At 36.7% G+C, this 72089-nt stretch overlaps 1 protein-coding gene and 1 pseudogene across 1 annotated transcript; one reads left to right on the forward strand and one right to left on the reverse strand.

The window, feature by feature from the left end:
- The first annotated feature begins 11016 nt into the window (after window positions 1-11016).
- LOC119535332 lies at window positions 11017-11640 on the forward strand (annotated as a pseudogene).
- A 7878-nt stretch (window positions 11641-19518) lies between these two features.
- LOC119534165 (hyaluronidase PH-20-like) lies at window positions 19519-29918 on the reverse strand. Its single transcript, XM_037836261.1, has 4 exons — window positions 29812-29918; window positions 26962-28084; window positions 26400-26489; window positions 19519-20623 (listed from the first exon to the last, which is right to left on the reverse strand). The coding sequence occupies exons 2-4, from the start codon at window positions 27916-27918 to the stop codon at window positions 19979-19981; spliced, it is 1692 nt and encodes a 563-aa protein (XP_037692189.1). The 5' UTR covers window positions 27919-28084; window positions 29812-29918; the 3' UTR covers window positions 19519-19978.
- Between the last annotated feature and the right edge of the window lie 42171 nt (window positions 29919-72089).

Genomic DNA, 72089 nt, shown 5'->3' on the forward strand with positions numbered 1-72089 from the left:
AAATTTAACTTATAATATCAGTAGCAAACATATTTCTTAGGATACTTGGTCATTAAAGCAATCTCACATTTGAAAGTTCCCACTCTGAAAAGTAAATAAAGTTTTACTAGAAAAGAAATTGTGGTGTTCCAGAAGTTAAAAAATATAGTTTTCTTCTAATTCCTCTAAGAAATGATAGTTCTAAAAACAATTTTTAAAATTTTCAAACAGAACAAAAAATATATTTTACCTTTGTTTATTTTTTGGTTGGTCCTTTAGTCATCTGATAAAAAGCAGTGATTAAGTGGCAAAGGAAGCCCTGTCGTGGGTTAGAGAAATATATTATTATGGGGTGACTCAGTCCTCCAAGTTTAACTGGAGGCTAGCAGTAAATCTCTTTATAACTGAGGTTAGAAGCATTTTGGCAAAGGTGGCCACTGATTCATGAAAATATCTAATTTAAATTCACTGATTTAAAAAAGAAAGAAAACTTTGATTGAGACTAGGCTGGAAAATTGGGAAGTAAAAATAACGGTGTTTAGGAATTCCAGACTAAAGAGATAATAGATGTCAAGTACTTAAAAAAATACATTCTAATGCACTATTCTTCATGATAATGGAATAATTTTTTCTTAATGGGGTATTTGTTACCCTCTTCAGTAACTCAACATTAATTTACAGAATGAATAGTTCAAAAGGGTAAATTTAGCACTTTCACTTACTGCCTCATCTTCAGCACATTTCTTTAGAATAAAAAAATATAAAGCTGAAAACAAGAAGTGGTGATATGAGGCAAAGACTAATATCAGCTGGAAGTGAATAAAAGAATTTTAAAAAGAAGTAAAGGTAAAACAAGCACAGTAGAAAGTCATACTAGAGATATGAGTTGTTCTTTCCATTGGAGAAAGTGAGGCTCAGTGGCAACTGATCCAAAACAAATCGAAATGGATGGAGGACCAATTTTCAGAGCAATCAATTAAAACTGCTTCCATTACAGCAGAACAAGTCAGACTATTCAACTTCTCAGAGTATGTAGAATGGGAAGCAGCAGAGACAATTAAACTCAGGACATTTAAATATAGAGAAATCATCTTCCTAGGTCAGGTTCACACTTTGGATGTTGGTCTAAATAACAATAGCAGAGCTAAACTGGATATAAGGAGGTCTTTAGGTTAGGCAGGAGGGAATAAAGAAGGAAAGGTGGCTCAACCACTGAGGGAGTTACACAATTCTCCCATGATAATTTTCTCCTTACCTTGATAATTGTGAGGGTTCCTGCCAATCTGCCTGTTTTCTTCCCACATGTTTCAGATAGAATATTTGTCATCATACACCAAACTCCTTCAAGGAGTAGAAAATACATCCTCCCATTCAGCACAAGAATCCTGTTAGTAGATATGCTCAAACAAATGCAGGGGTTAAAAACCCTGTGAGTTTCATCAATCACTCTGGTCCTTCAAAAACAAGAACCAAAGACCAAGGATCATGAAACATTTGATAGGGACCAACTTTATGAAAGAGAAGAGATGAGCAAAGGGAAAAATGATCCCAGAAGAAATGGAGCAGAATAAAATGTAAAACAATGCCTAAAACAACAACAAAAATCTCAGAGAAGTTCACCAATTTATTGAATCCACAAACCAAAACAAGGCTACCCTGAATAAGGAGCAATCACATTACAAAAAAAAAAAAAGGTCTTTGAAGTTAAAATATGAGTTTCAAATTTGGTTTATACTACACTAGTGTTCTAGAAGAAAACAAATCAATAATAAAAAGAAAAAAACCAAAAAGTTAGAATATTTAAGAGGAAAGCAACACAGACTACAGATCTAGAAGAGCCAAGACCCATCTAATAGTAATTTTTTTAGAGAAACTAGAGAGCAGAGGAAAGGCAACCAAGTGAAAAACAATGAAAGAAAATTACTCTGAGCTGAAGATAGGAGTCTAAATTAGAAGAGAAAGTCGGAAGGCTTTGTGCTGGGGAAGACACAGACACACTTAGTGGCCATCTCCTCGTCTTTGCCAACCCCTTCTTCTCCCCTCCCCAGATCCTTTGCTATTATATGTCGATGTATCCATTCTACAGTCTGGGAGAGATGTTAGCTCTGACCAGAAGCTGGGAACAAGCAGCCCCCACTGCTTATCAGGGCGGGAAATTTCAGGGGCAGTGTCCGCTCCAGGTGGGTTGTATAAACACCTCCTCCCTTGGGCAGCACAGATTTGTCCCTCCTATTCAAGGTGAAGTGGGGCATGCAGAGCTGCCACCCACTGACCCTGACCTGAGCATCTGGCCTCCCTGGAAGAATGGCTGCTGTGGAATATCTTCCCCTGCTCTTTTGGACCTTTTGTGCTGTGTAAGTAATAGAGTGGTAATTTGCTGAAAAATTCTGTTGTGCCTGAGCCTGTCTTCCTATGATGCATCATGTAGCAACTCACTCCACACCTTTTAAAGAATATCTTCAATAAAAAAATGACACAAATTTATTAAGACCAGGAAGTATTTTTATGACATACTGCTATAATTGAAAACATATATTCTTTCTGATTAAAAAAAAATGACTGGTGTGAGTTATTAGCACCTGGGAAAAACAATAGTCTGATCAAAAAGTTTATGCCCAAATAAAGGGTGCAGTGATTTTGGACAATTAATGTGAGGTAAGAGACAATGCTGTAAAAGTAAATGAATAATAGTGAGGTAGGAGGGGTATGGGTTGTTTTGGGTGTTCTTTTTTACTTTTATTTTTATTCTTATTTTTATTTTTTGCTTTTAGAGTAATGAAAATGTTCAAAAATTGATGTAGTGATTAAAGAACAAATATATGATAATACTGCGAACAACTGATTGCACATTTTGGATGATTGTATGGTATGTGAATATATCTCAACAAAATTGCATTAAGAGAAAGAGAGACTGCTGGGCTAGACAACTTACAAAGTATCATTGTTCAGGTAATTCAATAGGGAGAGGAGCTTTCTTTGTGTTCATAACATGTGCTATGTACTACCTACCATCTTAGAAGGTATATTTCAGTACTAAAGTGGTTGGTAGTATTTATAATACATTTTGCTTATAGATGAGCCTTTTGTTAATTTCTCTAAGAGAATTAAGATAATTATAGGAATAGCATTTAAATTTTGATCTTTATTTAAGAAAAATAAGGGTGTGTATATTTGTTTTGGGATTAGACATATTGATGATTTTCATTTTTATGAGGCAATTGACTAAGAATTATAGTTTGGAAACACAAAGTTATGAAAGTTAAAATAAATTACAAGCAAAAATATGGTATTTTTCCCTTCTTCAACTACTGTAATGACTAAGTTCATGTGTCAACTTGGCTAGGTTACGGTTTCCAGTTATTTGGTCAAGCAAGTACTGGCCTGATTGTTTCTGTGAGGATAATTTGTGGAGTTAATCATCAGTCAGTTGAATTCATCTATGGCTGATTACACCTACAATCAACAAAGGAGATTGCCTTCATCAATGAGAAAAGTTTCACCCAATCAGTTAAAGGCCTTGAAGTGAGAATAGATAATTTCAGCTGTCAGAAAGAAGAAATTTTATCTCTACTTCAGTCAGCCAACTTCTTCTAGGGAATTCATCATAAACCTTCTTTGGAGTTCCTAACTTGTGCCCTGCCCTTCAGAATTCAGACTTGCCAATCTCCATGGTCAGATGAGGTCATAATTCCTATAATAAATCTCATGATATTTACATACATATACATATCTTCTCTCAGTTCTGCTTCCCTGGAACCTAAGATACCTATCCTAATTGTTCTCCTATGTCCTGATTTAGCACTGCTGTAGCTTAAACAATGGAAAGCAATGATATATTTCTTGTGCTTGATGCATTCACTGATTGTTGGGTGAAATTAGTTAGACCTCTCATTCTCTCTGTATCTTATTTTCTTTATTTTCAAAATGGTGATAATATTTATTAACATCTATCTTTTCTTGCTTTACTGGAATTCGTCAAAACCCCTGATGTAATAGTTGAAAACTTATCATCATTATAAACATGGAAGGACCTATTACTTGACAATTCTCATGGCTTAGTACCAATTTTAACACTAGTATAAAAGTTTTTCACCTAGGTGTAAGAGTCTAATTACTAAAATAGCACCCTTTATACAGTAGGATACCAACAAAATAGGGGAACTTCACAAATAGCTCTCAGTTTTGCTTGCTATATGTTTTAGTTTCCTAAAACCAAGCAAATAACAAGCAATGGTTCTGCGTATATAATGGGAATTTATTTGCTCGTGGGTTTGAGATTAAGGGAAAATATAAATCAAATCATTATCAAGATCATGCTTTCCCCCTGAAAATTGTGACATTGTGGGGCTGGCTGCCAACAATCCTTGATCCTTGGCTTGTCACATGGCAAGGCACATGGTGGCATCTCCCGATCTATCACTAATCTTCAGGGCTCCGTTGATGTCCAGTTTATGGCTTTTCCCGCTGTTGTTCTCTGTCTGAATTCCATTCTCTTAAAAGGGAGTCCAGTAATAAGAATAAGACCCATTGTAATTGAGGTGGGCTACACCTTAACTGAAGTAATCTAATCAAAACATCCTACTTATAATGGGCTCACATCCACAGGAATGGATTAACTTTAAGAACATGTTTGTCAGGGATACACACAGCACCAAACCAGCACATTCTGTACTCTGGAAACAAAAATACATGATTTTTCTATATGCAATATGCATTCATTCCATCAGAACATCCCAAAAGCCTTAAATCATTTCAGAAACAAGGCTAAGTACAGAGTTTCATCAAAATTGGTTATGGGTGTGGACTGCCCTGGGCAATTCTCCCTCTGTCTGTGGACCTGTGAAATCTAGAAAACAAGTTATCTGCTTCCCCTATAATTGGAGACACATGCATAGGATAGACATTTAAATTCCAATATGGAGAAACTGGAAGGAGAACAGGTTGTGGGTCTAACTCCATTAGAATTCAAGGTCTGAGAGTGGTCTGTAGATCAATATTTTGTCCTCCAAGGCTGATGGAGTAGCAGCCCCACCCTTCCCAAGTACTTGCACAGAGGACATGCTCTCCTCAAACACTATCCTTTCTGAGCACTGGGGCATAGGGCCCACTGTCTCAAAGTATTGGAGTGGCAACACTCTCCATGCATAATGGGGTGGAAAATCAGCCCCCTCTATGTGCCGAGGCAGGCTTGCCCTTTCCACACACATGGAAGGGCCCTCTCTGCTGGCCGGGGAGATCTCTTCAGTTTAGACCTTGGCTTCCATGGGTCTTCCCTTGAAGCAATTCTTCCTTCTATTTATCCTTCTCTGTCCTTTTTATACCAGACTGGCAGTGGTTCTATTCATACAAAAGTCACAAAAAACTTGTCAGTTTTGCATGTAGTTCACAGGGGTCCAAACCAATCAGACAATAGAGCCTTCCATAGATCCTTCCTGGATAACTGCATTTCCAGTCCTGACTTGCCCTGAAATGGCTAACTGATTCCATGTTCAGTTGAATCCTCACATGAGCACTCTTCTCTGGAGACTCACTTTCCAAAAGCTCAGAATTTTCCAAACCATCAATTTCTGGTTACTTTGTGTGCAAGAGTTCAGTTCTCAGCATATCCATTTCCTTTCACACTTTACTATAAGCTGCAAGGAGAAACCAGGCTGCACTTTCCAAGGTTAACTTTGAAATGTCCCCAGTGAAATATCCAAGTTCATGACTTTCAAGTTCTGCCTTCCGTCTGACATCAGAACAAAATTTCAACAAGTTTCTGCCACTTTAAAACTAGGATCACCTTTCCTCCAGTTTCCAGTAACACATCTATCATTTCCTTCCCAGGCTCATGGGAAGTACCTTTCACATCCATATTTCTACCCACAGTCTCACAAAAGCAATCTAGGCTGTTTCTGTCAAACACATCACAATTCTTCCAGCCTCTACCCATTGCCCAATTCCAAAGCCATTTCCACAGTTTTTGTTATGTGCAGTATCAGCACTCCACTCTCCTGGTAGCAAAATCTGTTTTACTTTCCTTGGTTGCTGAAGCAAATACCATGCAATGGTTCTTCTTAAAGAATGGAAATTTATTAGCTCACAGTTTTGTGGCAAAGATGCAAGTCCAAATCAAAACATCATCAAGGTGATGGTTTCTCCTGGAAAACTGCTGCCTTCTGGGTGGACTGCCAGTGATCCTTGGTCCTTAGCTTGTCACATGGAAGACACAGGTGGGTCTCCTGGTCTCTTGCTTCTCTTCTGGGCTCCATTTACGCTCAGCTTCTGGCTGCTCCCTCTCTGGATGGCTTTTTTTCTGAGTTATTTTTCTGCTTATAAAGGACACCAGTAATACTATTAGTACCCATCCTAGTTGAGATGGGACACACCTTAACTGAAGTAACTCCACCAAAAAGTCCTATTTAAAATGGGTTCCCACCCAAAAGAATGGATTACTTTTAAGAACATGTTTTTCTGTAGTAAATACAACTCTAGACCACCACAATCAGTAATGAAAAACCCCCCAACAAAGAAAAGCCCCAGACCAGATGGCTTCAGATGGCAAATTTACCAAACATTCCAAGAAAAATTAACACTAATTCTGCTCAGACTCTTCCAATAATTGAAGATGGGGAGCACTTCCTAACTTATTCTATCTATGAAGCCAACATCACCCTCACACCAAAACCAGGTAAAGAAACGGCAAGAAAAGAAAATTACAGACCACTGTCTCTTTTCAAAATAAGAGCAAAATCTTCAACAAAATACTAACAAACCAAATCCAATAGCACATTAGAAGAATTATACACCATGATCAAGTTGGATTTATCCCAGTTATGCAAGGGTGGTTCAACATAAGAAGATCAATTAACGTTAATACACCATATTAATGGCATGAAAGAAAAGAGCCACATGAGTATCTCAATTGAAGCAGATAAGGCATTTGACAAATCCAGTACCCCTTCTTGATTAAAAATGCTTGGAAAACTAGGAATAGAAGGAAATTTCCTCAACTTGATAAATGGCATATATGAAAAACTGACAGTTAACATCATACTCACTGGTAAGAGACTGAAAGTTTCCCTCTAAGATGAGGAAGAAGCTCAGTATGCCCACTGTCACCACTGTTACTCAACATTATACTCTACAGCCAGAGCAATTAGGCTAGAGAAAAAAGTAAAAGACACCCAAATTAGAAAGGAAGAAATGATATGATACTTGCCCTACTTGCCAGAGTCACGGTCCTACATATTAATATCCTTATAAATTTACAACTAAGGTCCTATAGCTATTATATGAATTCAGCAAAGTGGCAGAGTATAAGATCAACTCACAAAAATGTAATGTTTCTATAGTTTAGTGATGAACACTCTGAAAAGGAAAGCAAGAAAAAAATTCGGTTTATAACAGCAACTAAAATAACCAATTACATATGAAAAAATCTAACCAAGGATGTTGTGCCAGTTTGGATATATTATGTCCCCCAGAAAAATCCATGTTCTTTAATGCAATCTTGTGGGTGCAGACAGATTAGTGTTGGTTAGGTTGGAACCTTCTGATTGAGTGTTTCCATGGAGATGTGACACACCCAAATATAGGTGATAACTCTGATTTAATGTTTCCATGGAGATTTGGCCCTGCCCATTCAGGATGGGTCTTGATTGGTTTACTGGAGTACTTATAAAGAGCTACACAGGCCCAGAGGCTTGCTGCAGCCAACAGAGATATTTTGAAGACAGCTGTTGAAAGCTGACATTTTGGAGAAAGCCATTTTGCAATGCAACCTGGGAACAAGCCGATGCCAGCCACATGCCTTCCCAGCTAACACAGCTTCCCAGATGCCAGTGGCCTTTCTCCAGTGAAGGTACCCTATTGTGATGCCTTACCTTGGACACTTTGTGGCCTTCAGACTATAACTTTGTAACCAAATAAACCCCCTTTATAAAAGCTAATCCATTTCTGGTGTTTGGCAAAATGGTAGCATTAGCAAACTGGAACAGACTTAAAGGTCTTATACCCCCAATATTATACAAAATTTTTCTAAATAAATCAAAGAAGACTAAAAGAAATGGAAGGACATTCTGTGTCCATGCATTGGAAGACTAAATATTGTTAAGATGTCAATTCTACCCAAAGTGACTTACAGATTCAATGCAATCCCAACCAAAATTCCCACAGCTTACTTTGCAGAAATGGAAAAGCCAATCATCAAATGAATAAGAACACTCACTCATTGTTTTTGGGAACGTAAAATTGTGCAGCCACTGTGGAAGACAGTTTGATGGTTTCTCAGAAAGTTAAGTATGGTCTGGCAATCCCACTTCTAAGTATATACCAAAAAGAATTGAAAGCAAGGGTTTGAACACATATTTGCACACTATTATTGTTTGTGTCATTATTCATAATTGCCAAAAGATTGAAGCAACCCAAATGTCCATCAGCTAATGAAAGGATAAATAAAATGTGATATGTACATACAATAGAATATTGGGCAGACATAAAAAGACATGAAGTTCTGATACAAGCAGCAACATGTATGAACCTTGAAGACATCACTCAGTGAAATAAGCCAGACCCAAAAAATGTGGAAAAATATTGTATGATCTCACTGATATGAAGTAATTAGAATAAGCAAACTCACAGAGTTGGAAACTAGAATATAGGTTACCAAGGGCCAGAGTATGGGTAGGGAAGGGAAAGTTAATGCTTAAATTGTACAGAATTTCTATATGGATTGATGGAAATTTTTATAATGGATGATGGTGATGGTAGCATGACAATTGAACATAATTAACAACCCTTCATTATATTTTTTAATATGGTTAAAGGGCAAATTTTAGGCTATCTATATGTTACTAGAATAAAAATGTTATAAAAACAAACAAACATGACTGCAGAACACAGACAGTGAACCTTCATGTAAACCATGGGCTATAGTTAATAGTACAATAATAAAAATGTTCTCTCATCAGTTTGTAGTAAAAATGGACCACACTTATGCAGGCTGTTAATAGCAAGGTTGTATATGAGAACTCAATTTTATGCATGATTTGTCTGTAAATCTATAATTTCTGTAATAAAAATAATTAAATTTTATAACTTAAGAAAATGACATTAATAACAACAAAAAAATCACCTGATCATAGATTTGAGGGTGCACCTGGGGCATTTAACACCACCATCTTAATCAACCAGAAGCCTCAGCATAACGCATTTAATACTTATCCGTGTTGTTATTTTTATCAGTATTATCTGTTCTTACTGCTGAACAAATTTCCATTGTGTAGTAGTACTACAACTTGTTTATTCATTCACTGGTTAAAGGACATTTGTGTTGTTTAGAGTTTGGGGATATTTTACTTAATGCCACTGTGAACATTCACAAGAAGTCTTTGTGGGGACATGAATTTTAATTTTTTCTTGGGTAAATACATCAGAATGGCTCGATTGTATAATAGTTGTCTGTTTAACTTTATAAGAAAGTGCCAAACAGTTTCCAAAGTGAATGTACTATTTTAAATTCCCAACAATATGTGGAAGTTCCAATTATTCACATCCTCATCAACAATGGGTATTGTCAGACATTTTACTTTAATCCATCCTAGTGAGTGTGGGGTGGTATCTCACTGTAGTTTAAATTTGCATTTCCTGGTGATTAAAGTATTCAGTGTTTACATGACAATGGATAGTGATGGATACAGACTGGAAGTAGAATTTAATTGTTCCATTGTGACTTACTTCTGTAAAGTTGGATCAGTTACTTAAAACTCTCTATGCCATCTTTAACTTGATTCACCATCTTTAACTTGGTGGCTGACGGTAGTAACAACTTCACAGGGTTGTTGTGAGGATTGAATGAATTAAGTTTGTGAAATGCTTAGAAGAGTGACTAAGGCTTGGTAAGTGTGTAATGAATATTAGATTTTTTTTTGTTACGTTATCATTATTTTAGCTCAAATGTGAGGTGAATATTTTTGATATGGGGTTACATTGTAAATAATCTTTCTGGAGCTATGTGATCTGTTACAACTGTGCTGTAGCAGTGGGAGGGGCCACTGTAATAAAGAAGGTTTGGGAGCATCTCCACTCATACCCACACCCTGACACCAAGTCCCTTAGCAAGAAGCTAGGGGGTGGTTTAATCTGCTTTACAAATGGAGGTTGGGGAAATTCATTTAAGGAATCATACACAATGGCAATTTGGGGGTTGGAGTTAAAATTAAAGAGATGAAGACACAAGAGAAAAGCTCTTCTGGATGGGTGGGTCCTCCTGGCACAAGAGGGGCAGAAAATTAGGAAGTACAGGCAAGTTAGCAGTGCAGATATTGAGGTGAAGGCTGAGGCAGGTTAAAGTAGCCTCAGGGACAGCTCTGGGAGAGATGGTTTGGATGAAGCAGGGGAGGCAGGCAGAAAGGAGAGCTTGTAAGAGCAAGATCTGGCTCCATCTTTCTGTGACCTTAAACAAGTCAAATCAATGCTTTACGCCTGCTAGGAGGCAAAGAAAATGTCCCCCTTTACAGGGGATTTGTGAGGACTCATTAAAAGCTCCTGAAGTGTTTTGAGAACCTGCCTGGCCTCAGGTAGAGGAAGCATAAGTTCTTGACAGAGTGACTGTGTTGTTCACTGTAAACTTGGCAGCTACGAAAGCTAGTAGTCTTGGCTTTAGAAGCAACTTTATCAGGGTAGAAATGGTCAGCCATAACTTCGAATGCGACCATAATGCAAGTAGCCATTAGCTCTGCATCCATTTTTGTGTTCAAAATGCTTCAAATATATCTCAGTATTTTCTTTCTTCTGATGACTTCATTTAGAGGCTTTCTCTAGGAAGAATTTAATGCATGTGAGAGTAAGTACAAATGTCTTTTATAGTAAAGGAAATAAGCTGTACAGAGTAGTTTCAGAGAAAAGTTTCTCTTATGTTTTGACTGAAAGAAATCACTAATTTATATCTGCAAATATATCTCTGTAAATATAAATGACTGTTGCAGTGACAACACTCTAGCTCAAAATATATTATATAATCAAAATGTGGGTGACAGACACTAAGAAAAGTAGATGATGCCACCCAGGGAGTCCATCTGTGTGACTTTAAATGTAACTATCCTACAAAGAAGAGAAATTGTATCAACTGTGGCAGGGAGTTTAGATTCTGTCTTCTTATTCAACGCAGACAGTAAGCTCCTTCTACAGCAGAGATCAGATGCTAAAGTTACCTTTCCAGATTGTTTTACAAATATTTGTTGTAGTCATCCATTAAGTAATCCAGGAGGACTTGATGAAAATAATACAATTGTATTAAGACCAACAGCACAGAGGCATTTAAAAGCTGAATTTGCAATCCCATGGAAGAGGTTCCTCCAGAAGCTGATTATGTAACACGATTTCACTACAAGGGCCAATCTGATGGTATTTGGAGTGAACATGAAATTGAATACATTTTGTTTGTGAGGAAGAATGTAATTTTTGGATCCAGATCCTATTGAGATTAAAAGCTATTGTTATGTGTCAAAGGAAGAACTGGAAGAACTTCTGAAAAAAGCAGCCAGGGGTGAAATTAAGATAACTCCATGGTTTAAAATTTTTAAACTTTTCTCTTTAAATTAAGACTTTTCTCTTTAAATGGTGGGATAATTTAATCACTTGAATCAGTTTTTTGAACATGAGAAAATATATAGAATGTGAAAGTGGAGATGAATAATTAGTGAAGTACTGAGAATTTCCATATGGTAAACTTAGAATGATGATTTTTTAAAATTTGGTTCTCTATTAGAAAAACTCTCATTTGATACATTGATACTTTTACAACTAGAATTTGGGTGGAAAAGACTACTGACTTCTTAATTTTATATCATATACTCCATTTGTATGTACTGTTCTTTGTAAAAAAAAAAAGAAATTTATGAGACATTACAGTAAAATAGAGAGGATACAAATAAATTTAACCTGTTGAAAGCCAGGCTGAAGACAAATTTGAACTAATAAGTGAAGCTCTTCATTTGTTATACTGTGATAAACATTTTCAGAACACTTGTAAAGAAAGCATTTTGCTATTTGCCAGATACTTTTTATATCATTGATTTCTTTTTTTAAATCATGGATCAGTAAAATGTACAAGGAAGCTGTCTGCATGGCTGCATCAAAACAGTGCTAATTAACTTTCAGTATTAACAGATTAAACTAGTAGAGCAGATTGAAGGAAAATTAAATGGTATATATCCTGATCTGTGTCATACTAAATTGATTTGTGGTTTAGTCATTCTGGAATGTCCTTTGATATTTAAAATTAATCATTGTTTGTGAGCAGGCATTTATATTGATTAGGTTAAATCTGTTTAATAGTCTTGGCAATTAGCAAAGTGTGTTTTCAGAATTACAGAGGACAGAGAGGCTATTCATAAAATGGGAATTGGGTCATACTCTGCAACAGTTTCTTAACCTTGGCACTGTTGACATTTGGGCCCAGATTATTTTTTGTTTGGAGGACTGTCCTGTGCATTGCAGGATGTTTAGCAGCATCCCTGGCCTCTACCCAGTAGATGAGAATATCACACCTCTCTCCCAGTTGTGAAAACCAAAATGATGCCACACATTGCCAGATGTCCTCTGAGGGTCAAAGTCGCCCCCAGTCACAAACCTCTGCTCCACAAATTCAGACCATATTATAGGAGAAAAACAAAAACAGAAAAAAGACTAACGTTCATCTAAAATAGATTCAGTTACGGGAACATGTGTATATTAATATTTAAAAGTGTATCCTATTTAATGCAGTTTTTAAACTCTTACCATAGATTTCTTAGATTTGAAATCTTAAGACTTCTTTATAAATGCTATATAATAATGAAAAAGATTGTTTCTTACAGAGCTAAATGGTATATACAATTCAATAGAAAAATTCATTCTTTAACTCTGCATAATGTATTTATAATCCCAGGGAAGACTGTTTTATGTAGCAAGTATTTATTTTATTGATAAGTAAAAGTAATAAAAACTTATCATATTGAAAAAAAAATGCACACAAACGTCTCTAGTAAAGTGTATGGGCTTCCATGTCAACGACCACTCTGTAATTTCAGTTCTCATTCAAGCCAAGGGAGAGCTGCTTTCTCTTGAAATTTATTTTTTTAGCAAAACCAAAGTTCATTTCTAATTTTATTGCCAGCTCTGGATTTCCTTCTTTTTTTTTTTTGTTTTAGAATATTGCTTGAAATTAATTTTGCATGCAAAAATGTGGAGAAGACACAATTCTCTATAAAACTTATTTTGATCCAATGTAATAAAATAGATTGTGTACATAGTTTTGCTTATAATAATATACAATTATCTCCAGGAAGATAAGCTACAGCTTTCGTCAGATTCACAAAAGTCTCCATGGTGCAAAAAAGGTTAAGAATAATAGCACCTAGGAGAGTGTCTTGAGAGCAGGGCCATCTTTGTGATCTTTCTCTCTTCCCAGAGCACCTAGGAGAGAGACTGTGCTAAACACCCAGGGATGCTGTTCAGGGGAGCCATGCTTTTCCCATTCCACAGAGGATGCTGGCTGCAAGGACAGCTGGCTGAATGAACAGGAATATTGATGAATTTTAATTTAAAAGCTGAGTGCAAATCTTTACTCCTTATCAAGAGGGGAAGCTATCTTCTTTATTAAGTACCTGACAAATTGAAAAAGGAAAATCTGTCTTGGAGAATATAGAATGAAATTTATTTCCTTTGGTTGATACCATAAAATGGCAAAGCAGAATATGTTTCTTTACTTTAGTGCAATTCTACCCTGGATTCATTAAGGTCAAAGTCTTTAAAAATGAAAATAAATATCTAAAGTGTGTTAATATGCAGAATAAATCCCCAGAGACCCCAGGCAAAGAGAGTGAATCCAGGACCAAGGAACCCTGGAGGGAAAGCTAAGCTGGAGAACACAATAGCAGACATGGTTTCTAATCCCTATGGTGCCTGCCCAAGGAATGGAGAAAGCTCTCAGCATCTGAAATAGATGGCACCTCTGAGGTGCTAAGTTCTAAGTACCTTCATCATACATTAAATCCACTAGGATGACTCTGGTATATGATTAAAGATACATAGCGATTTTTTTTCAGGCAAAGTATGAGAAAATATTTTTTAATAATGTGGAACCTCAGTATTAAGAGTAGTGGGAGAGATGGCCCAGTAGGAGCCCACTGAAAAGGAAGTCCTTATTACACGGGGTCACAATGCAATTGACTGCTGGCCTCTGCTTCAACTCCTGCCTCTGGCACTGAGCATTTTCACTTGCTCTTCTCTGCCCTCCTCCCCACCCACCGAGAAACTGGTGGTCCCTGGCTCCTCTCCCTCTACACACTCTCCCCAGATGATTTCATCTACTTTTATGGTCTCAAGTACCATCTAAATGGACTTTGTTGACTGTCAAATCTGTGTTTGCATCCTGGCTCTACCTCTTATTTTCACAATTTGATTATTTTGGGGGAGTTGCTCACTCTCGCTGAAGTTTCAGGTTTTTGTTCAGATAATAGAAGTATTACCATCACAGAGTATTATGGGGATTAAATGAGAAATTTCCTATAAGCTCTTAGCACAGGCTTGGCCCAGAGCAATTATTCAATATATGAGAGCCAAAATAAATCATAACAACAACAAACATGCATATAATGCTTACTATGTGCCAGGGACTGATCTAAGAACTTTTTTTACATTAACTCATTTAATTCTCATAGTGGATGGAGAAAGTAAGGCACAGAAAGTTAGATAACCTGCCCAAGTTCACAAAACCAGTAAACAATGGACCTAGAATTCAGCTCAGGTGGTCTGGCTCCAGAGTCCATGCTCTCACACTATTAGACATACTTTGTCCCTCTGGCTATTAATATTATAAGTCACTGATAAGAACACAGCCTTAATCTCTCCCTTGAGCTGTCAAATCTTCCATCTTTTTTAAGAAAAGTGCCTGATGCTCCACAGGAACCTCAAGTACAACACGTGCAAAACCAAGCCTTCCCAATCTGCTCCTCCACCTGTGCTCCCTTCTTAGGAATGGATGGCATAGCCCTGGTGAGAAGCCTGGCATCAGTTAAGCTCCTTGCTTTCCCTCAATGGAGCCCCATCAGATAAGTCAATGACTGATTTTTAATTCCATCCCCAATATTTCTGTAGTTCAAGTCTTCATCATCTCTGGACTAGATAATAGCAGCAGCCTTCTAACTGGTTTCCCTGACTCTAGATCCCAAACCCAATTTCTCCTCAACTCATCTCCACAGATTAAAAATACAAATCAGACCATTTCAATCCTGTGCCTAAAGAATTAAAAACAGATTTGTTAGACCAGTAAGATCTGTCATGTCTGAATTCTGTCTGCTTTCCAGCCTCCACCAAGCCCCATGTCCCACTAACACTTCAGCATCCCCAGCTACTCTCAGGATTCTGTCTCTCTCTCTCTCTTTTTCTCTTTCTCTCTCTCTCTCTCAGTTGCACACCATGCTTTTGCACAGCTAGTATATTAGTCCCCATTTAAAAAAAAGTTATTCAGCTTATCTATTGAGAATACATTTAAAAAAATCACTGAGAAGATATGACCACTTCCTGTCTAACTCTGCTTACTGCTAAAACACCCACAAATTAAATCTGTTACTTGAAGGAATAAAATCACTTTTAAAACATAGTTATAAGTAAGCAAAAAAAAAAAAATGATTTAATCATCTTTCAAAACACAGAACTTCCAGAAATCACAAACCAACAGTATTTCATATATTCTGTTTTTAGCATAATAATACCAGTTTTGTTTTCTGAAAACTACACTGACTGATTTTCCTTCTGGTGCCGTATTGTGCTACCATGGTGACTAGCTGTCATTTCTGTTTGCTGAAGCCAAAAGGTTTCAAAACATAGAGACTTGACTGGTGAAAAAGCACAGGGGATTCAAGACCATTATCCCTGCTGCTCTGAATGTATAGTTATAATGTTGCCTCATCACCAAGAGCCAGGAAAGTTTTAGGTGATATAAATTTCTAGCTATCTATCTACACTTCCTCTTTCTTTCATTTCCATTTCTCCTCTAATCCAGATAAATTTACTTTGAAATGTATCTGAAACTGAGCGCCCCTTGATTGCCTGTTCCATATGCCCTAGCACTCAGAACAAAATCTCAGTAGTTGACAGACACCCATGTGCAGATGCTAGGAGAGCCTGGAGGGAAAGAAGAAATAGGACCTAGTTCTAAGTTCCTTTATGTCACAATGTTATTTTTTTTTTTTTTTACTTTTTATTTTGAAATAATTTCAAACTAACAGGACAGTTGAAAAAATAATACAAAACCCATACAGGGAACTCCAACATACCCCCCACCCAGATACCCAGACTACCAGTTTCAAGATTTTGCCACATTTGCGGTATCATTCTATCATCTATCTATCTATCTACTTATCCATCTGTCTATGCCTATCTCTTTCTCTCTATCTATCACTTATCTATGTATCTATGTATCTGTTTATCTGTTTTCTAAACATTTGAGAGTAGGTTGTATATGTCATGCATTTTGAACACTTAAAACTTAATACTTCCATGTTCATTTCCTGAGAACAAAGACATTCATTCATGTAATTACCTTAAGTATAGTTATCAGGTTCAAGAAATTTAAATTTGCTATTTATAAAGTTACACTTTATATTCCTTTTTGTTCATATGTCAAAATAATGTTCTTTTGGGCATTTCCTCCTCCATTATAAGATCCAGTGGAGGATTTTTTCTATTGCATTTAATTGTCATTGTCTCTTCAGTCTTTTTATAAATTGTGGAAACAAACATACAACATACAACTATAAACTTTGCCATCTCAACCATTCCCAAGCACACAATTCAGTGGAATAATCACATACCCAATGTTGTGGTTCTCTCACATGATGTTATTTTATCTCATAACCTCATAGGGGCAGTCTTGGGTAATGGTGGAATGCACAGGCTTGGGTGTCAGTCACCCAGCTCTTACATCAAGGTCTACCTAACACTTTCTAGCTGTGTGACCCTGGACAGTCCAAGGCCGTTTTCTCATCTGGAAAAAGCACATATATGAGAATTTGTGTGTGAAATGCATGAATAAGTATTGAATAATAAATAGAAGTTCTTATTTATGAAGCATAATAGAGATTAACAGTTTCAGCCAGACTATGTCCCAACATTGCAGGGGAGCAGGGCATGACTGAAGTCAACTCTCAACATTCAAGGACTAATATATATTTTTTTTTGGTTGATCAGCTCTCGAAAAATTTGAATAATATATATAGCAGTCAATGATTTTTCTTACTTTCACAAAATAATGAGCACAGTATAAATATTAAACCCAGGAATCTCTTTTACCTCCGGTCTTAAATTTATACTTAGCAGGGAAAAAATAAAAATCCTTCAAAAGTATTTGCAGTCTAAGAAGTACCTAATTGTATATATATCCAAACCTATCCTTGTCCCTGTATCTGTTATTGAGGATTAGCAAATTGGAGGGGGAGGAAATATATTTCAACAAAAAGTTCATATTCTACCTATGACTCTGTTTTGCTGTTAAATATATGCTATATTACTATAATTGGAAAGCTAAAAAGTGACAAAATTGTATTAACATAATATTTTTTAAAATTTATGGTAACACAATATTGTGAATGTAATTAATGTCACAAATTAAATATTTGAATACTGAAATTTTAGCTTGTATAGGTTACTGGAATAAAAACTTTAAAAACCAGACTGTACAACACAGTGAACTATAATGTAAATGGTGGACTATATTTAATAGTACAATTATAATAATTCTTTCATCAGTTTTAACAAAGGTATCAAACTACTATAAGGTGTTAGTAATAGAGGGGTATATGGGAAGTTTGTATTTTGCATGATTCTCTGTAACCTACAACTTCTCTAATAGAAAAAATACATATATATTTAAAATATATGGGGTATAATTACAAATGTAGCACATCAGACACAAGACAGAGACTCCCTGTGGGCATTAATTTTTTTATTTTTTAAAATAGCTGTACATCAATAAAATAGCACATTGTGCTAGAATTAGATAATTTATAGTTTTCAGTCAAATTAAACATGTTGCTTACCCTGTTCAAGTACAGAATAATCATGAATACATTTTACTTGATACACAGAACATTTGCTTCCATATTCCTAGGATGCATCTGGAATTATACCAAAGAAACTATAAACAGGAGTTATCACTGGTCTAGGAAGAAGAGAATGGACTTTTAGTTTTTTACTGTGTAGCTTTAAATTATTTTACCATGAGCAGCAGTGACTTTGTAAGAATGAAAAATATATTAAATAAGGATGTTATAAACTATTATAAAAGTGTTTCATTTTTGAAAGTTATTTGAGCTCAATAATGTGTAATAATGTAGTCATTTACTGATTGCTTTTGTGGCTCTGTCTCAATCCAGATATTAAACAAAGCTTAAACATAAAGAAATAAGACCTCTAGCAAATAAAACAATTTCGTTTTCATCACAGGAAATTAAAAGCTTGAAAGAGTTTAAGATCTTAGTAACTTTGTACCATAATCTGAGAGTACATAGCAGACTGTGGGTTTGGCATATTCCTAACAGTACCACCACTTTGTGGCTCCATTTCTTTTGTTTCTTAAAAAGGAAGTCTGAGGCAAGGCAGAGGAAGGAGGCAGTAACACGCAGGTCAGACCAGGTAGGGCATTCAAGTGGCTTATTGTGTCTGCATCAGATGCCCTTTTCAATCCTGTGCAAATTAGAGCCCTCAGTGGAACCAGAGAAAGCAAAGAATTCTAGTTCTTTTCTCTTATCTCTCCCCTCCTCTTTTCCCCCTTCACTCCCACCCTTCCTTGTCCCTTCCCTCCCTTTCTATGTAAGCAGAGAAGAAAAGAGAAATATCCAGTTTCCTTAAATTCTATTGATGGGTTTTCAATTTCAAATTCTTGACCACACCATGACAAATTTCTGTGTCATCAAAATGTCATTATTGTGTTCAAATGATTGTGTTGACATCATCCTTGCAGTCTTGCTGAACTTCTGTCATAGTATTTATCACACTACATTGTAGTTTTCCACTTTCAATATCCCTCTTCTTCAGTTATAGGACAAACTCACAGGGGCAAGAAGCATGTCACTTCACTTTGTATCTGTGATACCTAATACTGAGCCTGGCAGAGAATAAGTACTCAATGAATGGTATATAATGGTATGATGCATGTGAATGGCTGAGTGACAAGATGCTTAGATGACAGAAGGAATCAAAGGTACCCAAGATTAAATCAGAGAATCCAGAAAGTGAAGATAATTAGAAGACTTTATATATATTATAAATTCTGAAGACATACTAAAATCATGTACAAAAGTTGAAAGAGTAATCATATTCAAAAAGGTTATTTTATAAAGCACAGTGGAACTAGTTAATAGGATAAAAAAGCTAAAACCTATAGGCTGTATGTTCAAGGATAGACTAGTGCCCTTAAAATCTTATATTTTAAACAGACAGATTTTTCACCTTAATGTTTTCTTGATATTTTATTATGAATTATGAATTAATTATGAAGATATTCATTTGCAGAAATTTGGTGTTTTCAAATCTTTATTTTTAGCAAAAGAAAGCTAGGCCCACAAGTGTCATTGGCCTTGCAATCAGTCTTTCATAGAACCAAGATTACATCAGGGCACTCACAGTTCTATATATACATTCACAGCATAGAAAATACAAAATTAAATATCATCTTACAAAACAAATTCTCTGCTATATTATAATCAAAATTCTACTTTGAGTTTACAAAGCAAAATACAGCAATAATGGATTTAATGGTAACAATCTCCTGATGATGACTATGAAAATTAAAGATACTCATTAAGTTTCTTTGTTTATTGGTCAGTAATTGCAAGTTCAAATTGATCACAAGAAAGTCAAAATACCATTTTGACTATGGGTTTTGATTCACATTTCAAATATAAAACTTCAAGAACATTAATTATTATCACTTGACTAAAAAACTAAATTATTAAATATAAATATTTTAAGTGTATCAAAATATAAAGTCCATAGATAGGAAATTTAATAAGACCTGAAGTTGTACTTGAATGATATAAATCATGACAGTGTTTTTCCAGTTAGCATACTGAAAGCCCTCATGGGCATTGTTAGAAATGGTTTTAGCTGAAGAAGCGCCTTCGAGATACCCACTGAAATCTGCCCGAGGAGCACATGGAGACTCTGTGGCAGATGATGTGGGCAATGAGATGTTGTAGGAAGGGAGAGAATGTTCCTCGGTTGAGGTGGAAAGACGACCACAGGGTTCTTCTGAGTCTAGAAAGGCTTCTATACAAACGTCTTCAGCAACACACACATGAATAGCATTGATGTGTTTTATATCAACCATCTTCATAGAACTGGAGCCTGTATAAGAGCTGCAATAAAATTTTTCAGAAAATTGCTGCAGGTCTTTAAGTGTGGGCTTCCCATGTACGGTGTACTTTCCACCTTTCCAAGTTTTTATTGCAAAGTTCACTGGGTTCAGGTGAAGATAGTCATTTGAATTCCAGTCTTTCCTTACACACACTCCTTGTTCCTGACAGAGCACTTGGCTACACATTTTGGCTGCTAAGGTGACGTTGATTAGGTAAGGATTCAGGGTAGTCTTCATGTAATTGTCTAGGTTCACGCAAGATTGCTGTGAAAGTATAAGAAATTATAAGCTCAGAACATCAACAGCCAAGTTAGTTTTTATGTGAATCAATTCACTGCAATAAGCAATTTTTAAGGAATATTGAAAAAATAGATGCAGCAAGAGGTAGGGACTATTTTAACTGGTTTTACCTTAATAAGCAAGATAGTTTCGATTGTGTGGGTTTTTTGAAAACATTTCTAAGTAAGCTTCACATGCCATTTCATGCCACTGAATGATTGACTCTTGAGGCTTAACGTACCCTAGCCTGATCTTCCCCAATAGTTCATAAACTAATCAGGGAAGGCAGAATGGAGCAGCAGTTAGAGCATGGACTCTGCTCTATCTGCTGAGCTGTGTGAGCTTAGGAATCTCTCACTCTCTCTAAGACTTTGTTTCCTATCTGGCTGACCCTGGACAATTGCATTACCTGCCTATGCTTCAGCTTCATTATCTGTAATATAAGGGTAATTATAGCACCTACCTCAAGTGGTTGTTGTGAAGATGAAAAGATACATGGTATGTTAAATGCTTAACACAGAGCCTAGTATATCTTTAGTTAGTCCTCATAAATATTAACAAATGTAATGTGTCACATTTATCAGAAAAGTTTAAAGAGTTTTGGAAAGATGGTTTTTTAAATTTCCAGCTCAAAATAAAAAAGAACAGGTTCCTCTAGGAATGCTTTATAATACATATTATGTACAGTTCAAGTTATGGGTGAATTACGACAGCTCTTTTACAAATATGCGTATTTGGGAGAGTATGCATGGTGCGTAGTTGAAATGCTTCTTCCCAAAAATGGTACATTCTAAAACTTAGACACTGGCATTTTAAAACCATGGATGATAGTTGCTTTCTTCATGATCATAGTTCTATTGGCTGAGCTGGCTGGGCTAGTCCTTCAGCAGGCCAAAGAAGTAGTGGTGGATGGTCAGCAGGCAAAAGTCATGGAATCTTAGTATCTCGCACTTGAACCTATTTCTTTGCACCTTCCTTAGGATGATGCCCTCTGCAGTATACAGAATAATGGTCCCCCAAAATATCCATGTTGTAATCCCCTAGAATCTGTGAACATGTTACATTATCTGGAAATAGGGACTTTGCAGACATGAGTAAGGGTATGGACCTTGTGATGGGAAATTATCCTGGGTTATCTGGGTGGGCCCAATCTAATCACATGAGTTCTTAAAAAGCAGAGACTTTCCCAGATGGATAGAAAGAGAAGATGAAAGAAGAAAGAGGAGAAAGTCAAAGCATGAGAGAGATTCAATATGCTATTTCTGGCTTTGAAGAAAGAGGAAGGGGGCCACAAGCCAAGGAATGCTGGTGACATATAGAAGGTAGAAATGGCCTTCCACTGACAGCCAGCAAATAAACACAGATCACAGTGTTACAGTCATTAGGAAACGAATTCTGCCAACAACCAAATGAGCAAGGAAATGGGACCTCCTCTGAATAGTAACACAGGCTTGTGGACACCTTGATAGTAGCCCAGTGAGACTCATGTAGGACTTCTGACATAATGAACTATAGGTTAATAAATTTGTGTTGTTTAAGCTGCTATGCAGTAATTTTTATGGCAGCAATGGAAAACCAACTCATCACCTCCCTTCTTAACTCTCTAGTGAATTTCCATGAGGTTTGGGATAAAATTCAACTTCTTCTCTTGACTTTTACACAGCCTGACATGGTAAAACTCTTCCTTTTCCTTGTATATCCTTCACTCACTCACTGTACCTCAGATACAATGGCTGTATCATCACCATGGCAGGTTTCACTTCAAACTTTTGGGACTCCTGCCCCTAGTCTTACGACTGCTTGGAATGCTCACTCCTTTGATTTTTAATAGTTTAGCTTTGTCATGTCATGCAGATCCCAGTTTTAATTAGACAATGCTCTCCTCAGACACGTTTCCTGTACACTTTCTCAGATCTCTCTGTTTTAACTCTCTGCATAACATTTATTACCCCAAAGGTTTTTCTCATTAGTGTATTGTTTTTATTCCTTCAACTTGAATGTAAGCTCCATATGTTCTTTGTCAAAATTCTTCAACACTCTATCCCCAATGCCAAAGATACATGAGAATTTATACCAAAAGTTCAGATGACATTATTGTTGCCTCTTCAACTACCCAGATGATAACAATCTGGCATCACTGAATGCAGAAATGGAAAACAAGCACTCTGCCATTACACAGTATGGTAGTATGGTACCAAGTAGCTCACTATTATATTATCTCTACTGTGCAGATACAATACCTGTAAATAAAATCAAAAGCATGTACAATAATAACATGAAATAAAATAAGTGACAGTATTTATTACTTTTGGTTTAATATAATTTAATTTAAAGCTGTTAATCATTTAATTTTTAATGATGACTATATTTAAAATCAGTTCTAAAATCTCTGAAAATCTGACAATCATATTTTGCAAGCTAAGGCCAGCAGGAGCTGGCTTCAGCCCACTGCTCAATCTAATGGAGTGGAATGGAAGAAAATGCTTTGCATACATTTGAAAACAATTGTTATAAGTCAATTCCAGTAACTCCAAGTAAACTTGCAATTAGAAGTTTCTTAAGTTGTCAATGAATCAGAGGAAGCATGACATATCAGAGGAAACATGACTCAATAGAGTGTCAATTCTATTGATTACCAGTGACATAGTGAGAACTAGAACTAAAGATAGAACCAGCAATAAACATGATCATAAACTGAGAAAGACAGCAGAAATATTTAAAAAAGAGTAACCCTCAGGACATTCCAAGCAGGGACGTTAAGTAGAAGATAGTCAAAAGTTAGACAAGGATTGACACTGTGTGAATAATACTGAAGATGTATTGGGAATCACGCTAAAAGAATGTGTATCTAAGATTAAGTACCATTAAAAAACAAGCATAACACCTAAATAGTATCACATTCTTACTCATTGGGAAATGCCTGATTAATAAAAGGGTGATGTCTTCAGTTTAAAAAAAAAAAAGTAATATGGAGAATTTAGAAATGGTCCATCATAGAATTAAAAGGACCTTTGAGAAATATGAATTTGGGAAAACAAAGAAATATAGAAACTAGGAGTATACTTCAGAGGATTAAAATTTTTAAATGACAGTTTTATGACATAAAAGGATTTTCCCAAGGGACATACATGTTTCTCAGTACTTACATTTTCTGTTATTTCTTTTCATTGGTGATCAAATCATAGACACCAGAATTATACCAAACAAGAAGGAAGGATTCAGATTACCTTGAAAGAATTTCATAAAGGTGGTTGCTGTTAAATACTTTTAAATGTTGTCAGAGTAAGGCTGCTCTCTCTGAAGGAAAAGAGAGGAATATGATTGTTCCCAAGATTTCTTCTGGTCTTAGAGTATAAAGTCTATTCCCCATAGATCTTAGGAAAGGACCCCTGTGCCATGAGCTTCATTAGATATTCTCCATTGCACATGAGTCCCTAGTATTTCCACATCCATCACAGAAGGAAAAGTTCAACTCCAATTCAGCAGTATTCATGAAACAGCTTTGCTCTTGCACTGAGTCAAGAGGATTTGAAGAGGTGGTGGAAGAGACAACAGATGTAAAAAAGGAAGAGAGAAAAGGAATAGGTCATAACTGTGAAATGTCTTTTGAGGTAAAGAAATATGTTAGGACAGAATGAATACAATTCATACTACACAGAGACAATTTTTACCTGAGAAAAAGTTTTGTTTAAAATTTTGCTTGAAAGAAACACTACTAGAAATAATCTGTGAAAACAAGAAGGGTTTCTTTTTCCTTTCCCTTAAGGAAGATTTGGACAATTTTGGGTGTATTGCATAATATTTTCAAAACCCTTTTCCTGATTGCCCCCATTCCTCTCACTATCCAGCCTCCAGAAAACACTCAACGTCTCCTCCTAGCGTCTTTCTCATCTCAAGGCTATCATATTCAAGCCAAAAGCCTTGGCACCGCCTCACCCACTTCTTAAATCCCACCTTCATATCCACTCCCTCTGCCAAAACTTCTATTGCTACTATAGGACTATATTCATAATTCATCATACAAAGACTTGCCAGCACTACCACCAATAACCCTGTGGTCCATGCCATCACCTGCATTTTCTCCCTACTTTCACTCTTGTGCTCCTACAATCTAATCTCAACTTAGGCAAGTACTTCTAATATGCTGGTCAGAAATTGACATTCTCTACTCAAAACCCTCTGATGGCTTCCCATCTCAAAGTAAAAACCCATCATTACCTATGAATCCCTACCACTGACTGCTATCTCACTGACCACAACCAGTACCACTCTCTTCCTTGCTCAAGCATCCCAGTCACACTTAATCTTCCAGTTCCTTCTTGAAAATGTCAAGCACATTCCAGCCTTAAGGACATTGTTTTTACTGTTCCCAGGTGTCCAAGGACTTGCTAAAGTAGCATCCTGTCAGAGGCACCTTCTATGACCACTCCATCTAAAATAGCACCATTCCATCCCTCTCCATCCTTCCTACACTGCTTCATTGTTTTCACTGCATTTATATTTTAAAATCTAACATATTATAAACATATTATACCTGTATAAACTGTATTTCCACTTATGAGAATGTACGTACATGGCAAAGGGACTTTATTTTGTTCACTGCTGTATTTCCAGCACATAAACGAGTACCTGGCTCCCAGAAACAACAGGTGTTCAATAAATCAGGCGTCAACAAGCATTTTCTGTAGAGGTCCCTGCAGTAAATACTCTAGGCTTTGTGGACCATACAGTCTCCTTCATGACGACTCGGCTTTGCCTTTGTAGTGCAGCAGCCTCCATAGACACATACCTAGACATATGAGCATAACTATGTTCCCATCAACTTTTTTTATAATTACATTTTAATAATGTGTTTCAAGTACTTGGATTATATCAGTCATAAAACAGGCCAAGATCCCTAGCCTACTGGAGCTCACATTATAGCAGGAAGAAGACAATGAGCATTATCACGGTAAATGGTGGTGAGGTACTATAAAGAAAGAAAAAGTTCAACAAGGCAGAGGAGGTGGTGCTATAGGGAGGAGTTGCTATTTTAAAGAAGGTGCTCAGAGTAGGCCACATTGAGGTGTCTTTGCATCTGACTCAGCCATGCAGGTACTTGGGGGAGAGTGAGTGTTCTAGGCTGAGCAAACCTCCAGTGCAAAGGCCCTAAGACAATCTTTCAGTAAATCTTGAAAGACATTGAAATTTTAGTTTTATGTAATGTTCACACATAGTGCAATACCAGTCTTTTTTTCCCCAGCCATATAAAATTCTAAAAGCCATTCTTAGCTCATGAGCTGTAAAAAACCTGGCAGTGTGTAGAACTGGCCTATGAGTTTTTTTGCTGATCCCTATAAAAAGCAGTCCTTGAATGACCAAATGAATGAATGAATGAAATATATACTCAATAAACAATACTTGAATGTGACTGAATAAAAGAAGGAATGAAAGCACACTGACTACTTTTGAGAAGAGATGCAGCACAGTTTAGCAGAACAAAACACTTAATCTGCTGTCGAAAGACTGAGGTTGTAATCTTATTTTTGCTTCTTACTATCCACATAACCTTGAAAATTTCAGTTAATCTCCCTGAATTTCTTTCCTACCTGAAAACAGGTACAATATTCTGCCTTATAACCTGACTACAGAAATGCAAGATATTTTGATTCAAGCAGCTATAACTGAGCACCTACTACTGTGAATAGCTGTGTGCTATTCAATAACCTCAAAACACTAATGGTAAAAATGTTATCAAATATTGTCTATCAATTCAACTTACCCTACTGTAGGTTAAATTGAAGCTTCCCCAAATGACAGATCCAGAGACACCCAATGCAACACTTTCACCAATTGTACTCACAAGGTCATCCTGGTAAATGTAAGAGAGTTAGCAGGTAGGCATAAATGAAAATATTGTATATAGGATAGCAGCACCAAAGCTAAACATGCTGATCCAGTAAGTTAAATATTCCCTGACCATTTATTTCTATCTTTTACACAGCTACTGCCATACTATAATAAAAATTCAAACTATAGCTTATTGGTATAATTACTTCTATTGACAAGAGAACAGAAAATGGGGGACAAAAAACCTGAGTTAATACACTGTCTATGCTACCTAATTTTATCTAATTCACCACGAGTGCTAAGATTTTGTGCATTTACATTAAAAAATAAACATATTATTCTTTTCTTTTTAGATAACAATATAGAGCTACATGTATGCACATTCCTAAATGATATTAAAAGCTATATTTTGTTCCTTTCAAAACTAATGTTAAATTCCACCAAACACCACTTGTGGATGTTATTTCATAGCCCTCATACCTTGATTTAGTTACCTGAGAAAGGTATCTTGAAGATGCATCAGTAAGAACTGGGCGGGTATATACAAAAACTGGAATTGGACTTTCAGCATTGGGTAGTTTAGAGACACGAATGGCTTCTTGAACACGATTACGGGCAAAGAGTACAGCTTTTGGAGAAGACGCTAGGTGACTATTCAAATAAATGGATGGAAAAAGGGCAGAGCTTTCCTTCCACAACCAATGAAGCTCATCATTTCTTCTCTTTTCTATATCAAGGCAACTTCCATTGTATCTGGGTTTACTATAATCATGGTTGTAACAATCAGGAAAAAGATAATAACCCCATAAGTAATTTGCCCGAAGTGACTTTCCTAATTTTAAAGTCTCTTGCATAAAACTCTTTGCTGCCTTTTCAAATTCTACTTTGGCTACCTTGGTGGCCTCTGAGACACTAAGTTGTATATTGTGTTGCTGAACCAGTTCAATAGACAGATTCTTGTAAACATCTTTAGGTTTCCAGTTTCTTTCCCAGGTAGGCCTCCAGTTTTCCCAGTCAATGACAGCCAAGCCCACATGGTCTCTGGGCACAGTCTGAGAAATGTCATTGGCAGCTGTGTCCAAATGCGATTTTAAGGATCCCATCTGGGGGATTCCTCCATTCTCACTTGCACCTGTCACTTCATTTATATGAGGATAATAGCCAAGTCTATCAGCGTAAAATAATGTAATATCTTGCCTTGTGACATCTTTTTGAGGGCTTCCTACTAAAGGGAAGAGGCTCAGGTCTAGCAGCACATTAAACTTGTTAGCACAAAGTTCAGTTGGGGCATTCCAGGCCAAGATGAAAGGAACATTTGGAACAAGAGGAGGTGCTCGGAAATTCAGAGCCAGGCAACATGGAATCAGAAAAAAGGTGAACACTGCTTGGGATGCTCCGTTGAACCCAAGGAAGCTCCCAAAGAAGATGTGCTTGAGCCTTAGCACTCCCATTGCAAAGAGCAATGGCTATGGAAATCACTTCTTTCTTCCTACCCACTTGATTACCCAATATTTGGTGCAAGATGTAAGTAAAGAAATGGGTAATGGATAAAGGGATATAATAATTATATCACATTTAAATATTCTTCTTGCTTCTTGTTTCAGGATTGTTTTGCAACTGAAAAAAAAAAGAAATATAGAATATATTGTTTGTTATATTGCATTTCTGTATCAGAACTTGTATGCTTTACCAAGTTCTCAACTTTCAGGGCAGTTTTAGAAGATGGAGGACTTACTCCAGTGTTTGAATCAATAAAATTATTTCCTTTTATATAATATAAACTCCATTCACATTTAGCTGACATTTTTTTGTAATCTTTCCAGATGATAACTGAGCCTCTATAGAGGTGAATGCAGATATTTACTTTTTTATTTCCTAGGTGTGCAGAACCAAAAATTGCCCAAGGAAAGCCTGTCGAATGAAAAGAAATTTTAAGTCTATCCTCTCATTCTTGTTAGTTGCTTGCTTAAAGACCGCTTCATAGTGTTCTGCGAAATATTGAAAACCTCTCAGAATTTTGAAATAAACCTTAGTTGTTTTTTTTTTGTTTTTTTTTTTTAACAGGGTAGGAAAGGTAGAAGGCAAAATTCACTTCTGCCAGAGGTAATGAGCCAACAGTTTGCTGGAAACTTTTTAATCACTCAAAATATCCTACCAAGGGACAAGCTGAAATGCCATTTAAAGCATTGCTCCATCACATCATATACTAATGTACACTCATGTTAAAAGTTTATGGAAATGCATACATTCCTCTGAAAGCATTGATTCTGGCCTGGCTTAATAATGAAAGTAATATATAAACTTTTTCCTTTTTATACTCTCTGATAAGCAATCCCTTGTTGTCATTCTGATTGCTGGAATGTGAAGACTCGCAGCAAATTTTTGGTACATAAAAATGGCCTAAACCTAGGAAAATTAAACTGTTTATCATTTAGCACCTGGTATTGGCAAAAATTACCTATAAGAAAACATATTTAAATGCTCTGTAATTCTAGGAGGAAATTCGAACTTTTCTCTTTCATTAGATTAGTAGTGTGCCACCATGCGAAGTCACAATGAGAATTATGCCATTGTTTCCAGGAATATGTGTCCTTCCCTTGGAAAATTTTTCTATTCCTTCCCATACATGATAAAGAAATGGCCCTAAAGCTAGCTCCATAGTCAGAATAAAATAAAATCTTGAGAACCATTAGAGTCTCATATTTTTGAGGGTAATGAATTTTTCCCTAATGAATGTCACCTCCAGTTACAAGTTACAGTGAATCCAAGGAAAAAGTTTTGAGTAAACTTTTAAAAGAAAACAGAATAATATCTCCAAAGCAGAAAACTCTATGTACAAATTTCTCCTCTTACAGCAAAAACTTGTACAAGTTTTCAAGACAAGATAGGAGACTTCAAGTAAGATTATTTTCTAGGAAATTTCTTGTTAAACTATGATGTTTTATAAATAACTTGGCCAGAAATAGATATCATACACTTGATTCAACAAGAGAAGTTGATACAATTTTTACTGGTATTCCTTTTTCCTTTCCCTTTTCCATTTTCTAGCAGTAGTAGTAGTAGTAGTATTCCTCTCCATTTGTTCCTTCCCATACCTTTGTCATAACTTTGTCCATGCTGTCCCCACATAGAATTTGGCACATGCTGGAGATCCTCAAGGCTAAAGAAATTGCTAAACCTTAATCTATGTATCTACTACCAGGCACAATTAAATGACAAACTACTCAGAAAACTAAGGAGGAAGTCTTAAAAATGTGGCACATTATACTCAAACTTCTACATAGAAAGACATAATAGTTTTTCCCTAATGGGACCTGCAGTAAAAAGAAAAATCAACAACCTACCTTTGAAGTAACATTCAAAAAGTTTTCCTCTAAAATATCTTAGGTCAGAAATTGCTTCAGACAATCTAAGAGCACTGCAGTATTTAACCTGTTGGGTGAGAAAAGCCAGCCCTTTGCCCAGTTCAAGACTTAATCTTTCGAGATATTGTGTGATAGGGAAGGGAAACCTGTGGGGGGGGGGGGGGGCGGGCACACACACGTGCACGTTTTTGTGCACGTGTGAGTTGTTTTAATCCCAATAAATTCAAGTGCCTGTGGCAGAATTAGCTAGCCTGATAAATTAACATAAGAATGTTATAAATTTCTAAATTAGCATTTGAAATGAGTTTAAGAGCCCAATGGTAAAACAAGCCTCCATCACAGTTGTTTTCATTGCTAAGCATTTTGTTAATTTAAGGATTGATTTCTGTAGTGTAATACAGATGAAAAATAAATTCTAAGGCTCAATTTTCAAGGTAATGCAGCATTTACTATAACATTTAGTCACTTCTCTTTACAAAATTTATAAAGTAAACTAGAATTAATATTCTCAAAATGATAAAGAAAACCATGTTTGAAGTTTTTTATAGTTGTACTATTTTTGAGTCCTGCCCCTTCTCCTTAAAGTGGGAAAGAAGGGGAATAGGGAATAAAGAAAAACCAACAAAATAAAGGAATCCCTCAAGAGTAGTCCCTAGAATCAAATTTTATTTTAATTGCTCTGTGGAACATAGAAATATAATTTACACATGCTCATTTTATACCAAGTTTGTCCTGTTGTGCCATGGTATAATTAGGAAATAATATATCTAAGAAGTTATGAAACCATAGTCTGATTAAACATAAAAGGTAAATATTGAATCCTTAAGCAAGTTATATTTATAGGTTAAAAATAATATGACTTTGGCATTTTAAATTCATGACAGGTGAATACCAAAGGTGTTCTTGAACAGAATTCCTTTGGAACAGTGTAGTGGACCCCGACAACTCCTTTTTCATTCCCTCCACCCCTACAGCCAAAGCAGCTCCCTCCCTAACTAGGTTGCAAAATTTCCTTTTCTCTTTTTCCTGAAAATCCCATCTATACACCCCATACATAAGTTCTTGTTTTAACAGCTCCAGCCAGACCAGACTTAATTCGAATTAACGGAGACCTGAACTTAAAATGACCCTGGGACATAAAATATTCCTGCAAGACAAATCAAAATAAGAAGAGACAACAGTAAAGAGGAATATCGGACCCGAAAGAAAGCAAGAGGTCTGACTATAACAAATTCCAGCAACATCACAAGCCTACTCCTCAAGATAACAGAACCTATCAGCCACTATAATAATCAACTTGCAATCCCTAACTTAAAGTAGACAAAGCCAATGAATAGCCAACTTGCAATCCTAAATTTGACGGCTTGCTAGCCAATCTCAATGTGCTGATAGCCCTAACATCCCTAGTTCCACCTCCCTCTGTTTAATCCAGTAAATATCCCTCACCTTACCAGCTCGGAGACACAGATCTGAGGAATTATTTATCCTCCTGTCTCCACGAGGCTAGCCTTTGCTAAACACATTTTTCTCTTCTCAAGATCCTGGTATCTTGATTTTGTGTGCATCAGGTGAGGACTCACTTTTGAGCCATAACAACAGTGTGTATATGCCTGTAATGACATTCCATCTGAAGTAACTTTGTAAACTTCAGAGGCATTGTTAAAGAACTTATAGAATATGCCTTTAATCGTAAGATTAGATTACTTGTTCTGATATTGTTTCAATAGCTGCATACTAAATGAATTAGTTAAACGAATGAACTTCATGTATTTGACTTTCAGTAAACTCAAAGTTATAGACAATTGTGATGTGAATATGTTCTAAACAAAAACTAAGGCATGCCATCCAGAAGCCACAAATTGGAAACATTCAGAAGACAAGCATGTATTCTATAGTCAAGCATGAGGCACTGACATGACCAGATATGACTGAAACTGGGTAACTGAATAAAGAAGAGTCTCTAAAATCTAGATGCCAATTAAAACACAATAACTTCCCTGGATATGCTCTTTGCAATTCCCATTGTTGAACTGCAAGCAGAGCTCAGTGATGTCTGACTTAATCAACCCAACCTACCAGCTTTATAAAGCTGAGACCAATTCCAGTTGTAGAGGACAGTAACTCAGCTGCCTAACACTAACAGGCAAAGGGCTTCAGACCAAATTAAATCAGACTTTAAGATTAACAAACAACTCTGTTATTAGTGGGTGTCTTTCATTATGAAGTTGACACAGTATAAAAGTCATAACATGGGATATGAATTGCAATTGACCTTCCATTAGCAATCATCAATATTTCTCTTCCTTTGACCAGTTAGATGATTTATGATTTTTATTTCTTTGAATTGGCAAAGTCATAGTTACTAAATCTTCTACCTTTGGGATTATATTAAAGATCCAAATGACCATGGTAGTAAAACAAAAACAAAACACATATATATGGATAAATTTTTGTCCAAAGGTGATAGAAACTTCATTGCATCAAATGCCACCAAGCACATTTACCAGCGCTAAAGATAAATGCTACCCTCAGATGCTTAAGGAGAAAGCCACTGGAATCAGAAGCTGCAAGCAATGCACCTGGGAGCAAAGGACCAGAAGATGCCAGCCACATGCCTTCCCAGATGACAGAGGTGTTCCAGACACCATTGGCCTTTCCCTCAGAGAAGGTATCTACCTCTTGATGCCTTAATTTGGACATTTTCATGTCCTTAGAACTGTAAAGTTGTGACCTGATAAACCCCCATTGTAAAAAGTCAATCCATTTCTGACATACTGCAATTCTGGCAGCTTAGCAAACCAGAACAACAATATGTAGTTGGGTTATGCTTTTTTATCCATTCTGTCAATCTCTGCCTTTTAGTGCAGAGTTTAATCCATGTACATTTGAAGTCACTACTGATAATGCAGGACCTTCTTCTGGCATTTAACTATTTATTGTTTGTAAATCTTATACCTTTTTTGTCCCTCAATTCTTTCATTAATGCCTACTTTCATACTTATTTAATTTTTGTTTTGAATCATATTGAGTTATATCTCATCTCTCTGGATATATTTTTCAGATATTTGCCTTGTGGTTACCATGCAGTTAAAACTATATAACAATGATATTTGACTTAATACTGTGATGGTTTGGTTCACATGTCAACTTAGCCAGGTGATGTTACCCAGGTGTCTGGTCATGCAAGCACTGGCCTAACCCTTACTGCGAGGTCATTTATGGCTAGTCAATAAACCAGAAGGCTGGTTTATTAAATCATTAGTCAATTGGCTGCAGCTGTGACTGATTACATCAATGAAGGGCATGTCTTCTACAATGTGAGAATGCAATCAGCTGGATTTAATCCAATCAGTTGAAGACTTTTAAGCAAGACAGATAGAGGACCTTCACTTCTTCTTCTGCTAACCAGTGAAGTATTTCCTGAAGAGTTCATTGAAGATTGAAGTTGCCAGTCCATTCCTGAGGAGTTCATCAAACATCTTCATTGGAGTTGCCAGTTTGCTGCCTGCCCTATGGAATTTGGACTCGTGCATACCCACAGTTGCGTGAGACACTTTTATAAAATCTTATATTTCTAGATATCTCTTGTTGATTCTGTTTCCCTAGAGAACCCTAACTTTACTTCAATTGCATACATGTACTCTGTTCCCATACCCCTCCATAATCCCACCTTTCTTGTAATTATTACAAATTATATGTTTGTACATTGTGTGTCCAAAACCATAGATTTATCATTACTTTATTACTGCTACCAGTGGTCTCTATTTCTTCATGCCACTTTGAACTACTGTCTAGTGTCCTTTTCTTTTGAGCTGAAGCTCTTCCTTTAACCTTGCTTTCAGGACAGGTCTAGTGATGATGAACTCACTCAGCTTTTGTTTATCTAGGAATGTCTTAATATGTCACTCACTTCTGAAACAAAGTCTTGTCGGATATAAAATTCTTGGTTATTATTTGTTTTCTTTTAGCACTTTAAGTATTTCAACCTACTGCTTTCTTAACTCCATGGGATATGATGAGAAATCAGTACTTAATCTAATTGGAACTCCCTTATATATAACACGTTGATTTTCTCTTGCAGTTTTCAGAACTCTCTCTTTGTCCTTTGCCTTGGATACTTTGATCAGTTTGTGACAAGGCATTTTTTTCTTCAAGTTTATCCTATTTGGAATTCTCTGGACTTATTGGATGTGTATAATCACATCTTTTGATAAGTTTGGAGAGTTTTCTGTCATTATTTTGAATATTCCTTCTGTCCCTTTCTTATTCTTCTGAGACCCTCATAATGTGAATATTGGTATGCTTAATGGTTTCCCAGAAGTCTCTCAGGCTATTTTCACTTTTTATAATTCCTTTTTTTCTTTCTGCTCCTCAGTCTGTCTCATGTCAGTTTTCTTCTCTTCAAGTTCACTGATTCTTTCTCGTGCCAAACCCAATCTGTTGTTGAAATGCTCCTGGGAATTTTTCATTTCAGTTATTGTGGTTGTCAACTATAGGAGTTCTGTTTGGTTCCTTTTTAAAATTTCTATCTCTTTACTAAGATTCTTATACTGCAAATTCATTGTTTTCCTGATATTTAGTTCCTTCTCTGTAATTTTCTTTATCTCCTTAAGCATATTGAAGATTTTTTTTTAAGTCTTTGGTATGGCCACTGCCTGGTCTTCTTCACTGACGGATTTTTATCATCTTCCTTTGGAGGAGCCATCATTTCCTCCTTCTTTGTTTGTCTTATAATCTATTGTGCACAGTGTATGTTTTGGTATTTTAAAATGTTAACACTAGAATTTATTTCCTGAGAAACCTCTTTCTTGAGTTTGTAACGAGCTGGTGATACAACGGAGTTCTTGAGAGTCAGCCCTTCCGTCAGGAACGTCTTCCAAAGAAGAACGCAAAGTGCAAGGTCCTCCTTGTCTTTTCTGGGCCTGTTTCATTTCCTGGGCTTGTGCTTGCTAGTGGCCATAGGAGTTCCTGTGTATACCTCTTCAGGGTTTTCCATGGCAGGACTTAAAGCAGGTAAGATTTTGCCCTAGAGAATCTGCCTCAGTTGTTTCTGACACTGCCTTCCTTGCCTCAAGCTGCTTTTGCATGGAGGGTAAATTCTGGGAGGAGGTGCTAAACAGAGAGCCATTTCCCAAATTGGTGTATCCCAGCCAGAAGTCAAGAGACCCAGAAAGGGAGCACAGGCTGTCTACAGACTGTGCTGGAGAGGGGATGAGGGAGGGGTCTTCTGCAGTGCTGAGAAAGCATACCATCTTTAAGTCTTCTCTGCTGCCTTTGTCTGGGACAGGTAGAAGGATGAATGGCATTAATGCAGGGCTCCCAGTGATCCAGTGATCCAAAGTAGCTAATCAAAAGCTGTAATCATGATCATCCCATGCCCACCCCAGATCTTTTTAAAGTGATATTTTATGTCCCCTTCTGGCACCAGCAAACTATGCCAGGGTCCAGACCCTACTGCTACTCACTGTGAGAGTGGGGGATGGGTGCTAGTAACCACCACAAAAAGAGAGCCACTTCCTGGTATTTGCCATAATTGACCAGCCTCTTCCTCGCTTTTCTCTGGATGATGTACAGGGTTCTACTGGAATCTTGAGTTTTGGAATAGTTAATTCAGACAGTTCTTATCTGTGTAATAGCTGGTCTGGTGGAGGAACTGTTTCCTGGAACTCCTAATTCACCAATTTTCCTCAATCTTCCTCCTTTCTGGTTTGAGTTCTGTTATGCAACAGCTGGAGGATCCAAGTTTTCTAATTCTTAGGTATCAATTACCTCTTAAAAGTTTATAGGTAATACCTATGTCTTTCTAACTCCCATGGATACTGGAACATGGGTGCTGTTATTTATTTATAAGAAACTATGTAAGTCTGGTGCAAAGTTATATCCTCTGGATCACCTGTATTATTAAATCTTGCCTATTATTGGTCATTCGCATTTACTCAAAACTATAAGACAAACTGCTGAAACAAGTTATGCAGGAAGTTGGTTTCTACCTTTTAGAATCCATAAAAGCCAATGTATGTGATTATATTAAAGACTTCCCAAGAAAAAAAAATAGGGATGTTGAGTTCCTGGCCCAAGAACACCAAAGAAACATTTACCATGTCATCTTAGTTTGCCAGACCTGTTATCACAAATACCACACCATGGTGTGGATTAAACAATAAGGATTTATTGGCTCATAGTTTAGAGGCTAGATGTTGTCAAGGGTATGCTTTTTCCCTGGGTCAGTAGTGTCTGGTAATGATGATAGTCCTCCATCACATGATGATCTCTCTCTCTAGCTTCTTCTGAATTCTGTCTTCTTGTCTGAATTTACTCTTTTTATAAGGTCTGCATTCATACATATCAGTGATCAATATGATTCAATTTGGCATCATCTAAAAAGGAATAGAATCTCTGAAGATCCTATTATGAAATGAGTCCAAATATTAAATGATAACATTTGCAAATGTCCAATTTTTGAATGGGTTCATAGGTTTTTTTTTTAATCTATAAAATGGGAATAATAATAGTAACTACCTCATAGGATGGCTGTGAAAATGTAAGGAAATATAAATAAAGCACTTAGCACAGTGCCTGGCACATAGTAAGTACTCAGTAAACAAAAGCTCTTCCTGTTATTATTATTAATCAATTCCCTTCCCCCATCCTCTTCTGATGAAAGGCAGTGAAAAGCATGAAAAAAGGAGTCAAAGCCCAATACTATTCAATGATTCATGGGGCTGCTAGCATTAAAGCTTCCCTAAGTCCAAAAAAAATTTTTTAACCAAATATGGAAGTCATTGAAAAATTGTTGTAGTGGAAATGAAATACTCAGCAAATTAGCTTCAGTGGAGCCAAATGTGATGATTGTGCTGTGCCTTGGTAATGGCATTCACCAAAACACAGTGTTTTCTGAGAAGTAGGTAACCTACACAAGGGTCTCCTTGGAAGTAAAAATCTGCAGGTCAAACTGACTCAAGCCTTTGTTTCATTAATTTTGCTTCCACTTTGCATATTTGCAGGGGGGTCCATTATGAACACAACCTAATCAAATTCAGACTTTAAGCTACCTTACTCAGCCATATTGAAATATTTTTTCTGACTTGTAAAAAGTGAATTATCTTGAAAGGAATAAGTAAGTGACATTTAAAACAAAACAATGGCAAAACAAGTTACTAATATAGAATCCAAATATTTTGAGACTGTTTGGTAGTCATTTATCAGTCTGGCCAAACAGGCTGATCCTGTTTCTTTTTCACAAAAGAGGATGTAGAGCAGTCACCAAAAATCACAGAAGCAGTGGTTAATAAGATTAGTTCTCAGTATCAAACTCAAAACAATATACTTTGCTTATTATCACATCTGCTAAGCTTACAAGATACGAGCAATCAGTAATAACCATTATCATCATTGTTATACATAATACATCTAGTACATAGCATACATCAAAATGTGACACATGCAATACCAAAAAAAAACACTACAATTTCAACCCTTTAAGTGCCATTATAAAAATGTATTAACATCCATAGTTATCTCAGCCCCTTTACAATATTCCATATAAACGTGAATACATTTACCCTTGTGGATGGATGAAAAGTCTAGACAGGTGTGTTTGCCTTCTCACCAAGAGCAGAGGAGAACAGGAAACCTACGACAAGAGGAACAGGATCTCAGTGTGAGAGTCACAGGTGACTAAGGATCTGGCTAGTTGATGACAGGATGGGAGTGTCCCTGAGACTCACCAACTGAGAGAAGGCATAGGAAAGGAAGGAAATTTAGAGAGCATCTGAGAAACTAACTCTGAAGATGTCCTGCAGGAATATTCATTAGGATTGGGAGTTATTCAGCTTCAGAATTTTTGAAGAGTTTGGACCAAGAATGAAGTTAAAGGCAAGATCTTTATAAAAGTTTTCCTTGGCTAGGAAACTACCAGAATGACTTTAAGGGTAACTTTAAAAGGAGACCTCAAAAGACACGTGCTAAATTGTCAACATAATTACAGGACAGTGAGTCTCCTGAGGTTGGATCCTTGGAGGGGCTTGGTCCAGCCATTCAGGTGAGGGAAATAAAAGGCAGCTTGGATAAGGACAGGTGAGTACTTCAGATCAAGAGATCTGTTCTCTCAAATGACCGCCTTGAGTGAGGTGTGAGGTACTTCTGCTGTCTTCAGGGATTTAGTGGGAAGTTTCAAAATCTGAGGGAGAGCAAACTCAAGAAGATACATTTAAAATTAATATAAATATATTCACATTTTTGATGTAGGGGCATATTGACAGGAATATGGCATGAATGATGTATCATTTCATTTAAAAATGTGATTATAAAGTGTTAAATGATATTTTAAGGTGGATGTTCTGACCTTCAATTTGTCATTAGTTAGTATTCTATAACTATATATTTCTATGTATGACTCTTAAAAGGTTATCCTTCCTTTTCTGTCATGAGATATAGCCAAATATACAGAAGAGCCAAAATGAACTATCAGGTAATATGTGATGATTTTAACTTAATAATAAAAAAGGTGACCATGTGAAAAGTTTAGGTACGAACAGTAACATGAACTACCTTCCATTTCCTATAAATCCTCAACCTAAACATAAGTGGTTTTCTTGTGTTTATCTTAATCACTCTCTTCTCTGCTCACATAGCATTTTGCTGCTTCTTTTATAGAACTTCTCCTAGACTACCTTGTATTACTTCTCTGTAACCCTGACCATAGATTTCTTTAGTGAAAGGATGAGGTCTTATCTTGGTCACCTCCACAATACCAAGTATATTCCATGCACAAGTTGTATCCTTAACAATGTTTTGAATTAAACTGATTGATTTTTTATTCATTAAAATTACATTTTAGATATTTGGTTATGTGTAACTCTTTGGACAGTGTCCTGGGGGCAAACAAGCTAGGTTGCCAGGATGCATACACAAGTAACTATTGAACAAGGTGGAATTTGATTTTTTTTTTAAAGTTTCAAATAAAAGTGAACAAAATGCTGAATTCAGTTCAAAGATTACAGAGATAGCATGTAAGTTAAATAGTAAAGAAAGGTTTCTGGATTGTTTCAGTTTGCTAAAGCTGCTGGAATGCAAAATATCAGAAATGGATTGGCTTTTATAAAAGGAGTTTATTAGTTTACAAATTTACAGTTCTAAGGCCATAAAGGTGCTCAAACTAAGGCATCAACAAGAGGATACCTTCACTGAAGAAAGGCCAATGGCACCTGGGGTTCCTGTGTCACATGGGAAGGCACATGGTCATGTCTTCTGGTCCTTCTCTCCCGGGCTCTGGTTTCAAAATGACTTTCTCCAAAATGTCCCTGGGCTTCTGTCTTAGCTTGTTTGGGTCCTTCTGCCTCTTTCTCCCAGGGCGTTTCTGTCTAAGCATCTGGGTGTCCTCTCTTAGCTTCTCTGGGGCAAACTCTGGATTTCGTCTCTTAGCTTCTCTCCTGGTTCTAGGTTCAACGGCTGTCTCCAAAAATCTATCTGGCTGTTTTCTCTCTAAGCATCTCCAAATGTCTTTCTGTATGCATCTCCAAGAATCTGGGTCTGTGTCAGCTCTCTTAAGGACTCCAATAATCTAATTAAGACCCACCTTGAATGGGTGGGGTCACATCTCCATGGAAACAATCAAAAGATCCCACCCACATATTTGTCTGCCCCCACAAATTGGATTAAAAGACCATAGTCTTTCATGGGTACATAAAAGATTCAAACCAGCACAAGGGTGAAAAAGAGCCTAGAAATTTTGATTTCAACAGAAAGACGTGGAAGTGGTATGGTGGGTGGTATAGTCAGAGAAAACATTTTTTACCCAAGTCCCAGATAATAATGCAATATCTGAGTAGTAAATGGAAAGACTGAAAAAATAAACTAGAACCAAATACTTGCGGCTTTGAACAATAGATAAAGAATTTTTAATTTATCTCTGGTGCAAGTAACACTATGAACAGGGGAGTGGTATTGATTGAATGTAACCTTTAGGAAAATTAATTTGATATCAGTATGTCTAATTTGATAATCAGTATGATTATCAACTCATTTAATAATTTGGTATCAGTATGTTTTACTGATAGAGTCTTCAGTAAAATCAAGTGCAAACAGTCTTCAAAAGGTACTGGAGTCCTTGTCCATCAAAGAAGAAGTGGCAGAATGATAAAAAGAGCCTCAGATACTTTAGTGGGAACCCATTCATGTTTCATATAAAAAAAGACATTCACTTTGATTGACCAAAATCATAGGGACAAGTTTTGACAACAAAGATCAAATACAGATATAAGACAGTGTTCCAGTTTGCTAATGCTACCTTTTTGCAAAACACCAGAAATGGATTGGCTTTTATAAAGGGGGTTTATTTGGTTACAAAGTTACAGTCTTAAGGCCATAAAGTGTCCAAAGTAAGGCATCAACAATAGGATACCTTCACTGGAGAAAGGCCATTGGTATCTGGAAAAACCTCTGTTAGCTGGGAAGGCACATGGCTAGAGTCTGCTTGCTCCCAGGTTGCATTTCAAATGGCATTCTCCAAAATGTCTCTCTTAAGCTGCTCTCCAAAATGTCACTCATAGCTGCTCTGTGTCTGGGCCTGTGTGGCTCTTCTTAAAGTACTCCAGTGATCCAATAATGACCCATCCTGAATCAGAGGGGCAACACCTCCATAGAAATAATCCAATAAAAGGTCTCGCCCATAGTTGATTGAGTCACATCTCCATGGAAACACTGAACCAATAGGTTCCAACCTAATCAATACCAATACCTCTGCCCCCACAAGATTGTATCAAAGAATATGGCTTTTTCTGGGGACATAATCTATACAAACTGGCACAGACAGTGACAAAGAATTGAAAGTAGGAATCAAAATAATGGTCTGTAGAATGAGAAGGAGAAGAAAGCTTGCTTCATCATTTAATACAAAGGCACCACATTGTCCTTCCCAGAAGGTGGATTCTGATTTTATGAAAATAAGCTAATATAAGAAAACAAATTATCCTAATTTATTTATTTTTTTAAGTTCTGGCATCTGTACAGAGTCAGTTAACAGTAAAATACATACCCACACAAAAAATGAAAGTTGTAGTTCATGATATCTCCAAGAAGCTATTAAATCCTGGTGCTTTTCTTTTTCCTGAAGTATCAAAAAAATCTTACTATACTTGTATATGAGGTAAAATTTTTGATACTACATTCTTTGTAATATGGCTATTCACAGATGATATTAGTGACAGCCAGGGCAAGCTCCAATGTAAACCGGCAACCCGATAACCTAAACTTCAATTTGGAGATTATCATGATTAAGGTCTGAATCAATAAACCTGATGTTGATAAATTGTGCTTTCTTTCTAACCACCTCTCCCACCCCCCCAAAAAAAGTTTGATTGGCCTGGTGAAACCTATCTATTTGGATAATCTTGCGGAGGTCCATAAATTACATAGAAAGAGAAGCATTTATCTAACAAAAGTGTCCTATGACAAAGAAATTATTTGGAGTCCCTGATGTAAAATTGAGGTAGGAGAGAGAGATCTCTCAGTCAATTCTAATGTTAGGTGACTTTAAGAAAAGGGATGTATTAGTTTCCTGGCCACTGTAACAAATTACCACAAATTGGGCGTCTTAAAACAACAGAAAATTATTCTCTCAGTTCTGTCTGCTAGAAGTCAGAAATCAAGGTTTTGGCAAGACCGTGATTCCTCTGAAGCCTCCTCCAGCTTCTGGGAGCCCATGGAGTTTCTTGGCGTGTGGTAGCGTAACTCCAATCTGTGTCTCATCTCTACAGTGACATCTTCCCTCTGTGCCTGTGCTCAGTGTCCAAATTTCCATCTTCATATAAGGACACCAGTCACTGGTTTAGGGCTCACCCTAATTGAGTATGACCTCATCTTAACTAATTACGTCGGTAAAGACCCCATTTCTAATAAGGTTATATTCCAGTTGCAGGTGGACATGAATTTTTGAGGGACACTATTCAACCCAGTAAAAGCCATTACCTTTGGAATCTTTGACTGCCCTTGAATTTCATTCAGTGCAGGACTTACTTCCCTCAAGAATAAAAGACCAAGCCAACCAAGGTATGAAGCCAGACAGAGTTCAAAATAAATGTGATGCATGTGTTAAATTGACAGAAATTGCAGAACCACCCTTTGGACCTGGAATTTTCCTCAGTGTAAGCTTCCGCTGTGGCCACCTTGGCACTGATCTCTCAATGATAAGCTGAGAGCCTGTTGCTTTAAGAAAGATGAGGAAGTCAGGAAAACAGTCCCAAAGATAAGATAAAAAACAACAAACATTCCCTTTATCTATAAGGTGGTGGCAGTGACAAATACAGAGATCTCGCTCTCTCAGTAGAAGTGGTAGAAACTTCAGGGCAGTCCTCATGTCCTGATGAGGAAAAACATTGTCCTGTCTGTTTTAGAGAAGTTTCTATACTAGAGCTTCTGAAACTTTAAAGTGCTTACAGATCACTTGGGCTATTGTAAAATGCAGATTCTGGTTCAGGAGAGCTAGAGGACCTGACAGTCTGCATTTCTCACAAGCCCCCAGGTGATCCTGGTTGTGCCAGGTTAGAACTGTTGTGTACCCCAGGAAATACTTTGTTCTTTAATGCAATCTTGTAGGTGCAGACTTATTATGGGTGGGATCTTTTCATTAGGTTGTTTCCATGGATATGTGACCCACTCAACTGTGGGTATGAACTTTAGATTATCACCATGCATGGTGGGTCTTGATTAGTTTACTGGAGTCCTTTAAGAGAGCTCATGGAGAGAAGGAACTCAGAGAATCTGAGAGAGACATTTTGGAGAGAAGCTAAGGTATGTAATCCAGAGTTTGCCTCTGGAAGAAGCTAAGAGCCACCACAGACCCAGATACTTGGAGATGCTTGGAGATGCTGACAGAAGGATGTTTGGCAATACTAAACTAAGATATGCTGCCCAGAGTTTGCCCTGGAGAAGCTAAGAGAGGATTCCCAGATGCTTAGAGAAAAACAACCCAAGAAAACCAAGCAGAGAGCTGAGAGAAGCTAAAAGAAACAGAAGCCCAGAGACATTTTGGAGAAATCCATTTTGAAACACACCTGGGAGCAAAGGACCAGCAGACACCACCTACATGTCTTCCCAGCTGACAGAGGTGTTCTGGATGCCACCGGCTTTTCTTCAGTGAAGGTATCCTCTTGTTGATGCCTCAGTTTGGACACTTTTATGACCTTAGAACTAGAAATTTGTAACCTAATAAACCCCATTTATAAAAGCCAATCTGTTTCTGGTATTTTGCATTCTGGCAGCACTAGCAAATTATTATCCCAGGACCACATTCGGGATAAAAGGCTCCAGATCAAACTTTAATTTACATTAATGACTCTTGAAAGCATAATTGTTTGCTATTCTTCTAAACTTTCCTGTAATCTGATAATGGTCTGATTAAAGTTATATGGATTGTGCTGTAGCATAGCTAGTAAGTTACTCAATAAAGTGAGAAGGTAGAGCAGTATTATTTAACCATAAAATCAACTGGGGAATTTAAAGCAAACAAACAAATGCCAGTGCTGTTGACCCATTCCAGATCCATTAAATCAGCATTTTTGTAGGTAAGGGTTAGGTGTGCTTTTTTGTTTTAAGCAGCTTTATTGTGATATAATTCACATTCCATGTAATTCATCCATTTAAAATGCCATTTCAATGTTTTTAAATATATTCTCAGATACATGTAAACATCACAACACTCAATTAGAATATTTTCTTTACATCAGAAGAAACTGTATACCCCTTAAAGATCACTGTCCATCTCCCCATCCTCCCCAGCCCAAAGCAACAACTTATCTACTTTGACTCTATAAATATACCTACTCTAAACATTTAATATAAATGGAATATTAAACTTTGTATTTAGAGAAATTTTTAGCTTTATCAAAAAATTGCAAAGGAAGTACAGGGTTCCTGAATGTTCCTCCCCACGTAGTTTCCCCTATTATTAACATCTTGCATTAATGTGATACATTTGCTATAACTGATGAACAAATATCAAAACATGTTTAGTAACTAAAGTCCATAGTTTACATTAGGGCTCACTATTTGTGTGTATAGTCCTATGGGTTTAACGTGTATAATGTCATATATCCACCAATATGGTATCATACAAAATAGCTTTCAAGGTTCATCCACTTTGCAGCACATATCAGTATTTAACTTATTTTTGTGGTTACATAATCCATTTTATTGTTATACCACATATTCTTTATCCATTAATCAGTGGTAAGCATTTGTGTTGCTTCCAAGTTCAAGCTATTATAAATAATGCTGCTGTGAACACTAGTGTAAGTTTTGTGTGTCACATGTTTTCTTTTATCTTGAATATATAACTAAGAGTGAAATTTGTGGGTCATGCAGTAATGCCATGTTTAAGTTTTTGAGGAACTGACAGAATGTTTTCCAGAGCAACTTCACCGTCTTCCTGCGTGACAACACGAGGAACACCGAGGACCTGCTCCTCAGTGAAACTGGTGAAAATTATCTGCAAAACCAAATAATTAAAGCCTCTTCAAATGGTTCTAAGTGCATACAGAAAATGAGGAAACATCTTTTCAAGAAAATCTACAAAAAAATGGAAAGGGAAGCAAGAGTTTGTGGTATTTGTAACAAGACTTCTCCCTCCCTTCCACTTCCAGTTCACGATAGCAGAAATGGCACTCCAAACAACCAAGAACAAGGCTCCCATTCGCCCACTTCCCAGGTGGAGGAAGGGCTTTCTACCCAGGAAGAGAAGAACATCAGCAATCTTAACTTGACCCCAATTACCTGTTGCTGATGCTAAGTTCTGGAAGAGTTGTAAGGTGGGGGGCTTCCTTCTTCTCAACCCTCTCTCATGGAAGGGAGGCTCTACCTTGAGGGAGACATAAATGAGAATGCTGGAATCCTGATGTCTTTGCCCCAGCCCCTAAGGTAGTGGTTGTGCAACAGAAGAAAGAATTTAAGAAGGCTTTAGTCTTCTGACCTCTGCCACCACTGAGTACTCAGCCACTGAAGCACAGCTGTCATTCAGAAAGGAGCATGCCATTGTCTCCACCCCAGTCCCTGAGCCAGAAATTTACCCTAGGGGGCTAAGTAGGCTATAAAACAAAATTGACAAATCGATAGCTAGATAAGCCAAGAAAGAAAGATAGAAGACAACTTACTAGTATCAGAAATGATACATTACTATGGACCTTATAGAAATAAAAAGATTATAAAGGAATACTATGAACAGTTGTATGCAAATATATTAGATAACTTAGATGAATTGGACAAATTCCTAGAAAATACAAACTACCAAAGCTATCTCAAAGAGAAACAGACAATCTGAATATACCTTTAACTAGGGAAGGGATTGAATTAGTAATGAGAAAAAGAACTATCCACTAAGAAAAGCTGAGGCCCAGATAATTTCACTGGTGAATTCTACATCATTTAAAGAAGAATTAATACCAATGCTTCACAAACTCTTCCCAAAATAAAAGAGGGAGCACTTATCAATTCATTTATTGAGAACCATAATACCAAGACTAAACAAGTCATCACATCTTCAGATTTCATAAGCTCCAGTGAGTCTATCAATTTCTTCCCAATTGTCTTTCACCACAACCTCCACAATTTTTGACAATGCCCTTGCTTAAATTTCTCCACCCTCTTTTGCAATTGAAGTCGGTTCCTTTGGAAAGAAATTAAGAGCTACCTGTTTTATAACCTGCTTCTTACCCATCCCCACATCTGGGCAAAATCTCTGTGCCACAGATCTTGAGCTATGGGCGGGGCAATGACATGCTTCTCTCTGAGTGGCAAACCCATTTGTGTGCTTAGCCGAGGGGACAGAAATCTCAGGTCTTCTTGGCTTACCTCTACTGCAGCCACCTTACTAGCCAGGACAAGGGCTCATGGGGTCCTAATATTCTCAGTAGTATTGAATCCAATATAGATAGGGCCTCTATACCATGAGTTGGATTTGTGTGGAAACGTGTGCCCTACCTGTCAGTTGCACTTGCTCAGAACTTAGCCTCAGCAAGAGACAGCAGGGACTGGATGAGAAATTCTAGCATCCTGTCTCTCCTATAAAGACATCACTCTGACAAGGACCTGAGGAAATCGGAAGCCCTCTGATCTTGGCTGCTCCAGTCTGGAGTGGAATTTTCATCTCATCGAGCTGGAAGAGGGCAGTGAGTGAGTGCATCTTATTTCAAATGCAACTGACTTTTGTTGTTCTTATTGAGTTTTAGTAGATTTTTTTCGGTAGATGTTTCTTCATTTGCTTTATGCTCTTAGAACTGTTTCTAGAGACTTAAATGGGTTTTAAAAATTGTTTTCATCAGTTCTACTGGGTAGCTGGCCCATAGAGCTCATCACAGTGTCATGCCAGAAACAGAACCTAGGAATTGGTTTTCACAAACTCTCCCAGCTGAGTCTAATGAGCATCCAGAGTGGAGAACAGCTGTCATTGAGGAAGCAGTCTCAAGACCTTCCTATCATTATTTCTATTATTTCTGGAATACATCATTAGAACTGCAAAACTTAACCAAATATTCCAAACTATTCACGAGATGCTGGCCTACTTGGGTACAGCAACTCTATGGCTTTTACCATATTCCAGAGAAGTCTTTCTCCATTTTTCAGAACTAAATTTAATTCCTTAGAGGCAGTACAAATCTATCATCACTCTCGAACATGCAACCCAATACTTCTGGTGTACCAGCATTGTTCAGTAAGCTAAATGTAGCCCAATGTTTTCCTAACTTTCCTTCTGCAGCTGTTTCCCATGGCCTCTAGAGCAGGCAATCAGAAAGGGTTCTGCTGAGCTGTTGTTGTTTGCACAAATGAAACCTCTTTTGAAACCCTTAAGAGGAATAAACCAACACTTTGACTCCACAAAGCAAACCCCAAGATACACTAACACTTTAGTCTTTAATATGCTAAGCAGTGAAACCGGTTCATTTGATCTACTTATTGCACCTTTTTAATAATAAATGAGGTGAATTTTTCATAGTAGATCGGTGATACATTAATATCTTATTGGATGGAAGAATCAACTCAAAGTGTAGGTTAATAAAATCCATGATTTTATTTAGAAAAAAATAGAAGCAGAGCACCTCTGTCAATGTGATATCATTAGATAATGGTTTCTACTTTAAGAAAATAGCCATCATATTAACTGGAACTTTTATACTTAAGGGGACAAAAGTAGATGCTTGATACAGTACCAAACTTAACTGTCTAGTTTTTCCAACATTTATTTTAATAATAAATGTCACATTTGTAAATCATTTAGGAAAATACATATACTGAGTCATGAGAAGTTCTCATTTCCTTATTTGAGGTTATTTGAAATAAAATCAGACCATTGATGATGTGATCAGTGGTAGAGGGCTAATTTGGGCTCCCAAGATAAGGTAAAAAACAAGCAAAAAAAAAAAAAAAAAACATTTTAAAGGATCTTATGACTCTTTTAATGAAAAATGGTTCTGCATTACCTATCATTTCCCAATTTAGAGCTGCCCTCTTCCTCTTCTCACTATGAGACACACAAAGACACAAAACCTAGATGTAGGTGTTAAATATTTCTACAAGCTTATGTTAATTTGGGGACAACATATAGACTAGAAATAGTAATGAGTCCTATGTGCCTGGAACACACAGGCCTAATACAAGATAATCGGTATGGAAAACATGCCTGTTCTTGTTAATCTTTTTTATATGTAAAAGGAAGTAAAATAATTACAGATAACCTAGAGCTATATGGATCTCTTCTCTGTCACACACCTAAAAAATGAGTCATCATGAATTTCCTCATTATATTTTTTCATGAGATTATTTCCCCGTAGTTTATTAGCTTACATCCATTCAAATTTATTTCATTTAATATGTTGTCCATTTCTGCATTGTCTATTTATTTGCTTTATAGACTTAGACATAGTGTGAAAAAATACCAGACCAGTTTCAAGGGACCTGAAATATTCTTACAATTGTCTTTGAGAATATGAAAATAGAAATCCCTTAATCCCTTTGGTTTCAGTTGTCTCTTGATTGAAAACAGAAGATTGCTAAGAAACCTCTCTGCTGTAAAGTGGTTACTTGTATTATATGAGTCTACCTGGTCATTATACAGAAATGATGAAAAGATCCACTATGATATTAGATCTATAATATCTATGACATTAGATCTGTAAGGATTCAGTTTTTGCCATTAACTGTAGAAGCTTTTCCAAATTTCATACAAGTAGGCTGCCAAAAAGCTAGGAAAATAATCAAAATCAGTTGATAAGTCTGAGTTTTTAGAGATTATTTTATTTGAGAAACATGTACCACAATGTACTTAATATTTTGAACATGTGGTGACTTGACATATAAAGTTTTAAATGACTAAGAGCAAACACAAGGCTAAGAATGAAATTCTTTAAAAACAAAGAGAGAAACAGTACATTGCACACAATCAGAACTGTTTCTTAAAATTCTGAGCCTCAAGAAAATTTTCAGAACTATATTTTTGTTTCACTTCTTTATAATTGCAAAAACATATTCTCTGTGCAATTGTGCTATTGTGCTGTATTAATTGAAGAGTAACTTTTTTTCATCCATTTTTTACAAACCAAAAAAATATTTTAACTTTGGTACACATACAAAGAGCCATTTATTTGCACCTTTGAAATGTAGGCTTCAGTTTTAAATCAATCATGGACATGTTAACTTAAAATTTATTAAATTTATAATTGAAGTATTTTCTTTGGTTAGCATATTTCTGAAAGACTCCCTGAACTCTCCCAGAATATTGCACCAATGGGTACCTTGAACAAAGACACAAAAGTAAACATTCAATAAACCTTTGTACATTTGAACTATGTAAAGAGAGATTTTATCTCCTGACTTTGACCGTTGTTAGAAGGATGACTAACTATTCTAACAGAACTTTGAACTATAAAAACATTAGATTTTACACAAAACATTCTTAATGCCATGTTAGATTCCTTCTAATAAAAGTGCCTCAAACTTCAGTAGGAGTATAGGCTCACATAGTAAACAAATGCTAATGACGGAATTCCCTGAAAGCTGGAAACCACACCACCACTTCCCTTAGAAGCCTAGGGCCAGCTGCACGCTGTCAGAGCTGGATTGAGGTCTCTATCAATACCCCTCCAACCCTCATACCCATTACACCTGGGAGCTAAAGTTATTCTGGATCAGCAGCATCTTCTGAATCTTAGGTGAATTGAATGCAAACCCTTCCTGGAGGACACCAAAAGCACAAGCAGCAAAAGAAAAATTAGATAAATTGAACTTCATCAAACGAAAACCTTTTGTGCTTCAAAGGACACAATCAGGAAACTGCAAAATCAACCCACAGAATGGAAGAAAATATTTGCACATCATATATATAAGGGACTTTAGTATCTATAAAGAACACTTACAATTCAATAATAAAAAGACATATAGCCCAATTAAAAATGGGTAAAGGATCTGAATAGGCATTTCTTCAAAGAAGATATGCAAATGTCCAAAAAGCAAATGAAAAGATGCTCAACATTATTAATCATCAGAGAAATGCAAACCAAAACCACAATGAGAAGCCACTGCACAACCACCAGGATGGCTGTAATCAAAAAGACAGATAACAATAAGTATTGGTGAGAAATCAGACCACTCTCATACTGCTGATGAGAATGCAAAATTCTGCAGCCACTTTGAAAAATAGTGTGACGGTTTTTCAAATTGTTAAACACAACGTTACTAAATGATCCAGTAATGCTATTCCTGGGTAGGTAATCAATAGAAATGAAAATATATGTCTACACACACACTCACACACACAAAACTGTACACAAATGTTCATAGAAACTGTATTCATAACAGCCAAAATGAGGAAACAGCCTAATTATCCATCACTGATGACTGGGTGAATAAAAGTGCTATATCCATACAATAGATTTTTATTCAGCAATAGATAGAAGTATTAATGCATGCTGCAACATGGGTAAAACTTGAAAATATTGTGCTGAGTGCAAGAAGCCTGTCATGTAAGACCATATATTATATGACTCCATATATATGAAATGTCCAGTATAGGCAAACTGATAGACAGAAAGTCAATTAGTGGTAGACTAGGGGTGGGGAGATGCAGAGAAATGGGCAGCGTCTGCTAATGGGTATGTGATTTCTTGCTGTGGGATGAAAATGTTTGAAGATTTATTGTGATTCACATAATCCTGGAATACACTAAAAACCACTGACCTGAATATTTTAAATTGATGAATTGTGTGGTATGTTGATTATATCTCAATAAATCTGTTATAATTTTTTAAAAAGCAATCCAGTTGGTACATGGGATTCCCACATCCTATGATCAATAAAATATAAACTTGTAAAGTTTGTCAAACACACATGTAGATAAGTTAAATTGACAGAGGTCAGCTAAAACAGGAAACAACAAATATGATATCTCCAAATGATTCAAGAATTATAAATATAAAATATATAATATTAAATATCTATGTGTTAAATATTTAAAATGTGAAATAGGGAATCATAAAAATGAACAAGCAAAATAGACTATAAAATGATGTGCAGATTAAAAAATTATTTTTAAAAATGAAAACATAATTGCTCAAATTAAAAACTGAGCAAATTACTTACACAGCAGATTATATATGGTTAAAGAGATGATTAGTGAAGGGAAAGATAAATGTGAAGAAACTTCCCAAAATGCATCACAGAAAGAAAAGGAGATGGAAATTATGAAAGGCAGGTTAAGAAAGACTTAAGAAGAGACAGTATTTCAAGCATGGAGGTCAAGTGTTTTTCCAGATGTGACGAAAGTCAAGAATCTGAAAATGAGTATTCTTGATATACTAAGCAGTATAAGCAGAAAGACATTTCAACTAAGACACTAAACCAAAACTATAGAACTCTCAAACCAGATGTAACATTAAAATTGGACAGAGAGGTAAAGCAGATTACTTAAAAAGGAAGACAATCAAGACAGAAAGCAAACCTCCTTCGAATACAGAATATTATGATAAAGGATGAACAAAATGTGAAGAGAAAATAACTATCAAGTTATACTTTTACACCCATCAAAACTATCTTCTTAAAGTAAGGATAAAATTAAGGACTTCATAGATTAAAAACAGAATTCTCCCCCTGTAGACTGTCACAAACAGAGCTATAAAAGATGATGTTTAGAAAGGAGAAAACTGTTTCTAGATAGAAACATTGATATACAAAAAGAAAGAATGAGGTGAAGAAAGGTAAATATGTAGGTAAATCGAAGCAAACTTTGTATATATATATATACAATAAAAGTAATAATAGTGTTTAATATGAGGGGTTAAAAAGAAAGGAAATAAAGTGTTGGCAGAATTGCAATTTAACTGGAAAAAAGTAAAGAAGGGAAGAAGGAAGGGAAGAAAGAAGGGAAAGAGGAAGGGAGATAGGAAACCAGGAAGGAAAGAAGGAAGGAAGGAAGGAAGGGATGGAGGGAGGGAGAGAGGAAGGAAGGAAGGGAGGGAGGGAGGGAAGAAAAGGAGAGAAAACAATCCTCTGTTATGGCTCTCGTGACTCCTGGGAACAATCCAGTTGCTTCTGCTGCTACTGCTTGGGAGGTGAGCCAGAACGTTAATTACTGCTCTTTCAAAACTTCACATTACTTCACATTCTTACTATTTATTCCATTGTTTCTTAGCTAAGAACGTACGTTAGAGAAAACTGGTGAGCTTTATATGCATGCCAGTCCAGGACTCCTGATTCCGTAGTGGGTGGTAGGCCCAGGAGTGTTCGTTTTGAGATGGCTCCACATATGATTCTTAAGTGTATCTCCAATTAGGAGCCAATTATTCTCAATTTTGTTTAACAAATATTTTTCAAGTGCGTCCTGTGTGCCTGGTTTGAGCTTAGCCTAGGAATACAGTGGTGAACAAGATATCCCTGCTGTTCAGGAAGTTTCAGTGAGTAGGGAGAGAAATGGAAATGAAAAAAAAAAAAATGTCCATTGTGTAGGATATGGTAGTGGCAGAGATTGTTCATTTTCCTCCACTATCTTTCCCACTTCTTTTATAGTAACAGATTTTTATCTGGCCAAATGACTGCCAGGAATAAAGACTACATTTACCAGTCTTCCTTGCAGCTAGATGGAATCAAATGATCCATTGCTGCCAAAAAATGTAAGCTAAAGCATCATGTGACAGTTTCTGGGAACTTCTTTAAAATAGAGCTATTGTGCTTCCTTTGCTTTATTCCTTCTCATTTGCTCCACCCTGCTGCATGGAATTTTGATTTGATGGTGGATGCTATCTATCATCTTAAGGTGGTTAACTAGAGAGGTGGATGATCCTCAGTCACTGAGTTCTTTATGGAAAAGCCTTAGAGTGTCAACTTCCAAATGTTTATTGGAGAGCAAAATAAACCGATATATGTTAAAAGGGAATAGGAGAAGATTTCCTAACTCCAGAGGGGAATATAGATTGCAAGAACACACACAAATTAATATCAGAAAATGTCCTGTTACACTTAGATGTACACATACAGTGCAACAGAGAGTACATTAGAAATACATCTTTTACTATTTTGACTTGACAAGGGAATTGTAAGTTGCTTTTGTATAGTGATAAATTTGAGTGCAGAATGTTACTTCTCTCAGTATCTTAGTAGAACAGAAAGTAATAAGTGGCCCCAATGCTGACCTAAAAGTTTTTACCTCCCAGACACAGGGGAGGAAGTTTCCTATTCTAAGCTTGCACAGTTAAAGTGATACTAGAAGAGAAAATTGATAGCTCCTGAGTCAGATGAGAGGAACAAAGCATCAAGTTCATATAAGAATGTTCAGTAAAATTTAGAAATTGATAAGTTCTTAAAATCCACATTAAGGCCAAAGGTAACCATAAATTAAGGTATTTAGGTTTCCTGGGAGAAACAAAAACAAAACACTAACATATTCACTTTGGCACAATATTTATTTTTCTAAATATTAAATCTAAATTCTACAATTTAAAAATTAAAATAATATAACAGTGCTGTTGTTCAAGGTTTAGATTAAGCAAATTATTTAAAAAATTGATAGCACTAAATATTATTTATATTTCATGTACATGGCTTTGTAATGGCTATTCCTGGCTCCATTTCCTCAATGAGAGTATTATTTCCTTGGACTTGGTTGGTTAATCCCTTATGGCTTTTGTTTCTATATCCCTTAGAGTTCCACACCCAATAAGATGATTAAGAAATGTTAGATTAGTTCACCTAACTCCAGAAAGTCTCTCTAAAATTTGGACATATATTTCCAATGAATAGGATAACGAATTTCCCACAATACGATTTATATAGTAGTCAAAACAAAATCTAAACAAGACAATTGTGTCTTGGATATCTTTCGACATCAGTATATATAGTAGTTCCTCATTCCTCTTAAAACTGCCTGCTATTCCATTGTACCAACACAACTGTAATTTATTTAACCAGCCCCATTTGATATACATAAGGGTTCTTTTTCTATTTTTCCCCCTGTACTTTGTTTGCTAATAAAACGAGGATATTTGTCTTTGCAGAATTTCCAAAAGTCTGAATTCATTATGTCCTTGGCATGTTCATCATTTTTCTTTGTTCCCTATGTTTTCTGATAATTGGTTGTTAGAAATTAGAGGCCTGATCAGATTCTAGACCGATTTTTAGAAGGACTAATTTTTTAACTGATGTTACCTACTTCAATTATGTGGAATATAATGCCTAGAAAAGTCTCTTTTTGTGATGTTAGTAGTCATTGAGGATCAGTGCCTTGGTCCAACAATACATTAGGAATTACAAAATGGTTATATCTAATTCTATCATAAATTCTTTGCTTATTGGCTTGAATAAAAAGGTGCTTTACCTCCTCAACTATTTGGGAACTCCGTAGTATAGTTTTTATAGGAATAAATGCAGAATAAATACTTGATTATTTCCCTTTATTTACCATTCTTCACATTAATGAGTTGGTTCCTTAGTACCCCCTCAAAGGTGTGATATTAGTAAGTCTCTTCCCTTCTCTGGGACATACATAATCTCTCTTACTTCCAAACATAGATAAAATCATCTATCACAGCTTTTATGAGGACCAATATTGAAAGTGCTTGATAATAATAACTAACTTAGCTAGGGGTTTTTTACGTGTCAGGTTTTACACTAAGTACGTTACCTACCATACTTCCATCATTGACTCTGTATGAAAGGACAAAAGATACCATTATTATTTCTTCTTTATAGATGAAAACACTGAAGCTTAGAGAGACTGAGCATTCTGCTGTTTCCATAAAGGGAAGATAGGATGATCCTAGAAAGCTGAGGGCATGAAGCAGCTTAGGAGGTCCTACGCAGGAGCAGGGAGCCAACGGTAGACTCCACCGCTGGAAGAGCTGCAGGTTGATTGCATATAACCAGTAGAAGTAGTAGCTCAAAATAAGAGGGATGACAAATGCATTAAATTCGTGGTCAAAAAGTGAATGAAAATATTTGGATTCCATTACAAGGAAAACTGGAAGCAAGAATTATGGTGGAAGGAAAACTTGGCAATCAGGATTCAGATTGGGATCTTCTACAAATTGGCTCTTTGTGCCTAGTAATTTATTCCCTCCAGGCCTCAGCTCTTCACAAGGGAGTTAGACTATGTGATTTCAGAGGCTAATGGGCTATGATAAGAAGAGAAAAATAATGTTTGTGAATGACATTCTAATAACTCACTATTAATGTATAACATAGTTATAGTTTTCATTGATTCACACTGCTGAATTACTCATTGATTCATTCATTCAATAATATTTCTTGAGCACCAACCATGTGACGGGCACTGTAGCAAGTACTGTTTTAGCAATGAACAAACTCCTGTTTTCCTGGAGTTTACATTCTAATGAGAGAAGATAGAAAATAAACAAATATATATATATGTGTGTATATATATATATACACCTGAGATAAATTCTATGGCCAAAAAAAAAACAAACAATGGAAGTTATTGTGGAAAGGAAGTGCTACAGCTTCAGTGGCCTCTTGCTCTTTCTTGCATACACCAGGCTCACCCCTAGCTTTATACTAGCTGGTTTGATGTGCCTGACTACCCTTCCATCAGTATCCCTGAGGTTCATTCTCTTTCCTCCTTCACGTTTTCTTCCAACAGCACCTGCTCAATGAGGCTCAACACATGGACAATCCCGTGACCACCTACTCTCATCTCTATTTTCATTCCATATAACTAGCCCTCTCCTAACATAGGATATAGATATTTATTGTCTGTCTGTGCCAGTTAGAATGTAAGTTCCAAGAAAGCAGGGGTTTTTGTCTGTTTTGTTAAGTGATGTATTCCAAAGCAGTACTTAGAAAGTAATGCTTCATAAATTGACTAATGAATGAATTGTGTAATGATTGAATGAATGAATGAATTAGGAGGGTGACCTGAAATGTCTTCTCTGATGAAGTGATGAAATAATAAAATCTTGACATTTAAAAATCAAAACATAATGAAAGTGGTTAATTAAGCTTTGCTACATCCAGTTCATGGACTGTCAGGCAGCCTTGAAAAATGATATTTATGAGGATTATAAAATAGCATGAAAACTACTTATAATACATGGTTAAACATTAAACACAGGATGCAAAAATATGCAAATATTATTATGCCTGGAAAAAAAACTTTAGAAGAAATGCCAGAAAAAAATATGCCAGAAGCTACCAGAATAGTTTATAGTGATAATTGGTGATTTTCGTAGTCATTTTTTTTTCTATTTTACAGATTTTCTAGAATATGATTGTATATCATTTTGATACAAAAATAAATTTAATTTTAAAAAGATAATCTATGTAATAGTTCTCATTCATGGTATTATGAGAGTTTTTATTTTATTTCATTTTTCAGATTTCAAAATTAGACATTAACAATGTCAATAATCTCTGACAAGCAGAGACTCAGAGTTGAAGCAAAGAGCACACCTGCATTGCAAACGTTTCATACAAAGACAAAGGAGATGGACAAGGAGGTTCAATCAACTATCATTCCTTCCCTAAAAACATCATACCTGTCTTGAATTTACCTTTGAAGTAGATTGTCTCCAGGGAAAGGAAGTCCTATCAGTTGAACACACCTGAGAACAATACAATGCATAAATAATTATAAACAGAACACTATATCACAAGGAGGAAATTGCCTAAGACCCTGTTTCATCCTAAGCTTTTCCTTTACTTCTATGACCAAGGGATATGGTTATAGATAGGCAACATGTACTAAGAGCCAAGTATTCCAGGAATGTGTTATTTCATATATTCTGCAGAATAATTCACAGAGGTTAGAATTATATTTTCAGACAAGTATAAATAAATTGCCCAGGGAACAAATGAAACCTTGATTCAAATTAAATTCAAAATGACTGTGAAACCACTATACAAGATTTATACATGGGGGCAAAAAAATACCTAATATTACTTAATAGATCCCCATCCCAACTACACTTCTGGGAGCCTTAAATGCATTTATTGAATATTTTTCAGTAACGATTTTTGTTTACCAAAGACACTGTGTCAGTTTGAATGTACTATGTCCCCCCAAACGCCATTATCTTTGATGTAATCTTATGCGGGTGACCCTATCAGTGTTAATTAGACTGTAATTCTTTGAGTGTTTCCATGGAGATGTGCCCCACTCAACTGTGGGTGATGACTCTGATTGGATAATTTCCATGGAGGTGTCGGCCCGCCCATTCAGGGTGGGTCTGAATTAAATTACTGGAGCACTATATAAGATCAGACAGAAGGAGCGAGCTGCTACAGCCAAGAGGGACACTTTGAAGAAAGCACAGGAGCTGCAGATGAGAGACAGTTTGAAGATGGCCATTGAAAGCAGACTCTTGCTCCAGCAAAGCTGAGAGAGAACAAATATCCCAAGTGCAACTAAGAGTGACATTTTTGAGGAACTGAAGCCTAGAGAGGAACGTCCTGGGAGAAAGCCATTTTGAAACCAGAACTTTGGAGCAGACACCAGCCCTGTGCCTTCCCAGCTAACAGAGGTTTTCCAGACACCATTGGCCATCCTCCAGTGAAGGTACCTGATTGTTGATGTGTTACCTTGAACACTTTATGGCCTTAAGACTGTGACTGTGTAACCAAATAAACCCCCTTTTATAAAAGCCAATCCATCTCTGGTGTTTTGCATTCCGGCAGCATCAGCAAACTAGGACAGACACCAAGCCTATTTTTATTAACCGTGGCCCCAGCTTCTGCCAGGAGCTAGAGAAAAGTCAACCCAAGTGTAAGGCAAGCATAGCATTAGGCTGAAGCCTCTCAAAGTATTCAGATTACCAGTGTCTATGAGGGGAGGACTCATGGTCAATGGGAAAGGCCCATGTTGAAACAGAAGCCTCTGCAGTGAGTTGGGAAGAGCTCCTCTCATCTAGTCCCTGCCCCTCCCTCATGAGGGGTTGCGGGAGGAGCAGGTTCTGTGCCCAGTGAGCCTGGGTGGTCTGGGAGCAGAAACTGGTGTGAGCCTGACCCTGGAGCAGGAACTCGCATTTCATCGTCTTCTGTTGTCCTGAGGCACCCCCTTCTGTTGAGTCAGAGAATTACTCTGTAATCTATTCTTGAAATATGCTGCTATGTGGAAAACTGGAATTTGACATTAATCATTCAATATTTATAATGTACATGTCCATGTATGTACATTCATGTAAGGTATATTCACTGGATTTACTTAAATACAACTTAAGATTTCAATAAGGAAGATGCTTGCATTTTTTTCACTCACGGATCTGGTTTCCTAGTCAAATTGGAGTCATAATGTTTCTGTTTATAGTCAGTGTCATCCATCATGTCTATTTAAAATACTTTTCAATGGATTTCCTAAGACAGAAATCATCATAAGCTTCATTTCCTCCCTAAGTAACTACTCTAGAGACCACACAGTTCCCTTTAAACTCAATTATCCCACTACTGACTGCTGGGATAACCTGCTAGAACTAGCAGACACAGAGTTATCAGTGAGGCAGAAATGGGGCAAGACCCAGAACAGCCCTCAGCAGTTATTTCCTGATAACAATGACAGGAAAATTTCCCCACCATCACTACTAGGTCTGTATCAGATGCTTTTCCTTCTACAATAAAGTCTCCATCCTCAGAGGCCTCTGAGGTAACTTGTGGGATCCAAGTGAAGGTGGTCGGGAGCTTCCCACGTCTTCCTCACGCATCTCACGTTACTGCTGCACAGGTGCCGGCTGCACACACCTCAGGGGCCCTCGTAGCTCCCAAAATCAAAACGCATAAACTGCTTCACCTTTGTACAGTTGCCCTAGAACTGTAGAAACAAAGAGGTATTAGCATTTCTTTGGAGAGTGACAAGGTTAGAGCAGCTAACCCGCTGGCAGTTTTTCACACTTGGCTGAATCCAGATGGCTTGTTCCAGTTAGTCAATACCTAGGCTCCCAGGCGCTCTAATACAGGGATCCCAATCAGAATAGGGCAAGAAGTCTGCAAAAGGGCCCCTGACTCAACATAAAAGATCTTCTTTTCTTGCAATTTACGCCTTTTTTCTCCTTCTAACTCCCAATTTAATGGGTGCAAAAGGGAGAGGAAGGAACCCAATTAGGAACCCATAATTAGAAATTATGCCAGAGCTGTGTTTTTATCTGCTGTTCTGTGGCCACCTTTCAGGTGTGGGAGCATTTAATGGCTGTGCTAGTACCTGAATCATCATATGTCACAGATTGGTTGTCAAAATATCAATCTATAGCTTTCTGAATTTTCCTGTTAATTAGGCTAAAACATTAACTGCTCTGGGTTCTACTTCAGCACACAATTCATACAGGAATGACTGTATGACTCATCATTTATTTGTGGTTCCTATTATGTGTTCTAAACAGAAGCCACTATGTTTGTGCACCCAGCTCCTGACAAATCTCTCATGAGCCCCGTGGGTGGCATGGAATCATCACAGGTGGAAAACCAGGAATTAATCCTCTCAGTTTTTACCTCATTTGTTGTCTGTTTCCACCTAATTCTCTACAGGACAGAGAAGACCCGGAACTTTATACTGGCATAAATAGTTTCAGAGCTATACATTGATAACAAATAGAGCTTATGAAATTCTAAAAATATCAAATTACTATTAACTTTCAAGAAATCCAATTTGAGAAAAAGCATTGAGAATACAATTGTTATAATATAAAGCACAATGTGTTAAGCCATACAGATAGAAACAGATGATTTATGGAAACGCCTAGGAAATGGAGATTATTTTGGATTGGCAAAATCTAGTAAGGTTTCTTGGAGTAAATAGTATCTTAACTGAGATAAGTTTGTAGTTACATACATAAATCTTTTTATAAATGCTATTAATTTTCAGCTGGTTTCTCCAGAGAGGGGAATAAGTTTGATATGGAAATTGAGTTACTATCTGTTTCTACTTCCAAAAATAGGATATAACTCATTGTATATGGTGGCTATAAATACATGGACTTCAGAGTTAAACTGCCTGTGGTTAATGCCAGCTCCATGGCTAACCTGCCAAAGTAGCTTTAACACTAGGTATTTATTTCCCCTTTTTTCTAAACTATAAAAACAGTAACTTCATAATGTTAATATGACCATTAGGGGAGGTTTACCTTCCCTCAAAAAAGCACTTATCACAGTCCTAGCAGGTAGGAAATTTTCAACAAATGTCAGTAATGATTATTATTTTAACAAATGTTAGTAATATTTATTGAGCCCCTTCTGTGCACTGGGCACTGACCTGAGCCTTTATTCTAAAGCTGGTTTACCATGGAGACGAAGAGAGCTTTGATCAGAATGAGCTCTATAGGAAAACAGGGAATATACTTAAAAATATGTTAAATATATCTTCAAGGTACTGACTTATCACCGATGAAGTTAAATTCAAGTCTCCCCAAATAACGATGCTGGAGCTCGCAAGGCAGCACTTTCTCCTATAGTACTAATTAAATCTTGCTAAATGAGAAAAGTAGAGTTCATCATTAATTTGAATATAAAATAATCCACCAGGGATTAGAGGTTGAATTCAGTATAATAGGATTGGGGCACAGCTCACCTGCTCCGCCGAGGAACTATTCATCACATGCTTAGAGTAACACAAATGTTGAACTAAAGCTCAAAAACCACACTCTATAATCATATGCAAAAAAAAGATGAAATATTTTTAAAGGAAAACTTATGTTTTGTCCAGCAGGATATTATTTTGAGGACAGTTAGCCTGTAAATACTCATCAAAAGCTGGTTGATTAAAACTGACTCTGTGGTATATGTACAAACCAGCTATATGTGTATGACCCAAAAATATAATTCAAGTGTTCCTTCTCCAAATGCCTTGTGTTCTTAGCTAGGTTTCCTTTTCATTTTGCAACATTCCCCTGCAGAACTTCACTCTGCCATGACTCAGGCAGATTAGTGTAATTTGAATTTCAAGGACAAGCAAAGGAACACAGTAGTAAGAGCCTGTGGGCTCTGATTTGGTCCAACCTTTCTTTATATTTGGCCCATGAAATTCTTTGTTTAATTTCAAAATACCTGCTTTAATGGGCTTTATTTATAATACTGACAGCCATGATAAGGCCACAGGCATTTCCACCACTATGAATGGTTAAGATAAATGAAAACAAGGTTTCAGCAGGGGAAGTTTTGGTTTTGTAATCCTAAGGGATTATTACTTTTAGCATTTAAAGCTTATAAAATGTGAGGTGGAGTTCCTCCTTCTTTTTTTGCAAATGGAGACCAGGTTTCCTAACACCATTTGTTGAAGAGAATATTCTCTCCCAATTGAATGGTCTTTGATCCCTTGTCAAAAATCAGTTGGCCATAAATGTGAGAGTTGATTCCTGAGCTCTCAATTCTATTGCATTGGTCTATATGTCTGTCCTTGTGCCCATACCAGGCTGTTTTGATTATTGTGGCTTTGTAATAAGTTTTTAAATCTGAAGTGTGAATTTTCCAATTTCATTCTTCTTTTTCAAGATGGCTTTAGCTATTCAGGACCTCTTACTCTTCCATATAAATTTGATGATTGACTTTTCCATTTCTGCAAAGACAGTTGTTGGAATTTTGATTGGGATTGCATTGAACCTATAAATTACTTTGGGTAGGATTGACATCTTAACAATATTTAGTCTTCCAATCTATGAATGTGGAATGTCTCTTTATTTCTTTAGATCTTCTTTGTCTTCTTGTATTAATGCTTTGTAGCTTTTTGTGCACAGTCCCTTACATCCTTGGTTAGATTTATTCCTAGATATTTGGTCTTTTAGTTGTTATTGCAAAGGAAGTTTTTTAAAATTTCTTCTTCTGATTGTTCTTTGCTTGTGTACAGAAACATTATTGATATGTTGATCTTGTACACTGCCACTTTTCTGAATCCACTTATTTACTCTGGGAGATTTGTTGTGGATTTTTTTTTTTTTTCAGGATTTTCACTATATAGGATCATGTCATCTGCAAATAAGGAATGGTTTACTTCTTCCTTTCTAATTTGGATGGCTTTTATTTCATGTTCAATTGCTCTGGCAAGTATTTCTAGGAGAATTGTGAATAACAATGGTGACAGTGGGGCATTCTTGTCTTGCACCTGATCTTAGAGGGAAAGCTTTCAGTCTTTCAGCATTAAGTAGGATGTTAGCTGTGGGCTTTTCATATATGCCCTTTATCATGTTGAGGAAGTTTCCTTCAATTTCTAGTGTTGTAAATGTTTTTATAAAGAAGGGGTGCTGGATTTTGTCAATGCTTTTTCTGCAACAATTGAGATGACATGTGTTTTTTGTATTTCATTGTGGTAATGTGGTGTACTACATTAATTTATTTTCTTATATTGAACTAATGTTGCATACCAGGGGTAAATCCCACTTGATCATGATGTATAATTCTTTTAATATGCAGTTGGATTCAGTTTGTTTGCATTTTGTTGAGGATATTTGCATCTATATTCATAAAAGATATTGGTGTGTAGTTTTCTTGTGGCATCTTTATCTAACTTTGGTATAAAGGTAATGTTGGCCTCGTAGAATGAATAGAGAGTATTCCCTCCTGTTCAATTTTTGGAAGAAATTGAGCAGAATTGGAGTTAAGTCATCTTGAAATGTTTGCTAGAATTCCCCTGTGATGTTTGGGCTTTACATTGTTGGGAGATTTTTTATTATTGATCCAATCTCTTTACTAGTATTTGGTTGTTGAGACCTTTTATTTCTTCTGGAGTCAGTGTAGATGGTTTTTATATTTCTAAGAATTTGTCCATTTCATTTAGGTTGTCTAATTTATTGGCATACAGTTTTTCATAGTACCCTCTGATAGCACCTTTTTATATCAGCAGGGTCAGAAATTCATTTCTGATTTTTGTTATTTGTATCCTCTCTCTCTTTTTTCCTTTGTCAGTCTAGTTAATGGTTTGTTGATTTTATGGATCTTTTCAAATAACAAACTTTTGGTTTTATTGATTCTCTCTCCCCCCTTTTATTCTATTTCATTTGTCTCCACTGTAATCTTTGCTATATCCTTACTTCTGCTTGGTTTGGGTTTAGTTTGCTCTTCTTTTTCTAGTTCTTTCAGTTTTGACCAAAATGTATCAAAGACCTAAATATGAGAATCAAAACCATAGTGGTGGTGAATGCTTAACTATTTGATTTTACAGGGAACCACTGATTGTTTACTTAGGATGGAATGTATGGTATATGAATAAAGCCAAAAAACTAAAAAATAAACAGAGGGATACAAGCGCTGGAGAAAAATGTGGAGAGGGATGTACCTAATCACTGTTGGTAAGGAAGTAGAAAAGTGCAGCCCATCTGGAGGGCAGTGTGGTGGTTCCACTCAAAGCTAAGCATGGGGTTGCCATATGGTCCTGCAACCCCATTATTGGATATATACTTTGAGGAACTGAGAACAGGGACACAAATCGACTTTTGCACAGTGGAATTTATGGTGGCAGTACTCAAGTTTCACAGTGGATGGAGGTGGCCTAAGGGTACACTGACTGATGAATGGAATGGCAAACTATGGGGTATACATACAATGGAATATTGAGCTGCTACAAGAAGGAGTGAAGTTGTGAGATGAACAGACATTGAGGACAGTATGTTGAGTGACATAAACCAGAAATGAAAAGCAAAAGATTATAATGCCTTACTAATATGGACTAACTATAATGTGCAAACTCTGAGAATTGAATCTGAGAGCATAGGTTATCAGGGGAAGGCTTATTGTAAAGGTTCCTAGATTGTAAGCTCTTATAATAGTCACATCTATTCCTGAGTTGTAATGACTATTTCTAAATTATGAGATGCTGAGCTCTTTGTGCATAACCTGGTCAGTCTCTGGAACTTTGGGTATCTATATGACACCTGTGACTCAGAGCCAGGGTCCGACAGCTATGAATGTCAGCATTACCCCATACAACAAACATGAAAAGAGTCCAAAAAAAAGAGATGAGACTTCAATTAGAGATACAAAGGAAGTGGACTTGGTTAGGACTAAGGTAGATCAGACTAAAGGACAAAGAATGACATTCACAGTGCTTTCTTTGTGAGAAAAAGGGAGAGATGCTTATTGGGTGCAAAACCTATGTTTTTTGTAACCACTATATAATTTAATTTGAGTGGTCAGTTTATTCAAATCCCATAATTACATGGAACTTTGAATAGGGAGTGAAATCTGGTTGTACAGGTTTGTGTGAAGCTCCAAAATATCCCAGAGTAATTTGGGCAGAGAATAAAAATGTATTTGCAAAGCCCCCTTGGGGGACTAGGGGGAAATGTGGAAATATTAAACTTCCCCAACTGGGGAATTACTGATATTCTCACAAGCATTGGGGACTACCAATTTAGAAGGCTGAGCCCTTGATCTTGGGCTTATGAAATTACTCCAAAGAAGAGGTTAAGCCTACTTAAAATTGTACCTAAAAGTCATCCCCAGAGAACCTCTTTTGTTGCTCAAATGTGGCCTCTCTCTCGAAGCCGAGTCTGCAGGTAATCTCAATGCCCACCCCCTATGTGGGACATGATTACCAGGCAACATGGGATTCTTGGGATTGAATTTGGCTCTAGCATCATAGGATTGAGAAAACCTTCTTGGACCAAAAGGGGAAAGAGAAATGAAACAAAATAAAGTTTTAATGGCTGAGAGATCTCTAATAGAGTCAAGGTCATTCTGGAGGTTATTCTTATGCATTCTATAGATAACCCTTTTCAGTTTTTAGTGTATTGGAATAGCTAGAAGGAAATACCTGAAACTGTTGAACTGTAATCCAATAGCCTTGATTCTTGAAAACGATTGTATAGCTATCTATTTTACGCTATGTGACCATGTGATTGTGAAAACCTTGTTACTCATACTTCCTTTATCCAGTGTATGGACATATGAGTAGAAAAACGGGGACAAAAAGTAAATGAATAATAGGGAGGGATGGGGGGGTATGGGATGTTTTGGGTGTTCTTTTTTACTTTAATTCTTATTCTTATTCTTTTTCTGTATGTGGTAATGGAAATGTTCAAAAATTGATTGTGGTGATAAATACACAACCATATAATGGTACTGTGAACAACTGATTGTACACCATGGATGAATGTATGGGTTGTGAATATATCTTGATAAAATTGAATTTAAATAAAAATGAGTGAGCCTGGAGGATGTCTGGAGAAGGCAGGGAAAGCAGGTGCAAAGGCGCTGAGGAAGGGGCCTGCCTGCCATGTTTGAGGACCTTCAAAGAAGCTGGTAGCTAAGTAAAAGGAGGCAGAGAGGTAAGAGGCAGGGTCTTGTAGGGCCTTGTAGAGTCTCTGACTTTCATTCTGAATGGGATGGGAGAGGTTGGAGGGTTTTAGGAGAAGAATGATGTGATCTGACTCCAGCTGCTGCCTGAGGCAAGCCTGAAGGAGCACGAGAGAGAAGGAGGAAGGCAGTAAGGAGGCTCTTGAAATAATCCAGGCAGAGATGACAGTGGCTCAGACCAGATGTTTAGAAGAAATTCATAATATGTTTGACAACCACCACCCAGAAAAGCAATGAAATCATAAATCAGTAAATTAATCTCCTTAGTTTGTTCCCATTTTGATCATAACTCTAAACTTCTGTTCTTGTACATTCAGGGTCATATTTTATTTCATGCAGAACAGTGGTCTGCACTGAGCTTTAAGATTAGAGGGAATAACCTGAACAGCCTTTTAAAAACATACACCTCTCTTAATATTTATGTATTAGTAGAATGAATTAATTTTTAGAAAATTAATTGACATTGGTATTTTGTTTTAAAAACCTTTAGGATTCCAAGTGTCTGCTCGTTAGTTTATATGGGTGGAAGAGGGTTTCCTGAAGGTCATGATACCTAAGGAGGTCAACCAATGTAATGTTTTATTTCCAAACACTCAAGGGAAGTACAACCAGTGTGATATTTTGCTTCTAACAATAAAAAATATATGAATAAATATTCATCAGAATGGAAGAAAGAGCAAAGCCATCTAGTTTAAAATGGATCCCTCGAGTCTGCAGAATTTATTTTTAACCGGCTTTCTAATAAAATCCTTTTTAGAACAATCATTAATGCACAGCCCTTTTTTCTCATTCTCTCTGATGACTGTTACTGTCTTAGTCTAATTGCTAATCAATGTCCTATCCTGATGGTTCTTAAATTCTTCTCTCTTGAAATAGTAATGCTCTGCAAGCTGGCTCTAAGTGTCCCAGCAGGACAAAGAAATATATATCCATATATATTTTAATGGTAGAGAGTTCACAATTAAATTTTTTCCCATAAAGTTTTCTCAAAGCTCAGTGCCTATTAGTTTGAAACATAATCAATTTTAATAATATCTCTTTGAATCCCACAATTTGTCATTGACTGTTAAATTTTATTATAGCTCTACTTCATGTCATTAGCAAAGAAATTTGGTGTCACTCTATATGAACAAATTTTAGAACTACTTAGTGCTATCCTGATTGTACAAAACTACTTCCTTTTCAATTTTCTTAAAAATAAGTTGAAATTTTGTAAATATATGAAAATGACTTTCAATGTCACTTGTACTAAAGGAAAATTCACTATTATTCTCTGTGAAAGGCTGCATTTTTTATGAAGAACAGAACTGTTGTCAAGAAATGCAATGGGAAAGAAAATATAATTGTCTTTACATAAGAATATATACACTTAATCTTTGTCAAAAAGTATTACTTCTTTAGGACTTGAAATTTCTTTTAGCCAAGATCAACAGTATTCTTAGGAAAGCACACAAAGTCTTAGGACCACATTTCAGATAAAATGTTCTCTCTGTGAACCTGTTTTTTTTAACAAGCTCCTTAAAGTAATAGCAAGTCAATTTAAACCTTCAGTTTTGTAGTTAAAGTCATTGAACTAGAAGCAATCTAGTGGTCTATGGTAAATTACTTAATCCCTTTTAATGTCTGTTGTCAAGATTATAACCTAAAACACCCTCCTCTCCCCCATAAAATGACCCAAGCCATTGACTAGGAGCACAGGGATACTGGGCAAAAGGTATCCAGACAGAAACTAAGGATGGGGAGCTGAGGCCGAACTTCAAGTCTGAGAACTGGAATAGCATTTAAACTAGAGAATTTGACCTGGGCACCCCAGATCCTGGATCTGAATGTCAGGGTAAAAGACTGGGGTGGATGGGCAGGCACCTGAGAGACCAAAGTTTAGTCCAGATCATGCTGTCTTGTTTCAGATAAACGTCCTTTATTTCAAATCCTGCCTCAGTCTTGACAGGCCTGACTTGGAAACTGAAGTTGGCCTGGCTTTGCAAATGGCACCAACCTCTCTGTATAAGCATACAGATTTCAGGCAGGCACGAACAGGTGTAATTTGCAGGGATTCACTTCACACTGTTTGCAAAGAAGAAAGAGTAAAGCACTATAGTACATTATTGGTGGTGGTATAAACTAGTGTACTCTTTTAAAAAAAAAAAAAAACCTAGAGACACCCTCTCCCAGGTGACCAGTTTGGACCAGGGCTTTCACACCCGAGTTTGGAAGACTGTATGGTGTTTGAGCCCCTCCAGCCCTAAATTAGTGGCAGATTCCTAAGCCCAGGACCCTCAGGGAAAGCCAGGGTTTCAGCCCTGTGGAAAGAACATCGATTTAAGAGTTAGAAAGGCCTGGCTTTAAGTCCCTGTCTTCCACTAGGTCCTTGGTCAAATAGCTAATCTAAACCTCATCTGTAGAGCTGGGATCACATCATGGTGTTATTGGGAAAATTAAATAATATTGTAAACTAGCATTTATAAAGTACACTTTTTATAAACAGAAAATTGAAAATTTCCATCTAAATTAGAAAAGGACAAATCATTTCACCTAGAAATTCTGCCTTAGTTTTATTCATTTCAGCAATTCTTGTTAAGTATCAAGATTAGAAACACATATCTATGATTAAGGATTTGGTAAAATAAATTGTGGTGTCCTTCACAGGCCTTACTGATACTATGAGGATATTTTAGGGATTTAAATAATCAGTCAGTTGATTGAATCTGTAGCTGATTACATCTACAATCAACAAAGGAGATTGCCTTCAGCAATGAGAGAAGTCTCATCCAATCAGTTGAAAGCCTTAAAAGGAGAACTGAGGATTTCTGCAGTTAGATAGAAGAGTTTCTCTCTCTACTTCAGCTAGCCAGTTTCTCCCAGGGAATTCATCATCACCTTCATCAGAGTTGTCAACTTGTGGCCTGCCCTACAGAATTCAGACATGCTAATCCCTATTGTTGCATGAGCCAATTCCTATAATAAAGCTCATAATATATATATATCCCATTGGTTCTGCATATCTGGAGAATACTGACTCATACAAGGAGATACACACATACACACACATACATATACATGCACACACACACGCACACACAAAAACATATATACATACATATATACACATATATACATACATGTACTGGGGAATATCTCCAAAGGGATACTCAAGAGACTCAAGAAATGGTTACATTGCTTGGAGCAGAACTGGGTGACTTCAGAAGAAAGGTGGGCAGGGATTAGGGATGTGCTGCGGATTGAACTGTGTGCTTCAAAGAGATTTGTTTAAGCCCTGTCTGGTTGAAGTTGTGTGTACCCCAGAAAAATGTGTTCTTAAATTTAATCCACTCCTGTGAGTGTAAACCCATTGTAAGTAGGATCTTGTGATGGGGTTACATCTGTGTCTAACTTCTTTTTCTAGAGTCCTCTATAAATGGAATGAGTGGAGAGAGAAAGAAAGAAAGCCTTGGGAGCAAGAAGCTGAAATCAGTGGAACTCAGAAGAGAAGGGAGAGACGAGCAGGCACTGCCGTGTGCCTGGCCATGCTGCAGAAGTGCCCAGGATCACCGGCAGCCAGTCTCCGGGAAGAAAGTATCATCCTGATGTCTTGATTTGGACATTCTCACCTCAGGCTGTGAGTTAATAAATTCCCATTGTTTAAAGCCAGCCCATTTCATGGTATCTGCTTTGAGCAGCCTAAGAAACTAAAAAGTCCTAACACCCTATACTTGTGAAGGTGACCTTATTTGGAAATAGGGTCTTTGCAGATATAATTCAATGAGTCTAAGGGACACCAAGGATTGTCAGAACCCACGAGGAGCTAGGAAAAAGACTTGGAACAGATAGTTCCCTAGAACCTCAGAAGGAGCCTAGCCCTGATGAAACCTTGATTTCAAACTTCTAGCCTCTAGAACTGTGAGAGATTAAATTTTTATTTTTTTAAACTACATAGATTGGTACTTTGTTACACCAGCCCTAGGAAACTAATACAGGGAGATTTCTTCAGGAGGTGTTTTTTTTTTAATTTGTTTCTGTAGTACCACCTGAAAAACAGTAATTTATTTGAAAACCAGTAAAGCGTTCTAAAAACAAAAGGAAGAAGCAAAATAATTCTGACTATGGAGTATCAGGTATGGCTTTACAGCAAAGGTAACACCTGAGTTGGATTTTGTTACAAAGATAATCTTTTATAACATTCCCTGAATGGTGGTATGCTTTTCTGCAATTTGGCAATAAAAAAGTCCTTTTCAGGAAGTAAGAAGGTTTTTTCATTTGCTTGTTTTGGTTTGGGCTTTTTGGTTTTTTGTTTTGTTTTGTTTTGTGCTTTGAAGTGAGCACTACCAGCAAGAGATTTAAGTTAGGGCTGTATTCTGACAGGAGGGTATTAGCAGCTAGTTATGGGATGGTTAATTATCTATGATAAAGGAAACTAACAGTGGTTAATGGTTTACTAGTTGTTCAGTAGTATTGGATTTTCTTAAACACTTCAACTTCATTGTATTTCATCCAGTTACAACTTTTTGATGAAGATAAACTTCTGCTCATCTTTTATTCTTCAGTGTGTTTGATATTATTTTTCTTTTGACTCTTCCTCTAACATTTTACTCTTATATTGTTGCACACATGTATACACACACTATATACACATGTATATACATATACATACTTTATGTACATATGTACATTTCAAATGTATATAAACACATACATATATACATACACACACACACACACATATATATTTGTAAAGTCCCCTCTCCACCAGGGTGAATGTGGGCTCCATTATCCTCCATGTGTTAACTTATTTGATCAGTTGCTCTGTGTGTAACCACTTCTCCATCCCTGGAGCTGTACCCCCTACCACCCATGCAGATGCCCTTCTCACCCTGCTGGGGCTCTAACATGCTGCGCTGGCCACAGAGCTGCTCTCCGCGCCCACACGCCACCCACATGGCACCTGCCTCAGCCCACTCAGACCCCAATACCCTGAGCCAGGACCTCTACCCCCCATTCCCTATGCATCAGGATTTTCCTAAAAGCTCCCTGGGTAATTGTAGTGTGTAGCCAGAACTGACAACTGACGTCAACCTAATAGTCACTTAGTTCACACTCATGAACCAAATAATTTTAAATTACACCAAAGTTTCCTACCTGAAACATCCCTATCAACCTTCAGTAGACCTGCCTAAGCTGTCAAGACCATCAAAATTAAGCAATCTAAAAATGATGTGATACATAAGAAAGAGTTGTTGAAATTCTGTTTGCACGTGTTTTCCTTCTCTTTTCAGTTTGTATCTTGTATCACTGGCTATGAAGATATTTTGTTTCTCCTAAGGCACTAGGCTTCTGTTTTAGGTACAGGGCTGGGTGAATAAGGAAGCTCTTGGTGTTGCAGTTGAATCAATCAGTCTGATTTTCTTCAGGATTTAATAACATATAGTATAGATTATCATGTAACCAGGTGAATTATGCTGTTTCTATTTTTTTTAAATAAACTTTTAAAAAACACCCCATATAGTAGTTAACTAATCATTAATTTGCATGAATTTTTAAAAGATCATTAGAGAACTTGTGCATTTGGTTGCCTATTCACACAATATGAGAACTGTGCTATAATTGGAGAGCAGCAATAAAAGGTTGAGTTTCTGCATTAATTATAACAACGTATACTAATCATTAATGTGAAATATAATTAATTCCTTAAAAATAAGTTCGTTTGTTCAAGACTGTTAATTACATGTAGTCGAAGTACACAAGCCATATAATTTGAAAATATTTTGAAATAGATTTTAATTTCTAAATGTAATCCTTGTGAGGGTCTCCTAATACAACATTATGAGATGTTCCTATCACTGATCCTGGGTTGGGCTAACACTGCAATAAAGGTTGTTCTGGTAGTCCTGTGACAAAAGCAGAAGCAATCCCAGCATAGGATAATGCCAATCCTTAAACCATTACTGTTTAAGGAATACTGCTCCCTAAGGAATGGGATATGTTTTATTTACATATACATGGTAAGAGGAAACATGGGATTCATTTACTTGGATCTGTTATGAACACTGGACTTGGGCTTAGTTAAGAGGCTATATTCTGTAAGCAAAAGACAACTGGATATAGTTTCTGTTGGAAATTCATAGCCCCTACATTTCTAGCATACATAAAAAATTCAAGGAATGTGCCAAACTAAGGAAACTTAGGTATCCATAGACAATTATAGATGTAGGTCAAATATAAATATAACTTTAAGTACTGAATTTTCTAAAGCTCTTTCCAAGAAAGAATCAGGGTCACATAGAAGCTTACTTGCTAAGAAATATACTATGATTATTATTCTCAAAAAATTTTCAAAGAATATGAACTCAATCTCTCTACATGTATCTTTTACAGTTTTTATTTTTTAAAGTTTAACTTTCTCCACTCAGCACCTTTTCAGCTCTTTGATCATGACTCTACTGAAACATTAAGAACCTATGAAGGAGAACCTAAGATGGCAGCTAGGTGAGACAGGGCAAAAAAACACCTCCATGAAAAATACTAGATAAAAACCAGAAAGTGACCCAGAACACCACTCCCAGCATAGCACCAGCCAGACAAGGTCTGCTAAATCCACAGGGAACATGCATTTGGTGAAACCAGGAGCCTGCATTCTGAAACAAGTGAGTAAGCTGGCTGAAAGTCCCGTGGCCATGTTGCAGTGTGGGGAAACTGTGGGCTGGTGTTTGGAGATGGACTAGTTCTTTAAAAAAAAAAAAAGCCTGGGAGTGGCTGCAGATACAACCGGGAGAGCCACACAGTGAAGCATACTGCATATTGAATCCAACAGCACATTAAAAGACTTATACACCATGACCAAGTGGGTTTTACTCCAGGTATGCAAGGATGGTTCAACACAAGAAAATCAATTAATGTAATACACCATATTAACAAATCAAAAAGGAAAAACCACATGATCATCTTAACTGATACAGAAAAGGCACTTCACAAAATCCAGAATCCCTTCACTCTTTGAAAGGTAGGAATCAAAGGAAACTTCCTCAACATAATAAAGGGCATATATGAAAAAACCACAGCTAACATTGTACTCAATGGTGAGAGACTGAAAGTTTTCTTCTGAAGATCATGAACAAGAAAAGGATGCCTATTGTCACCAATGTTATTCAACATTGTGCTAGAAGTTCTAGCTACAGCAGTTAGGCAAGGAAAAGAAATAAAAGGCATCCAAATTGGAAAGGAATAAGTAAAGCTTTCACTATTTCGGATGACTTGCTCTTATACTTAGAAAGTCCCAAAAAAACTACAACAAAGCTACTCAAGCTAATAAATGAGTTCAGCGAAGTGGTGGGATACAAGATCAATATGCAAAAATCAGTAGTTTATACACTAGTAATGAGCTGGGGAGGATATCGAGAAACAAAAAATTCCTTTTACAATAACAACTAAAAGAATCAAATATGCAGGAAAAAACTTAACCAAGGATGTAAAGGATCTGTACACAAAAAACTACAAAACATTGCTAAAAAGAA

This window comes from Choloepus didactylus, chromosome 5, assembly GCF_015220235.1.
Source record: "Choloepus didactylus isolate mChoDid1 chromosome 5, mChoDid1.pri, whole genome shotgun sequence".
Classification (NCBI taxonomy): Eukaryota; Metazoa; Chordata; class Mammalia; order Pilosa; family Megalonychidae; genus Choloepus; species Choloepus didactylus.

What these genes read in the sequence shown, in the direction of transcription:
- LOC119534165 (XM_037836261.1), bottom strand. Translation starts at nt 27,918, where the DNA reads ATGGGAGTGCTAAGGCTCAAGCACATCTTCTTTGGGAGCTTCCTTGGG. An exon ending in CTTCAAGATACCTTTCTCAG is followed by an intron (nt 26,490 to 26,961) that starts GTAACTAAATCA and finishes TACATTTACCAG; the next exon opens with GATGACCTTGTGAGTACAAT. An exon ending in TCAATTTAACCTACAGTAGG is followed by an intron (nt 20,624 to 26,399) that starts GTAAGTTGAATT and finishes ATACTTTCACAG; the next exon opens with CAATCTTGCGTGAACCTAGA.